Source organism: Azolla caroliniana, unplaced genomic scaffold (assembly GCF_043228905.1).
Source record: "Azolla caroliniana isolate FFs.n. ecotype wild unplaced genomic scaffold, voAzoCaro1.0.p SCAF_4, whole genome shotgun sequence".
NCBI classification, from domain to species: domain Eukaryota; kingdom Viridiplantae; phylum Streptophyta; class Polypodiopsida; order Salviniales; family Salviniaceae; genus Azolla; species Azolla caroliniana.
Window position 1 is genome coordinate 16430085 of NW_028230439.1, and position 72089 is coordinate 16502173.

A 72089-nucleotide genomic window follows, 5' to 3' on the forward strand; every position below is an offset into this window, starting at 1 on the left:
CCTCAGGTGCTTCATCAAGGAAGAGGGCCAGATTATCATGCAATGGCGTTAGGATGGGAGGATGTTTATCCTCAAGACTAATGAAGTCGGCACCACTCTATTTGCCAAAGGACAAAAGGTCGAGTCGGACATCAACTTATGGCACAAACGAATAGGCCACGCCAATTATCAGAGGCTTTAGGATTTGCAATCGAAACAAGTAATATTCGGATTGCCGAAATTTAGTGGCCGGAAGACCCAAATTTGTGAAGCCTGCCAGCTAGGGAACCAACATCGACTTCCATTCCCCAATGAGCGAAACCGGAGCCGGAACAAGCCTGACTTAATACATTCATATGTATGGGAACCGACACAGGATGTTAGTCTTGGCGGGACTTGATACTTCGTCTCCTTCATCGACGACTACAGTCGACATACATCGATCAATCTGATCGAAAAGAAAAGTGAAGTTTTCAACTATTTCCAGAACTTACGAAGGTTAGTCAAATGGGAAACGGAAAGGCAGATCAAGTGCCTGCGGTCCGATGGAGGAAACGAATACTTTTCAGGCCAATTCAATAGCTACCTACAACAAAAGGGAATTTGGCGAGAATTCAGTTGCAAATATATGTCGGAACAAAACGGTGTTGCCGAGACGAAGAATCAGTCAATTGTGGAAGCAACACGGGCAATGCTTGATGAGCAAGCATGCCCAAGTTCTATTGGGCCAAGGCGTTCAAGATGATTGTCTACATCTAGAATCGGATCGGGGAGATGGTGTCAACACACGAGCTGTAATTCGGGCGAAAGCCAAATTTAAGACACCTTAGGATATTCGGTAGCATAGCCTATGTGCATGTATAGGATGAGAAGAGGAAGAAGCTAAATCTGAAGTCAGAGAAGTGCATATTAGTCAGATACTCACATGAGCAAAAGGGGCATAAGTGTTATAACCCCCGGACAAAGACAGTCCGAGTAAGCCGAGATGTCGAATTTGACGAGTCGGCATCCTGGTACTCTCTACCAACTCCGACCCGATTCCGGAAGATGAGGCCAGTGAGCCCGAAAAAATCCGGGCAGAAGAGGAAGAAGAGTTCGGTACTCTAGATGAGAGTGCGATCTCATTTCGGCTGAGCGGGTCGAATGAGCGACTGAATCGGGATGACCAGTCAAATGAAGAGATGGCAAGTAGTGGAGACTCGGTCGTTCTCTCCCCGCACAAAGAACCAAGGACACGGCTCACGCGCAAAGAGAAGGGGAAGAAGAAGATGTTGGAATACGACACCAGCAGAGACAAGTCGGATAGGAGTGAATCCAAATCCGGAAAGAACGAAGATGGACCTTCGTAGACGAAGTTCGAATTGGCCAAGAGGACCCTCAAATCAGCTAACGAGACGTTACGTCGATCTACCCGCTAGAAGAACCCCATCAAGCGGTATGGGTATAATGAATACATGGCACATCATTATGCATACATGATGAAAGTGGTGGAAGTGCGTGAGCCAGAGTGCTATGCAGAAGCGGCAAAAGACGCAAACTAGTGGGCCGTAGTGGAGGAAGAAATGCAGGAAGTCAATGCTAACGACACTTGGGATCTGGTTGACCCTCCCCTACATTGCAAACCGATCGTTTGCAAGTGGGTATACAAGGTAAAGTATAATGCTGACGGTTCGGTCACCCGGTAGAAGGCCCGGTTAGTGGCCAAAGGATATGCGTCGCTCTGACCGGATAGCTAATGTAGGGTCGGGTGATTGTCAGCTATATAAGGCTCCCGACGATTTGTCGAAACCATTTCTCGTTGCAGGCCGGTCCGGAGTCGGGACAGCTTTAGGTTCTGGTCCAGGGGTGTGGAGATCGGTCAGCAATCCATCATGTCGAACTTGCACAACATATTTAACACATAATGTCGTTGGGGACAACAATATGCCGTCGGGGGTGTGGATCACTTCGATCCCGAGGAAGTAATAAAGGTCCCCCAGGTCCTTCATTTAGAATGCATCTGACAACTGGGATTTCACTCGACCGATTTTAGCAAGTCTGAGTCCGGTGATGACTAGATCATCTACATATAGCAAAATACATACCAGATAGTCCAGACCTTTCCGAATGAACAACGAAGAGTCCAACTTGGAGGCTGCAAACCCCATCTTATGCAACCGGTGCATAATCTTCGAATTCCAAGCACAGGGGGCTTGTGTGAGGCCGTAAAGAGATTTCTTGAGTCGGCACACTGCCGACTTGTTCATCTCCGACTTAAATTTGGGGGGTTGGATCATGTAGACCTGTTTTGCAAGATCGCCTTGATGAAACACATTCTTCACATCCATTTGGTGAAGATGTCACCCCCTTGCGGCAACAACCGCTAGCACCAATCGAACCATTGTCATCTCTCCTACCAGAGCGAAGGCCTCGTCGTAATCAATTCTGTGGGTCTGTGTGTATCCTTTGGCCACTAACCGGGCCTTATACAACTTGACTAAACTGTTAGCATTATACTTAACCTTGTACACTCACTTGCAACCGATCGGTTTGTAATGTCGGGGAGGGTCAACTAGGTCCCATGTGTCGTTTGCATCAAGTGCTCGCATCTCTTCCTCCATAACGGCACGCCATTGTGCATCCTTTGCAGCTTTTGCGTAGCTCTCTAGCTCACGCACTTCCACCATCTTCGTAATGTACGCATAGTCATGTGCCATGTACTCGTTATACCCATACCGTTTGACAGGGTTCTTCTGGCAAGTCAATCGGCGCAGGTTCTACTCTACTGATTTCTTGGCCGACTCAAAATTCTCTTCTGAGGGTCCGTCTTCGATCTATCCAGAATCATATTCGCTCTGATCTGACTCGTCTCTACCAATGGCATGCTCCGGGATCTTCTTGCTCCCCTTCTCTTCCCATTACTCCTCGGCTCTTCATCTGACTGGTCATGCTGATTGAGTCTCTCATTCGGCCCATTTAGCCAGAATGAGATCGGATTCTCATCTAGAGTACCGAATCTGTTACGGGCATGACCATATAATATCCCGTGGTGAGAATTTACTGTAGTATTCTATACACGTGGATAAGTGTGAGGGTTAAATGAGAGTGTAAAGAAGGGGAGGGAGGATTACTTTTAAATCCTCGGGATTGAGACAACCCATTAGGCCAACTGTGAACTTGCTTGGGGGCCTTGGGTATCGCTATAAATAAGAGGCCTACCTACCCTCATTTGACTATCTTTGGACTACATCGAGACTCTGCTCTTGTGCTAGGTCAACTCTTGTAGCGAGCGCGCCAGCACCAAGTACGACTCGACGCCACGACGGTGGTATGGGACGCCAATCGAGGCTCGAGTCCGTCTCGATCCCTTCGCTCGGGGGTGGTCGGGTGGATCGGCACCCTTCTTTCTCTTTCTCCTTTCTATCTATCATTAGTTTATCCTTATCTTAAGCTTACTTTAGTACCTAGATCTCTAATATTTGGTATCAGAGCTATGTACTAATGTTTCTTTGTTTGTCTTTTGTCTTTTGATTGATGGTGATCGATCGATGTGCGGTCGGTCTTGATCCAGACAACGATCAACAAAGAACTTCGGTAACTCTTTCCGTAATTTTTTTTTCTATTCTCTCTTCTCCCATCGAATCATGGGTTTAGTTTATATGTCATTTTTTTTCATAAAGCCAATGATGTTGTAGTGGTCTTTAATTGATTATCTAAAACGTTTACATATGTGCACGAGGTCAATACCTTGTTTGACATATAAATAATATGTGATGAGTGTCGTATGCGTACGAGGTTAATACCTCAATTACGTATTACGTTCACGAACATATGTTACGTTTGCGTATGAGTTTAATACCTTGATTTGTTGTAAAGGATATGCGTTTGGTCTCGTATGCGTAAGAGGTCAATACCTCAATTGCGTATTACGATGATCTCTTATTTGTGGATGTTTCGTGTGCGTAGAGGTATATACCTCGATTACGTATCTCGATCACATCATTTGTGGCTATTTAATATAACGATATGTTTAATATAGGCATATGTGGTCACCTATATACGTATTTGATCGTATATATGTGATAAGTAAACATATGTGTATATTCGTTATTACGTGATTATATCGAAAGTTGTCCTTGTCGGGAAAAGGATGTTGGTGGCCGTCCTCACATTTTTGTGAGAATGGCGTTGTCACCATCCCTTTTGCAACAATTTTTTATTGTTGACAACCCCGTTGATGACCTCGATTTCGTTACGTAAAGAAACGCCTATAGCCATAATGATGTTTAGTACGTAGGGCTTGACCCACTTCAAGTGAGGTCGCTTCAATGACACACGTATCCAACATCCCTCCCTCGTTACATGGATACGATGCCACCATGAGCTCGTTCTTACGAGAGGCATTCGTAATGACGTGACCATGTGATGGGCCATGTGGGCCTACTACGAAACGTGGGCTCATTTGGCCTGACCATTAGGTTGCACTTTGGTGTATGCCATCGTAATTACGAGACTTGAGGTTAGGTAACGTACCAACATAGTTTTGGTAAATGAGGGCAAAATAAGGACCCTTGACATATATGTTCTTTTAAAAAAACATATATGATCAAATGCCTCGCATATCTCTTATACGCATCAAACATTAAGCATTCGAGAAGAGCAACTTACTTGGTTGGCTCAAGTGTTTAATGTATTTGTTCTCTCAAGTTCAAATATGACCAAGACCATACAACATCCTTGATACATATGACTATAACACATGTTTAGACTTAAGGTCTAAGTGCACCTCGGGGTCCTCGTAATAGGACTTAAAGAGCCGAAACCACATATGTGGGCAAAGAAACATAGTTTATTGTTAACATTTTGTTCGTGTATAAACTACTCATGACGCGAACATACATGGTTGAGCCTCGGGCAGCCGCCATAAAAAAATCGATATAGAGATCATGGAAAGACATTAAATTGTCACCCCCATGGTTTTTAAAACACCTTTGTGTTACCATAGTAACCTGATCTTGAACCTCATCTCATACGTCTAGAGGGGTATTGACGTGAGATCATGATATCGATTAATGTTTGCCCATGATATGTTTACATCACGACATGATGTTATGACTATCTCTCTGACCTTATCCTATTTCTTTTCCAGAAATAATCTTTAATGGCTCAAATTAACGACCCGATGTCATCCGCTCAAGCGGAAGGAACTCAAGGGAATCCTCCTGGACAAATGTCCACTGAGATGTATTTGGCACAAATAACCCAATACCTTAGTTTCACCGCTCAACAAATGACCGAACTTCGACAATCTCAGAGTGCTCTTGAGGCACGTGTCATTAGTCTACAACGTGAGACTAATAGACCTGATGAGCGACAAGGTGAACCATCATTTGTCGTTAAGCCATTTACGGGAGACAAAAAGGAAAGAACCGAAGAAGCAATCTGCACATGGCTGGGATGATGGGAGTCTCATTTTGAGCTCTATCCCACGCCAGATAGTACGAAGATTGCATATGTCGGCTGAGAACTCGGGGGTAAGGTCGCCGCCTGGTGGCGTGGGCTCCGTACTATGGGGAAATTGCCCGATACCTGGACAAATTTTGTCACGGTTTTTAAGGGCCAATTTTTGCAACCTCCCTCTCGAACCGAGGCAGCACAAGCTTTAATGAACCTCTCTAGCAAGAAATTTTCCTCACTAGAAGACTATGTTCACCATGCTAGAACCCAAATCCAAAAATCGGGTCTAGAAGGGGACAATTGGTTGATAGCTTGTTTTGTCAATGGCATCCCCAATTCGGACTATCACTGGATAGTGCACGATAAGGATCCAAAATCCTTCGAAGAGGCCGTTGAAATAGGCCTTCGCTATCAACGCACTTCGAAGAAGGACCACAATAAACCCAACGAAGCGCCCGGGACTAAGTAGTCAAAATTTGTTGGGAAATGCAAGACACCCAACGAACTCCTGGATCGCGATTGTAAGTGACAACATCCTTTTTGCGTATTGTGCAAAAAGAAGGGTCATAGAAAATATCAATGTCGAAAGCTCCAAAGGAAAGAGCACGACAACAAAGCTAAAGCTGCAAACCATAAAGGTCAGATTCCTAATGTCCTTCAAGTCTATACACATTATTTAAGTAATTGTCAATGTTCTTTCCCTCACTATGTATTGGGTCCCAATGATTTACTACGTGCAAACGGGTATATCAATGGATCTCCCGTACAATTTTTATTTGATTCGGGAAGCTCACACAATTTTGTGAATGATCGTTTGGTTCAGATATGGGGAATCCAACCCACCATAAGTGATCACACCTACACGGTGCACTTGACTGATGGAACAGTACAATACATCAACGGGGCGATTCATTCATTAGGAATTTCTATTGATACTTATATAGAGGAAGTAGACTTCCATGTAATGAATCTTTGTACCACCGATGTAATACTGGGTTATCCTTGGTTTTATAATAAAAACTCTTCTTTATTTATTGATTGGGTTCACCATTCCATTTCTTTTGTACTAAACGATTGTACACATTTTATTCAATGTGTAAAAAAACAATCCATCTCGATTGTTTCCTCATGTCCATCAATATCCGAGTTGTCTTGTTCTACGTTATTTTATTGTGTACTTGATCCGGACATTCACGTTTACAATATCGATAATGTCCCGGTTCAGTTAACATATTTTGAACAACAACAACTTGATGAAATCTTAAATGTTTTTCATGATGTTTTTCCAAGTGAACTACCTGATGGGTTACCTCCTAAATGTAATATAGACCATCGTATAGATATTGTACCTGGTGTTGCACCAATAAGTATACCTCCGTATCGCTTAAGTCGATCCGAAGAAGATGAGGTATCTAAGCAACTCAATGACTATTTATGAATGGGTTATATACGTTATAGTAAATCTCCATGGGGTGCACCAGTTCTCTTGGTAAAAAAGAAAGAGGACGAATGGGTTCACCTTTCGAGGTTGAAACCGATGCAAGTGATTATGCTATAGGTGTTGTCTTGTATCAAGATGGTAAACCAATAGCATTCGACAGTAAGAAACTTGATTCTGCTCAATGTCGGTATACCGTTCACGCTTAGCTTCACTGAAATATCATCAGATCTTTATGAGCACCTTCGAGGAAAGTATCCTGATGACAGTTATTTCGCAAAATACTGGGCAAGAGTTGAGTCTGGAATAGACACCACCACATCCTCGAAGGAATACTTCCACATTTCTAACGGTCTGCTCTACCGTAATGGGAAGGTTTGTGTTCTAGCTTTACTCGAGGTCAAAAAGAGGATTCTTTTTTAATGCCATGATGCACCCTTAGCAGGGCACCCTGGAATACATCGTACACTCGTTCTCATCTCCACTCAATTTTATTGGCCTACGATGCGTCCTGACATACATTGCTATGTGACTAAATGTCACCAATGTTAGGTTAACAAAGCCGAGCGGCTTAAAGCCGCAGGACTTTTACATCCCTTGGACATTCCCAATAATAAGTGGGAAAGTATATCCATGGATTTTATAGTTAGCCTTCCTCACACCCAAAAAGGTCATGATGCCATATGGGTTGTCGTTGATCGACTAACTAAAATGGCCAGATTTATTGCTACTAAAACCACGGTAACAGCTCCTGAATTGGCTTACCAGTTCGTTGACGAATTATTTCGTTTTTATGGGTTACCGATGGATATCGTGAGTGATCGAGATGCAAAGTTTACTAGTGACTTCTGGATGCAAGTCTTTAAGAAGTTAGAAACTACGTTGAGCATGAGCTCCACGGATCATCCTCAATCCGATGGACAGACAGAACGAGTAAATCAAATTATTGAGGACATGCTTCGAGTATACGTTGGTGCAAAACCAACAAAATGGGAATGTTATCTCCCAATTTTGGAGTTTGCGTATAACAGCTCCAAGCATACGTCGGCGGGATATATTCCTTTTATGTTGATGTATAGTTTTCAGCCACGAGCCCCGATTGATGTTAATATAAATCATGATGAGTTGCGAAGTACGCAAAACTTTCTTCGGGATATGCAAGATATGTTGCATATTGCACGAGATAATATAAAAACAGCTCAAGATAGAGCGCGTTTTTATGCCGACCATCATAGGCAACCTCGTGTATTCAACCCTGGACAGAAGGTACTTTTACGTGTACCTCACAATTCTAAGACATTGTCTACGGGTAAGTGCGCTAAGTTAGCCCCACGATTTTGTGGACCTTTTATAGTGTTAGGAAACAGGTCCCTCCCGATGGGAAGTGAGAAGAACAGTACTGATGAGAAGTGAGAACCGGATGAGGAGTACCCGGCAAGCGCCGAATGGTGAAGGCCCGGTGAGAAGTGCTCACCGGATGAAGGGACATATTTGTAAATATGTTTCTGAGAGTCCATCGGGGCTATATTTGTAAATAGCCGAAAAGTCATATTAGTATAAATATGACTTAGGGCAAACTCTTTTAGTAGTTGTTGTCATTCTTGTTGGCGCAAGACTAGAGAGCGCGTAACAGTGTACAGAGAGAGAGAGAGAGAGAGAGAGGAAGAGGCCGCTGCCTCTGTTGTAACCGCCGCCTATGGCGAAGATAGAAAGCTCGAGGTTGTTGCCTCGGTGCTTTACTCTTGTACATTGTAACATAGTGATAGTTTGAAGCCTGTGGGCTGCCGTGGTTTTTCCCTAGTTTGGGTTTTCCACGTAAACATCCTATGTACTCTTCTCTCGATTGTGTCGTGCATTCATTCCCCGTTTTTTTTTCTGTGTTTGATTCTAAGCTCAGTTGTGGCCGAGCGGTGTTCATCGGAGCGTGTACTTCCTGTCATATAGTCCTCAAACACATTGGGTCATCAGCCTATCGTCTCACTCTTCCCGATGGTATTGGAATTCATCCAGTTTTTCATGTGAGTCGTCTAAAAGAACTTCTAGGTTTTGGCGATAATAAAGTTACAACTGAAACTCTGGTTACTTCTGAAGATGTATCTTCTAAACCACATGTACCAGAAAGAATTCTCGATGTTAAAACAAAAACATTACGTACTAAAGAAATCCGAGAATTTAAAATAAAATGGATGGATAAATCAATCAAAGATGCCACCTGGGAACGCGAAAATACTCTCAGAACTAACTTCCCTAACTTTCCATTGCAAGAGTGCAATGTTTTAAAGAGGGGGAGTATGTTACGGGCATGACCATATAATATCCCGTGGTTAGAATTTACCGTAGTATTCTATACACGTGGATAAGTGTGAGGGTTAAACGAGAGTGTAAAGAAGGGGAGGATTACTTTTAAATCCTTGGGATTGAGACCACCCATTAGGCCAACTGTGAACTTGCCTGGGGGCCTTGGGTTTTGCTATAAGTAAGAGGCCTAGCTACCCTCATTTGACTATCTTTGGACTACATCGAGACTCTGCTCTTGTGGTGGGTGAACTCTTGTAGCGAGCGCGCCAGCACCAGGTACGACTCGACGTCACGGCGGTGGTATGGGACGCCGATCGAGGCTCGAGTTCGTCTCGATCCCTTCACTCGGGGGTGGTCGGGTGGATCGGCACCCTTCTTTCTCTTTCTCCTTTCTATCTATCATTAGTTTATCCTTATCTTAAGCTTACTTTAGTACCTAGATCTCTAATAGAATCCTTCTTCATCTTCTACCCGGATCGTTTCGGGCTCGCTAGCCTCATCTTCCGGAATCAGGTCGGAGTCGGACATCAGAGCCGGTAGAGAGTACCATGATGCTGACTCATCAAATTCGACATCTCAGCTCACTCGAAGTTTTTTTGTTTGGGGGTTATAGCACTTATAACCCTTTTTCTCATGTGAGTAGCCGATAAGGATGCACTTCTCCGACTTCGGGTCCAACTTTCTCCGCTTCTCATCCAACACATGCACATATATGTTACAAAACAAGCTCAACAAAAGCATGTGATGCTTATTGGTAACTCAGATCTTCTATAGTAGCTATTAGGAAACTAGCTACTATTGGACATATAGGAAAAACAACTATTTAGCTACTCACAACTATTTAGCTAAAAAAAGTAAGAGTAGTAAGAGAGTGAAGTAAGAAGAAGAAAATAGAAAACAGAAAACAGATGAGAGAGGTTTTTTCTCAGTGTAATGAAATAGAAGGTTTGGGCTGCTACCGAGGTAAGTCTCCTTCTCCCTTTCCTTTCTCTCTTGAACACACTAACGATCCAACACATCACGATCCGTTGTGCACTAAGAAGAGTCTTCGTAGCATGGTCTCAAAGCAAAGCTGCTCGTAAAGAAGAACAATACAGATTTGAGAAAGTTTCTCCATTTCCTAGTCAGAATCAAAGAGGTTCTTGTTGAAGTTAATCATAGTTAAAGCCCTAAATTGAAAAAGAGATGGCTTCTGAAAATGGAAGCCAAATAGTCATAGAAAAATTGGATAAAAACAATTTCCCTCTGTGGAAATTCTGAATGACAAATTTCCTGATGGGAAAAGGATATTGGGATTACATTGAAGGAGACCTAGAAGAGGCTCCAGAGATCCCTGAAAAAAATGCAACTGCTACACAGATCAAAGCATTCAAGGATTGGAATCAAGGGGCAAGAAAAGTATTGCATTGGTTGTCACTTAGCATCTCAGATTCGATGCTTGGACATATACAAGATGCTCTGCTTCCAAAAGAAGCTTGGAACATTAGATTGAAGATATAAACAAAGAAACTCTAAGACTGAAGGGCAAGCTCTCTACAAAAGTGTTGGAAGAGGCCGAGGAAGAGGTCATCGAAGATTTGGTTCAACTAGAACCAGTAATAATTATCAAGGACGAGGACAACAAGCTATAAGTGGAAGAAACATCAGAGGCAGGGGGGCAATCGAGGCAGAGGTAAGCAAACTATATTGAGTGATGATGGTTGTTGGTATTGTGGTAAACCAAGCCATACACAAGCAGAATGCTATAAAAAGCAAAATGATGAAAAAAGAGGGAAGAGACAGCAAAATAACTATGCTTCAACTAGTGAAAATTGTGATAAAGAAGGTGTTTTTGTGATGCAACATGAAATAGCAACAATGGTTGAATGTTCACAAAGATGTAATGAAGATTATATGTGGTATGTAGATTATGGGGCATCTAATCATATGACAGGACATGCAAACTGGTTTGAAAGTCTAAGAGAACTAGAGATTCTTGGTTATGTACAGACAGGTGATAACACTACTCATACAATCAAGCATGTTGGAGATATTCCATTGTGCGAAGAAAAAGAAAATGTGTTGGATTTGGTACATACAAATGTATGGGGACCAACAAAAAATGCCTCAATTGGTGGCTATAGGTTTTATGTATCATTCATTGATTATTGCTCAAGGAAAACATAGGTTTATTTCATGAAAGAGAAGAGTGAAGTATTTGATTGCTTTCATAAGTTCAAATGCATGGTAGAAAAGCAATCCGGCACTAGGATAAAATGCTTAATATCTGATGGAGGAGGAGAATACTTCTCAAATGAATTCTTTGATTTTCTATGTAATCAAGGAATAAGGAGACAGTTCACATGTAGATATACTCCATAGCAAAATGGAGTGGCTGAGAGGAAAAACAAAACTTTGGTGAACATAGCAAGAACTTTGATGACTGAAAAAAATATGCCATTGTATTACTGGGTTGAGGCTGTAAATACAACAAACCATATTCTAAATATATGTATAACATCTGGAGTACATGTAGTAACTCCTGAAGAATGTTTCTATGGCAGGAAACCTAGTGTAGGACACTTAAAAGTGTTGGGATGCATGGCTTATGTTCATGTACCTGCTAAAGTAAGAAGTAAGCTTGATCCAAAAGCTGAAAAATGTGTTTTTGCGGGAAATTCAAAGGAGCAAAAAGGGTATAGATGCAATAACCCTTTGACAAAAAAGATTGTAGTAAGCCATGATGTAATATTTGATGAGTTGAGTAGTTGGTACAACCCAAAACAAGATGCAAAAACTTATGAAGACAATGAAAATGAAGATAGGAACAAATCTGAAAATGAAAGTGATAACGAGATTCGACTGACCGATCAAACAATCAAGAAAGAAGTTCTTCCCGACAACCGAACAATCATCAAAGTCGGAACAAATCCCGGGGCAATCGAGTTTGCAATTATTGCAAGAAACCCGAACACATCAAAGTTGATTGCCACGCACTCAAAGCCAAAAATGACAAAGCTCAACGAGCGGATCAGAAGAGTGACCGGTATGAGGAGGTCAATTATGTCGGCTCTTTAGTCGAAGTATTGTCAAGCGACCCGAACATACTATCCATTGAAAACCCAATTGAATCAGAAGTTCTGCTCACGACTGAGGAATCTAGCACGCCTCTTGGATTCGGGTGCATCTTATCATATGACCCCTCACAAATCACAATTTCGACAATATTCGACCCGATACTCCGACTCAGTTTGAGTCAGAAATTCGCAACACTGCACTATCATCGGAATCGGCACAATATTCATAATGAATAATTGTCGGATCAGTATGAGTCTCGATGAAGAAGATTTCTTTTTGTTAATAATTAGGTAATTAACTAAGGGTTAATTAGTAGCTAATTATGTAAGTAATTAATCACGTATGTGATAAGCAACGAAAGATTATGTCATATGTGTGTGAGAGGAAGAGAGAGAGGAAGATACACTTATGAACAATAAGATAAATGGGGGATGATTAACAAGACTGTCGCTAAAGACCTTTCTCTGTATTAATAAGCATCAAGTTACAAAAATACCCGCGATGAGGTATATATTAATCTCATGTGCAAGGGTTCACATGTGTGAGGAGAATATAGGTACAAGGATGTAGGTCCTATATTAAATGCACTTGGTAGTGGAGGATCTAGAATGTATCCCCACTTACGTACAAGTACAAGATCCTTTTTAAGGGTTTAAAGTCAACACACTAACTAGATTCTATCTAGGTAACTACTAAGTTACATGGTTAACTAAATAGATAAACTTAGTTGAGCTTGATATCTCAACACGCCCCCTCAAGCTCAAGTGTGAGGCATCCGACATTCGGTTTTGCTTTCAGCATTGTCTTGCTTTCGATGTCAGTTTTTGTTCGGCTTTCATGGCATTTTTGGTTCCTCCCCCTCAAGCTTGTGATAAAGGCTTGTAGCACGAAATGGTCGATGGCCGAGTTCTTGCATCTCTACATCCATAGATGCTAACCATCGGGGGTCACGAGCACCTTCTATAAACCTTTCCAGCTCTTGTTCGGTCGTGACCTTCATCGCGAAGGCATAATGATGGGCCATATACCGGTTCTTCTCTCGAGATGAGCGTCAGAGTTTTTCGTTTGCCGATGTGAGCGCCTTTTGTACTCCAGGTTCCGCATAATGGGTACACAAAACTCATTGTGTAATGAGTGAGCTGACACATCCGAATCACTATCCTTGAGGTGGTCGACTTCATATTCGAGCATCTTACCTTTGCCTTTGTCCAATTTTGGACTTGGATGTTCTTTGGTCTCTTGAGGGCCCATGTGGTTCACTTAGCTCGATAGAGCTTGGATTGTCCTTTGGTAAAGTATTTTTCCGAATATCGGCATCCGAATTGATGACCCAACATTCCTCGGTCGGTTTGGATGGAGCCAAATCAGGCTCATACCATGATGCCGATTCGTCGAACACTACGTCCTGACTCACCCGAACTGTTCGGGTTGAGGGGTTAAAGCACTTGTATCCCTTTTTCTCGGATGCGTATCCTACGAGGTTACATTTCTCCAACTTCGCGTCGAGCTTTTGTCATTTTTCGTTCGGGATGCGTACATCTGCAATCCTTCCGAACACTTTGAGGTTTGGATGGATCGGCTTCCAACCAACAAAGGTCTCGTATGGAGTTACCTCATGTACTCCATTTGTTAGAGTTACGATCTAATGTAAGCATATGAATCCAAGGATAAAACATACATAGATAGAAAGGAGAGAGAGAAAGAAGGGTGTCGATCCACCCGACAACCCCCGAGCGAAGGGATCAAGACGGACTCGAACCTCGATCAGCGTCCCATACCACTTTCGTGGCATCGAGTCATACATGGTGCTGGCACGCTCACTACAAGAGTTGACCCACCACGAAACAAAGTCTCGACATAGTCAAGATCTGATGAAATGAGGGTAGCTAGGCCTTATATTTATAGCGATATCCAAGGCCCCCAAGCAAGTTCACACTTGGAATAATGGGCTCTCATGCCACTACAACCTCCCACCGGTTACCGAGTTGACTACCACCGAAATGCCGAAGAAGTCATTCTTTAAGAAATCCAAACCCTAAAATATCTCGAGTAAAAAGTAGAATACTAGAAGCAAAACTCTCAAACCCTAAACTACTAATTCCCCTAGTATGTTGAGGAGAAAAGAAGAAAAGTAGAAAGAAGATGCTCTCAAACCCAACCCTAGAAGGAAAAGATGAAAGAGAAAGTGATAAGGAGAAAGGGAGGCTAACAAACCCTAACCCTAGAAGAAGAGGAGAAGAAGATGAAACCCTAGTGGTACACCCCTAAGAAAAAATGGGCGGCCTCATAATAAGCCCTATTCCTCCCCTCTTATAGAGGAAAGAGGAGCTTATTTTAACATTACATGCTTCTTCTTCTTCTTCTTTTCCTTTCACAAAATTGAACGGGGAGCAAAAATACTCCTTAATTTGTAGGAAGTGAGACTTGAACTCTACACCTCTCTACATATACTTATACACCTTAATCACTAACTACTACAAGTTACTTATTATTATTATTTATATTTTATGTATTATTTCATCAGATGTGCGTGGAACTTCGCATTTTCTCACATTGCACATGCCACACCACGACATCCACCCCCAGCAAACCGCACATCCTCTGGCATGTGCCAAAGAAAAAAGTGATGTGGCGGGGCCAAAGGTTGTGACCATTTGTTTTTCTGTTTTTTTCTTCTTCATTGCACCTTGCCCTCATGAAATCCACCATCGTCTTTGACATCATCTCCATGAAATCTTCTTCGTCTGTGTCCGTCCTCCCATACCGCTCTTTCACGTCGGATTCACCAATGTCACGAAGTTTCGCGTACGTGTGTCGCTCAAACGGGACCGTCGGGGCCTTGGAATAACTTTCCTTGCATGATCAACACTATCACACCATACACATCTATATGGGTCTTTCCCCTTCGGCCCTCTACGAATCCTATTAGCTAACGAAACCGCTTCGAATTTTCGTTCCAACTCTTCAATGACAGTTCTCCATCGCTCTTTCGGTTGGCTCGCGTTGCTTTGTCATATCCGTTGCTATTGGAGCATTCCTTCTTTGGACTACCGGGCCCACCATTTCGGAATCATCTAGCCATCGACGACGTTTGTTAAATCGATCACATGCTCTTCATGCCGCAACCCAATCCATTATGAGACCATTGGGTTGTGCGGCATCCTCTAATAGACTACCTAGTTCTCGTCTATCTTTTGCATCCACCACCTTTAAGAAGTACAAAACTTTATCTCCTTCGAGAAGTGTTTGGTCGGTTCTCAGGAGACGGTTGTACATTTGGTCAAATTCGGTGTACACTCCCGATGTTATCATGTTCTTCCCCTTCTTCTCGATCCACTTCATCAACGTATGATGAGTCATCCTCGACGCATCTTCAAGAATATATTCAGACAAAAGCTCCCTTTCAAATCCTACCCATGTTGTTTGGGCGGCTTGAATCTCCCTTATACGACCGTGTAACCCAATAGCTATGACACGCTTGAAGCTTGATATTTGCTTCTCTTCGATGACATCACGTTGTTGCATCTCCGTCTTGTATGTAGTGAGAAAATCCGTAATGTTTCTTCCACCAAATTGGCCTACTATCTCAACGGTTCGGTCGATGGCCTTGTCTAAGCTTGCATCATTATCTCAAGCTCTCATCATATGCTCGACAATAGCTACCAACTTTGCCACTTCATCAGCTTGGGTATTTGACGAAGAAGCCATTTTCTAATCTTCTATTTCAAGCACTTGATCCTTCCTACCGCATCTTCACGTCAGGTTCACCACTTAGATATGTCGTGAAAATCCAACACTATGTGCGGATTGTGAGCCGGAACCACCGGGGTTATGGACAGGAAGGAAATAGGGCTCACACCCACAACACAAGGAAGGTTTACACAAACAAGGCACGAGTATTCGAACATGTTTGTGAAAAAGAGAGGTGCATGGGCAAGCCCGAATCAACCCCTAGTCACAAGGAGAATGAATGCATGTGGGGAAGGCTTACACATGGACACACAAGGAAAAGGCGTACTTACACACAAGAGAGACAAAATTTCGAATGCCTTTGTGAAAAGAGAGGTGCATGGGCAAGCCAGAACGCTCCCTTGTTACAAGACAGGCCAACACACAAGGAAAAGGCTTACTTACACACACGAGAGAAAGAGTTTCGAATGCCTTTGTGAAAAGAGAGGTGCATGAGCTAGCCCAAACGCTCCCTTGTTACAAGACACGCGAACACACAAGGAAAAGTCTTACTTACACACACGAGAGATAGAGTTTCGAATGCCTTTTGTGAAAAGAGAGGTGCATGGGCAAGCCTGAATGCTCCCTTGTTACAAGACACGTGAACACACAAGCAAGGTTTACACACGGGAGACACAATTTCGAATGCCTTTGTGAAAGGAGAGGTGCATGGGCAAGCCCGAATGCTCCCTTGCCACAAGTCGCATGAACACACAAGCAAGGTTTACACACGGAAGACACCATTTTGAACGCCTTTGTGAAAGGAGAGGTGCATGGGCAAGCCCGAACGCTCCCTGGCCACAAGTCGCACAAACACCCAAGCAAGGTTTACACATGGGAGACACAATTTCTAACGTCTTTGGGAAAGGAGAGGTGCATGGGCAAGCCCGAACGCTCCCTTGCCACAAGTCACACGAACACACAAGAAATATTTACACTAACACGCAAGACACGATTTCAAACGCCTTTGTGAAAGGAGAGGTGCATGGGCAAGCCCGAACGCTCCCTTGTCACAAGTCGCACGAACACACAAGCAATATTTACACTAACATGAAAGACACATAAGTTTGAATGCCTTTGTGAAAGGAGAGGTGCATGGGCAAGCCCGAAACGCTCCCTTGTCACAAGACACACAAACAAATAAGCACAAAGGACGATAACATATAAGACACATAGGTTTGAATGCGCTTGTGAAAGGAGAGGTGCATGGGCAAGCCCGAAACGCTCCCTTGTCACAAGACACGCAAACAAATAAGCACAAAGGACGATAACATATAAGACATGTAGGTTTGAATGTGTTTGTGAAAGGAGAGGTGCATGGGCAAGCCCGAAACGCTCCCTTCTCACAAGACACACAAACAAATAAGCACAATCAATATTTACACATAAGACAAGTAGATGAAAGAAAACATTAGTTTATATCAATATAATAGATTCTTTTATAATATAAGAATCATGTTACAATGGGTTGGATGCGAATATGAAGGATTGTTTATAAAGGAATGGGGGAAGAGAAGTGGAGGAAAGAAGAGAGTGGAGTATAGAAGGAGTTTCTTTGTTGATGATGCCTCTCGATGTTGTTGATCCTTCTTCTTCCTCTTTCCAATTGAGTAGAGCTTCCTTGTTCCTTCTCCCTCCCCCCCTTCTTCACTAGAATAGGCTCTTATTTAAAGGTTTAGGATTGCTTGCCTTTTTCCCCTTAAAAAAAGCTTGTCTATATTAGTCGACTTTTATTTTCCTCGCTATTTCTGTTTTCTAGCCTCCAATTTCACATGCAAGATATTCTTGGAAATCTCTTTACGTTAGCTTTCTTATGCTTCTTTTCTTTTCTAATTTGGACATTTGACGAGGAAATTATGAGCTTTTTACTCGACCTTGCTCCTCATATCCACGGCTAGCTTTTCTTTTCCCATCTTTTTCTCTATTTTTGTCTACTTTCGAAAACCTCTTCTAACTTTTTATCCTTTCATTTATTACTATAGTTGACTTAAGAAAATTAGTTTATTTGGACCACTATTTTATTCTCTTTTGAGGTTGGTTTCACACTATGTGTCAAAAACATCACAATAGCGGGAGTAGTCATCGATGAAGGTGACGTGGTAATGACATCCTTCGATCGTCGGCGTTTGAGCCGGTCCCCGTACATCCGAGTGGATCATGTCGAGGAGACGTTTACTTATGTAGCTCTCCTTTTAGGAATGGGAGTCGATGTTGTTTACTGATTTGACATGCTTCACACACTCGGTCGACTTGTTTCGACTCGAAGACCGGATGTGTGATGACGACTCCCTTTGATTGCATCTCTTGAAGCCATTGGAGGTTGATGTGGCCGATTCTCTTGTGCCACAACTCGATGTTCGTCTTGGTTTTGACACCTTTGGCATACATGGCCGATTTCACCTCCTTCGAATCGAGAATGAACATTTGGTTGTCTCTCCATCCCCTAGTTGTGAGCCGGCCATCTTTTTCTATAAAGTATCCTTTGTTGTTGAAATGAACTTGCATTCCTTGCTCCACGATTTGGCTGACTGAGACCAAATTCTTTGTTATTGTAGGCACGTGCAAGACTTTCTTAATGTAATTGTTTTTGCCGGCATTCCCAAATGGAATGTTGCCGATGTGCCGAATGGGATGTGTGGTGTGTTCTCCCGTCTCAATGTCATTGGGTCGATCCAGCATTCTTAAGTCAAGAAACCACTCTTGTTGTGACGTCATATGATGTGAGGTGCCGGAGTCGAGGAACTACACGTCTTTCTAGTTGGAGGTGCTTGTGGATTCGGATTCCACCATAGTCGTGGTATTCGGAGTTCGTGGCATAGTTTGTGAGTTGTCGGCTTGTGGAAGCCGACTCACGCTTCTTCTATTGGCACTCCTCTTTGTGATAATCGATCTTCCCACAATAGTTGCAAGTAAGTGGCATGGTTTTCTGACCTTGTTCGGTATGGAAGCTCCACCTTCTTACGAAGGTTCCTCGATGGCTTCCATCTTCTTGTCGAAGGTTTGAGTTCCCTTCGTGAGATGGATCAAATCGACCTCTTCTATTGCCATGACCTCGTCCTCGGCCACCATCCAAATTCGAGAAGAACAATTATCCTTCCAACGTCTTGGTCTTGGTTAGGATGTCGTTCTCTTCAACCAATAACATTGATTGAAGGTCGACGAACGAAGGAGGGTTTTCTCTCACCAAGATAGTCATCCTTATTGGGTTGAACCATTGTGTGAGGCCGCCCAAGCACGCTTGCACCATTTCGTCCTCTTCAATTTTTATGTTGATGGATTTAAGTGAGGCACAAATGCTCTTGATCTTGGCGGTGTAGTCTAATACAGACATATCTTTTTGTTTAATCTTGTTCAACTCTGTTGGCGGCGAAGATTTTCTTCAAGTTCTCCCACGCTTTTTTAGGAGTCTTGGCGTCTCGAATGTGGCTAAGGATGTGATCCTGGACACATGTTGCCAAGGTAATACATTACCCAACTTGCTCCTTCCTCCCACGTTGGGTAGTTGGCATTTGTGATGTTGGGTTGTTTTTGAATGCACCATTGAGGTAGCTCCAATACCCTTGGCCGACGAGGTGTTGGTTCATCTTGTACTCCCAAGATAAATAATTGCTCCGGTCTAGCCTTTCACTAAGGAGTGAGCTACCCATTTGTGTGTTCATGTTGATGTAGTGTCTTCCTTTTTGGTTTTTGTTAAGAATTAGGCAATTAACTATGGGTTAATTAGTACCTAATTATGTGATTAAGCTAAGCGGAAGATTAAGTGATATGTGTATGTATGTGTGTGAGAGGAAGAGAGAGAAGAATTTAACACTATGAACAACGACACAAAATGGGGGATGATTAACTATACTAAAAGCATCATCAAATACAAAAATACCCACAATGAGGTATATATACATCTCATGTGCAAAGGTGCACATGTGTGAGTAGAATATAGGTACAACCCTGTAAGTCCTATATTAAATGAACATGGGAGTGGAGGATCTACAATGTATCCCACTCAAGTACAAAATCCTATTTAAGGCTTTAAGGTCAACACATTAACTAGATTCTATCTAGGTAACTACTAAGTTACGCATGTTGACTAAACGACTAAACTAAGTTGAGCTTGATATCTCAACACGCCCCCTCAAGCTCAAGTGTGAGCCGTCCAACATCCGGTTTTGCTTTCGATGTCAGCTTTTGTGTGGCTTTCAGCGTCGGTATTTTCGTGGCAGTTTCAGTTCCTCCCCCTCAAGCATGTGACGAAGGCTTGGGTCGACTGCTTTCACCCATCGTGGGTCACAACCCACTTCTGTAGAGCTCTCGGCCTCTTATTCAGCCGCTAGCTTCATCGTGAAGGCATATGATGGGTCATGTACTCATTGTAGCCGAGCCGAGCGAGAGGATTCTTCTATCTAAAAGAGCGTCGAAGTTTTTTGCTTGCCGATGTGAGCGCCTTCTTTACTTTGGGTGTTCGTGTGATGGGTACACCAAACTCATTGTCTAATGAGCAAGCCAACGCATCTGAATCATTGTCGTCGGGGTGATCGACTTCGTATTTGAGCATCTTACCTTTGCCTTTGTCCAAGTTTGGACTTGGCCGCGACGTGGTTTGGTTGCGTGAAGGCTCATGTTGGCCACTTAGCTTGGTAGAGCTTGGATTGTCCTTTGGTAAAGGACTTGGCTGAATATCGTCCTCCGATTTGACGTTCAACTCTTCCTCGGTCGGGTTGGGTGTAGCCGAATCAGGCTTATACCAAGATGCCGATTCATCGAAGACTACGTCTTGACTCACCCGAACTGCTCAGGTCGAGGGGTTAAAGCACTTGTATGCCTTCTTCTCGGACGAGTATCCTACGAGGATACACTTCGGGCTTCTGTTGGTTGTCGTTCGGGATGTGTACATTCGCAATGCTTCCGAACACTTTGAGGTACGACAAGATCGGTTTCCTTCCAACAAGGAGCTGGTATGGAATTAGCTCATGCACTCCATTAGTAGTGCATCGATTCATGAGATAGACGGCCATGGATGCCGCTTCAGCCCAATAGAAGTTCGCCATGTGCTTCTCATGCATCATGGTGTGTCCTACCTCGAGTATTTTCTGATTCTTCCTGTCAGCGACTCCATTTTGTTGGGGTGTGTGTCGGCATGAGAATTCTCTCCGAATGCCTTCACCTTGGAGGTAGGAGATGAATTTGTCAGAGAAGTACTCCTTTCCTCCATCCGATCGTAGGCAATCAAATGTGCCGACTGGTTTCTTTTTCGACTTGGCCCTTGAGCTTTTGGAAGTGTGAGAGCACTTCGCTCTTCTTCTTCATCAGAAAGATCCACGTGTAGCGGGACTAGTCGTCGATGAAGGTGATGTAGTATCGGCATCTGCCGATCGTCGGCATTTCAGTCGGTCCCCATACATCCGAGTGTATGACGTCGAGGAAGCCTTTGCTTGCGGAGCTCTCTTTCAGGAATGGGAGTCGATGTTTTTTGCCGAGTTGATACGCTTCGCATACTCGGTCGACTCGAATGTCGGAAGTCCGCTGACAACCTCCTTTGTTTGCATAGCTTGGAGCCGTTGGAGGTTGATGTGGCCGATTCTCTTGTGCCACAACTCGATGCTTGTCTCGGTTTTGAGACCTTTGGCATACACGGACGATTTCACCTCGTTTGAATCGAGAATGAACATTCGACCTTCTCTCCGTCCCTTAGCTATGAGTCTGCCATCTTTTTCGATGAAGCATCCTTCATTGTTGAAACGAACTTGCATTCCTTGCACCACAATTTGGCCAACTGAGACCAAATTCTTTGTTGTTAATCCTTAGGGACGAACAATGGCCTAACACAGGGTGTCTACAAAAGACACTTCACCAAAGGGGTGTTACGGCGAGATAACTTAAGACACAACGATTAATTAGACTTAATTGGATACTTAGCAATATGGCATTAACTTAATACACGCGTAAGATATAACAATTAATACATGTTGGCCGGTCAGAAGAGCAAGGACAAGTGGGAAGGCGGAGTCGGATCGGATAATAGGAAGTAAATAATAGTAGAATTATTATTCGGAGGGACGGATCCGGTACAGTTGTACCGATCCGGATCCGGACCGATTCGGATGTCGGTTGCCTAAGCGCACCGATTGTAACCTTGCCGGATGCCTATAAAAGGATCTGATGAATTGTAAAGGGTTTGATGGAAGTAATACAATAGTAATTATTGCGTGTTTATCTGTATCTTCGTATTGTTTACCGTCTGTGCTTAATCGTAATCATCTTACGCGTGTAACCTAGCATCCAATCCTTACCACCCCTTTGGAGAAGTGTCGGATAGACACCTGTGTTGAGGCTAGTCCGGCCAAGCAGACAACAATACAGAATGGTAATCAATACGTGAAGATAAAACAAGAAGCTTATATTAATTCTCCATTAAAGTTTTACATTGTAACCGGGCCTTTATATAGGTCACCGGTACTGCGTACAAAACGGTGCCAACCGGCACCTGTTCGGAACCGGTCCGGATCCGGATCGGCATACCGATTCCAGTCCGTCCGTTCACTACTTAATTATAATCTATTCTACTTAATTAAAATAGATTCCAAATAACAATCCCTTTCACATTCTGGTCTTTAACTCCTTTGTTGGCCGGGTAACACATGGCACGCCCGTGGGACAGTACCTTGTACGTCGAATCCCACTATCCGGCCCTTAGCCTTCGTCCAAAATATCCAGAATACTCTGCTCCAGGGTATCCAATGGTTCTTCAGAACTCTGTTGTTGTTGCTGTTGTGGCTGTTGTTGCTATTGTGCCTGTTGTTGCGGTGACTCCAGCTCCTCCGACTGTTGCTCCTTAGATGGCGTCTGTTCGGTTCCCGGTACCGGCGGTTGTGGCGGTGATTCCTCCGTTACCTGCTCTGCCGGATTTGACTCCGGTTGACTCGCCCCGGCCTTGTCTCCGTCCGGTCCTTGCTCCGGTGATGGCTCCTCATCACTGAGGTTGACGGTCGCCGCCTGCTTTTCTTCTTCTCTCCGTAGCCCGGTCCGCTCATAGCTTTCAAACTGGATTTGAGCATCCAGTCGATCATCGTCTAGTTGTGCTACCAGTTGTCGGACCACTGCTAACTGTTCCTCCGCCAAAGTTACAAAATCTTCGGCTAACTCATCTCTTACGATGGTGAAGTCCTCCTTTGTTAGCATGTAGCAGTCGTCACCATCCTTCTACCAGTTTTCCGTGTCCGCCCTTAGCAACTGGAGCTCGGTTGTGTGTTTTGCCCATTTGTCCCACCATTGCGCGGAGCTTTCGTCAATCAAGCGTTTTGTCTTGTTCCTCCATGCCTGAACGATGAACTGGATCCTCTCCAATCCCATCTTTGATTTGTCCTCCGCGGCTTGCCATTCTTCCTTCAATTGCTTTATTAGCACCACCGTATCCGCCTCCTGCTCCCGGTAATGTGACAATTGGTTTTGATAGATGTTCTACAACCTCTGCAATACCATTGTCGCTCTTTCCTTCTCTTCATAATGTTGCTTATGGAGCTCCATACGTTCTTGCGCGGCTTCCTCCAGCAGCGTGGTTCTTTTAGCCCGTTCCTCCGCTAGTGTCGTCTCAGCTCGATGCACCTCCTGCCGGAACTCTGCCATCTTCTCCTGTTGTTTCTTATGCTCCGTATCCAGGTGCTTGTAGTCCCAATGTAGGTGCTCAAAATCATTGGTCTTCGGCTTCAACTTTTAGTTGAGTTGCCGACGAGCGCGGTCTTCCCAATCCTTTTGTTGACGGAGTTCTTCTTTAAGTCTTTCGATCTCTATTTCCGCCATCCGTCGCAGCTTCTCCTTTTCTTGCGGCGCCTTCTCTTTCTCCTCCTTCAGCCGGTCATATGCCTGATGTCCTTTCCGCAGATTCTCTTCTGCCCGGCGGAGGTTCTCAACAGTCTTTCTTTGCTCTTCTTCTGCCGCTTTCTTCAAGTCCCGCTCTCGGGTGCGTATGCTTCTTGTGCGGCCAATTCATCTCTCAATTCAGCAAGCTCTTTTGCTTGCGCCACCACTAGCTCTTGGTGCCCCGTTGTTGCGTCTGTACGGAGGGTTGGTTGTTGGTGTCGCTAGCCAGTGGTTGGTTTTGTCCGGTTGCATGGAGCTGCAACTCTGTCTCTGGTTGGTGACCACTTTGTCATTCCGGTTCCGGCTCCGTTAGCCGCTCCGCCTCTGATTGCGCTTGCCCTGCCGGTGGGGTAGGCGACTATACTTCCGGCGCTTGCATTTCAGGTCTTGTCGTATCCTGACCCACCGGTAGCGTTTGTTGTGTAGGGAGCTCTGTGACCGGTTCTGTCCAAACTGGTTCCGGTTCCATCCTTGGTGCGGGCTGCTCAATGCGGGGTACAGGCGTTCCATCCTTCTTTGGGTCCGAACGCTCCCCGGCCTGTTCGGAGGTGCTTGCCTTCTGGCACCACTGGAGGTGCTCTAACGGTTCCTCCTCCGCTTCACATTCTTGAGTCCCGATGTTGATTTTCGCTGCCAAGGGGTCCGACGCTTGTTGAACCGGTCGATGAAGCCTGATCTTGATTGGCCGTGCCGGTGGCTCCTCCTGCGTTTCCGCCTGCCGCTTCCTATTGGCGCGCTCCTTTGCCGCCTGGTCTGTGTCGGCTGCCTTCCCTTTGGTTGCCTTAGAGGCCAACAACTGTTGCCGTTTCGAGGCCGTTTTCTGGGTGCCTTCGGTTGTTCTTCCCCACTTCGTGGTCTTGACGGGCTCGATAGGTGGCGCCAATAGGGTGAGCCATTGCGCCACTACCGTCCATATCTTCCGACCCTCCTTGCCTCTGACAGAGTCGATGGCCGCACAGAGGCCATCTGCAATTAGTACCGGCCAGTCCATCTTCATGCCTTCATATGTTGCTATGATTAAGCCGGCCCAGTTCTGAGGCATGCACAGGGGTCGAGGGTATACATGTCCAAATTCATGGAGCACACGTGCAATCTCTCGAAATAGTGGATCTTCGCTGCCCTGTGTCCGGTAGGCCTTGCTGGCTAGAGAGCATTCCCCAAAATATTTTTGGAGCTGCTCTGGGGTAGGGTTGTCGATAGTGAAGATGCCCCCTTCCGGAAGGCCAATCAACGCATGGATGGCCTCCTTAGTGATCAGCTCCGTGTCGATTTCCTTGACTATCTTCTCCGCCTCCCGGTGCAGTGGCGCCTCCATGATTGTGAGGAAACCTTCTAACCCGTGCTGCCTTAGCCCCTTCTTGGCTGCTTCAGAGAGTGCTTGGCAGTCCATGGCTTCTTCAAGGTCAGTGAGCGCTGGTGAGGGGTGCGTTTGAGGAGGCTTTGTTTGCGTGGGTTCGCGTCTGATGATCTTCAATCGCCTGTGCTCGTTTGTGCTCCTCTGTTCGCGAAATGTGAAGGCTTCCACGCGGTGGGAGTTTTCTTGCTACATGTTGGCGCCTTTTTTCTGACTCATGCGTGTGCACGTCGTGTACTAAAATAGAATGATGTGCCATGTGGCGGCGGTTTAATATCCTATTAATAGCCCACTACGTACCTTTTCAAAGTGCATGTTCACTCCTTGTTCTTGCATGTGTCCGTTCACCCCTCGCCCTTGCATGATTTACTTTGATTGATTTGATTTGATTTGATTTGATTGTTTTTTTTTTTTTTTGGCACAAATGTTTTGGTTAATTCGCATCTGGTCCCACTGGACCCCTATCCGGATTGTGGGACTTGCCGGCCGATGGACTGCTTGCTGTCGCGTCGTTCTTGTCGTTTGCCGGCTCGTGCTCCTTACCGGCTTCGCGCTTACCGATTGCTAAACGTGTTGCCGTCTCTTCTGACTTACCGGTGTCTGGTTCTGTGTCGGCCTTTACTTGTTCAAATGGGTTTCTTGGCATGGGTCCATTGTATGGTTTGAGTCGGAACCCATTTACCCATTTACCCAGAACCTCGCCGGCGAGTGTCCCTAACTGGTAGGAACCATTGAACTCACGCGTAATCCAATATGGTCCGGTCCACCGAAACCGTAGCTTCCCCGGCATCTTACCCATCTGGGTCTGGAATACTAGTACCGGCTTACCGATTCCGAACATCTTTTTGTTCCCTTTCCGGTGAAGATCCACGAAGGCTTTCTTTTGCCGCTGCTCAAGTTCTAGGTGCATGATGCTGGCTAGCCGAGGTTCTTCCAATTCGCACAACGCAGCTAACCGGATCGCTTCAGATTCTTTCTCATTTAGGCGTTCCTGAATCTGTATTTGTAAACTCCGTACCTGGAACTCGATCGGCATAACTACCTCCAATCCGAATGCTAGGCGAAACGGTGTTGTGCGGATACTTGTCTTATATGCCGTTCGATAGGCCCAGAGTGCACTGTGTAGCTTTGTATCCCAATCCGTCCAGTTCTCATTGACAATTTTTCGAAGGATGTTCTATAGTGTTTTATTTGTTGACTCGGCTAATCCGTTGGCTTGCGGATAATAGGGAGTGCTCCATTTGTGCACCACCGCATAAAATGTCGTCAAACTTTCCACTACTTGCCCTAAGAAGTGTCCACCTTGGTCACTTATTAGCTCTATCAGACATCCATACCGGCACCAGATGTTTTCATATAAAATTTTTGCCGTGGATGCCGCGGTGTTGTCGTGTAGTGCTTTGGCTTCCACCCATTTTGTGCAATAATCCGTAGCTACAATTACGTACCGGTTTCCGGTTCTCATTGCTGGTGGTTTGAATGGACCGACAAAATCCAGCCCCCATTTCTGAAATGGTTCTAACGGTAGCACAGGCTGGTGAAGCATTCTAGCTTGTTCGGTTGGTTGGCCCATTCGCTAACATAGGTCGCATTCTTTCGCGTACCGGACTGCATCCTTCAATGTTGTCGGCCACCATAGTCCACTCTGCCATATTTTCCTTGCCGTAGCGTCTCCGGCATAATGTCCTCCAGCCACTCTGCAGTGTGCTTCGCGCAATATTATTTCCTTTTCGTCACTCCGCACTGCACGCCGCCATATGCCATCTGCGCCTCTGTGGTACAGTGTGTCCTATAATAGACAGACGTGTCAGCTTTGAACCGCTAAGCGTTTCCTTTCGTTTTTGTTCATCTCCTCTGGAGGTAAGCCGGTGCTCAGAAATTGGTGCATGTTGGTGAGCCACTTGTCTTCCTCTGCAACTGTACCATCTGTTGTTGTTTCTGTTGTAACTCTAAACAACTCTACATCCGGAAAGTCGTCTGGGACGCCGTCACTGGTTTCGCCGGAATCGAACCGGCTCAAATAATCTGCTACTGCATCTTGTATGCCGGGTCGGTGGAATATCTCGAACTCAAATTCTTGTAATAGTAACGTCCACCAGGCCAGTTTTCCGGTGAGTGATGCTTTGGACACCAAGTAAAGGAGTGCCGAATGATCTACGTGAAAGGAAAATTTCCTTCCCAACAGATAGTGTCTAAACTTGGTGACACTGTAGATCATACCCAAGGCCTCTCTTTCCGTTGTGGAATAATTACGTTCCGCTTGGGATAGCTTCCGGCTAGCATAATACACTGGCCGGTACCATTTCGGTTTTGTAAGTTGCATCAGCGCGCTCCCGATTGCGATGTCGGACGCGTCAACGAACACATGGAACTCTTTAGACCAATCCAGAGGTTGCACCACCGGTGCTTGTGACAACAGTACTTTTAGTGCCCGATAAGCCTGGTCTTTTGTGACCATCCATCGGAACGGTGTCCGATGTACCGCAGCATGCAATAGTGTGGCCAGGTCTGCCAGATACCGGAGCATTCGACTATGCCACAGAATTTGTCCTAAGAATCAGCTTAGTGCCTTTGCCGTGGCTGGTGCCAGTGCTTCCAGGATTGCTTTTATTTTGTCCGGATCCACTGCGATGCCGTCCTTGCTCACTATGTGGCCCAGTAACGCTCCGCAAGTTACTCCAAACACGCATTTTGTCGGGTTAAGGCTTAGCCGGTAAACCCTACATTTCTCCAAACATAGTTGGAGGTGCTGAAGGTGATCCCCTTCCCGACTATAAACAGCGAAGTCATCCAAGAACACCTGCATGAATGCCGGAATGAATTTTGCGAAAATCTCCATGATGATCCATTGGAAGGTGGCCGACACCGTTTTCAATCCGAACATCATCACTAAGGCAACAAAGACTCCCCATTTGGTGACAAAAGCGGTTTTCTCTTGGTCAGCGGGGTGCATCCGGATCTGATTATAGCCGTTGAAACCGTCCAGAAAACTGTACACTTCATGACCGACGACCGCATCTAGGACTCCATCCATGAATGGAAGTGGGAAGGCGTCTGTTACCGTAGCCGCATTTAATTTCCGGTAGTCGATGCAAACTCTTATCTTACAGTTCTTTTTCGGTACTACGACTATTGGACTGAGCCATGTGGCTTTCTTTACCGGTCGGATGAAGCCAACCCTTAGCAACTTGTCGATTTCTTCTTTAACTTTTGCTGCGTAATTCGGGTTCATTCGGTAACGCCGTTGCGCTACCGGTTTGGCGTCTTTACTCAGATGTATCTAGTGTTGACACAACTGAGGATCAAGTCCCCGCATGTCCTCGTAGGACCAGGCGAACACATCCCGAAGTTCTTTTAGGAGTGTGATCATTGCCATTTTGTTCTCTAGGGTCACTTCCTTGGCGATGTGCACCGGTCTTGTGTCCTCTGTGGTACCTAGGTTGACCTCTTCTAGTTGGGATGCTTTCACGCGCTGCGACACTGCCATTTCTCTTTCCAGTGCCTCCTGTGCTTGCCGTAATTCCCGGATTGCTTCTTTATCCCGTTCCTCGTCGGTCTCGTCCGGTTGCAGGATGTACGATGATACTGCTTTGGCTACATCAATCTCGAACAGAGTTACGATCTTCGGATTTTCCTGTAAGTATTGATCGACCTCTTCGTCCGCCAATCCTTCCAGCATGTTGACACATTCCGCATATAGCGGCGTCAATTCCTTGCCGGTATCGGACCGTGGTTGAGTCGGTACTCGTACTTTTGCTTTTCCACGTCGGAACGTAATTATATTCTTCCTCCAGTTTTGCTTAATGTGTGTTTTTTTTAACCAAGGGCGTCCCAACAATAGTGGGTAAGCTCCCTGAGCCTGTAGCTGGAAAACTACTATGGAAATGCGGAATGTGTGACCCCCGATGGTCACTTCCAGATCACGTATTAACCCGGTCGACCGTACTGAGCTTGTGTCCGCCATTCGAAGCCAAAATAGGCATGGTTCCTAGTCATAGATTCCTAGAGTGTTACACGTTTGGAGACTGATCACGTTCACGCCGGATCCTCCATCGATAATTGTGCCAGGTAGCTCTTTTCCTTCACAATGGTTGTGATTGCCAGACTACTCGTGTCTACCACTGCCGGTCCTTCCTCCAGATTTGAAAAGAATGTCGGAGCCAATGGTGTGTCAGCTATCATCCTTCCTGTCTTCAGTCCTTCCGTGAAGCATGGTACCAGTTGCAATAGCCGGCCTAACGGCAACGTTATTTGGCATTCTTGCAACGCCTACCATGTTGGGTTTTCGGGCTGCCCCGGGCCGGTGAGCTCTTCGGCATTCTCCTTTTGTTGTTCGAACTCTACCGCATTCCGCTCGTTTGCCCACTTCACCCATTCGGTTGCCTGCTTCCGGATGGCTTCTTGAGTTTCCCACTCCGTGGCTTTGCCCTTTGATCTTGTAGTGACTTGTTGTATGTCTGCAACTTCCGTGTCTACCATGTTTACCGCTGGTTGCTTGTTGTAGCTCTTCGCCAAACATTGATTACTATAGTGGCCTTCTTGCCGGCAATAATAGCAGTACGGCTTCCGGGTGTTGCTGGATTCAGCGTGTGTGCTTGGTGGAGGTCCAGGGGTAAGTGCTTGGTTTTGGTCTGGTTGGCTGCTCGGAGCACCCTTTTCCGGTTCCCGTGGATGACCCCCCTTTTTGTTGAAATGACGTTTCTTATTGAAATTCTTTTTGTTGCGGTAACCTTGTCGGGGATGGTCGTCATACTTGCCATAGTCGTCCCGTCGTTAGTTGTAACTAGGGGAGTGATCCCGGTTGTATCTCTCATACCGTCCATTATAGTCCCGGTATCTATCTTGTCTGTCATACCGGTCATAAGCGTCTCTTCGATCGCTGTACCGGACATCTTGTGCCGGCCGGTAGTGCTCCTCTCGCCGCCAGCGTTCTTCTTCTTCCTCCCGGTTGCTTCGTGGTTCAATTTGCCAGACCGGTGGTGCTTGCCGATTTAACAAGTGTGCCGAATGTCTGACATTTAGGCATGTCGTACATTGAACTGCTTGCCGGAAACAGAGGTCCTCATCTGTCGGTAGTGCACGTTGAAGTACGCCCATGGTTAGCCATGAACTTGAGTTTTCCATTTCCCGAACTCTGTCGATCACTTGATCTATGCTGCTGGTCCGGAAATCAATGACGGTGCACACCGTTCGTAAGGGTTCCCGGAGTGCTACTAAGAATATGGCCTTTGTTTCTTCCTTCGGCGGTGTCCGGCTGAGCTGACTGTGGATCCGCTGGAACCGGATGACAAACTGTTGAATGTTCTCCGTTGGTTCCTGCCGGATACTGTAAAATAAGCCTACCATTTCCCGTTGGTCCATCTCCTTGTGAAAGAAATGGAAGAACTTTGTTTTTAATGTTTCAAATGTGGGGATGGTGCTAGGATCTTGTGTTCGGTGCCATCTGGCGGCCGGTCCCTCCAACGTCATGCCGAACTCTGCCCTTTTTTAGCGTTCCTCTTCAGTTGCATTTAAGCGTTGGGACACATGGTTTGCCTCCCAGGTCTGTTGAAACGCATGGACGTGGGCTTCCGCGTCCGGATCATCTCGGTATCTGGGATATTGGAACAGCATATCGTCGTCTGGTGTCGGTACACGGGCTCGTGGTGTCGGTGATCTTTCCTCCTCCTCTGTCGGTGTCGAAGGTTTGTCCCGCTCCTTTGTTGTTGTTGGAGGCCTCTCCTCCGCGACTTCCGGTGTCGGAGGTCTCTCGTCCTCGACTTCTGGTTCTGGTTCCGGAGTGTGCTCGATTTCTGGTGCCGGAGGTTCCAGCGTTGTCAATTCTGGTTTCGGTGTCGGCAAAGTATCCGACTCCTCATCCTCCGGTCCGTCTGGGGTTTCGTTACTGCTGCGGTAGTTCGTCTGCGCGCTGTATTCCTTGTCTGAACCTGATTCAAATGCTGAAAATGCTTCGGATTCACCTTTGCCCGTTGCCAATGCCTAGAGAAGGGATTCCACTTCTCGGAGGCTGCTTAGGCTGCTTCCTTCGTCCGGGTAGTCGTTTTATTGTAAACGAAGTGACTCCTTGGCCACTCTCCGGATCACTTTGGAAAATGAGCGATCCCCTCTGATTTCTTCTGCTGCTTGCTGGAAAGCCTCTCGCTTCCTCAGCCATTCAGCAAGTCTCCTTGCTCACTCCGTAACCGGGTCGTTCGTTGGTCGCTTCATCCATTCCCGTCGTTGTTCGCTACGATTGTGTAGGAATCGTGGTCGCCAAAAATTGTGTTAATCCTTAGGGCCAAACAATGGCCTAACACAGGGTGTCTATGAAAGACACTTCACCAAAGGGGTGTTAAGGCGAGATAACTTAAGACACAACAATTAATCAGACTTAATTGGCTACTTAGCAATATGGCATTAACTTAATACACGTGTAAGATATAACAATTAATACAGAACGGTAATCATACGTGAAGATAAAACAAGAAGCTTATATTAATTCTCCGTTAAAGTTTTACATTGTAACCGGGCCTTTATATAGGTCACCGGTGTTGCGTACAAAATGGTGCCAACTAGCACCTATTCGAAACTGGTCTGGATCCGGATCGGCATACTGATTCCGGTCCATCCGTTCACTACTTAATTATAATCTATTCTACTTAATTAAAATAGATTCCGAATAACAATCCCGTTCACATTCTGGTCTTTAACTCCTTTGCCGACCGGGTAACATTTGTTATTGTGGGCATGTGCAAGACATTCTTGATGGAAGTTTGTTTGCCTTCTTTCCCGAATGGGATGTGTGGTGTCATCTCCCGTCTTTATAAAGCCGGGTCGATCGGGTGTGCGCAAATCACTGAACCACTCTTCGTGGGATGTCATGTGATGTGAGGCACCAGAATCGACGAACTACATGTCTTCCAAGTTGGAGGTTCTCGTGGAGTCGGAGGCCGACATAGAGTTCACTCTATGTCTCATTACGAATAGTCCATTGTAGTCATCGTATTTGGAGTTGGTGACGTAGTTTGTGAGTTGTCGGCTTGTCGAATTCGACTCACTTCTCTTTTTCTGACACTTCGCTTCGCAATGGTCGATTTTACCACAATAGGTACAAGTAATTGGCCACGTTTGCCGACCTTGTTTGGCATGGAAGCTCCCCCTTCTTCCAAAGGTTCCTCAATGGCTTTCGTCTTTTTATCGAAGGTTTGAGTTCCCTTCGTTTGATGGGTCGAATCGACCTCTTCTACCACCTCGACCTCGTCCTTGGCCACCATCCGAATTCGAGACGAACATTTTAGCTTCCGACATCTTGCTTTTGGTTCGAACATGTTCTCTTCGACCAATAGCATTGATTGAAGAGGTTAAAGAACAAAAGAGGGTTTTCCCTTGGTAGGATAGCCATCCTTAACAAGTTGAATCGTTGTGCGAGGCCACCCAAGCATACTTGAACCATCTCGTCTTCGTCGACGTTTATGTTGATGGAGCCAAGCGAGTCACAAATGCTCTTGATCTTGACGGTGTAATCCGACACAGACATATCTTTGTGTTGTATGTTGTTCAACTCTTGCCGGAGTTGAAGCTTGCGAGCGGTCATGTTGGAGGCAAAATGTTTCTTTAAGTTCGCCCACGCTTCTTTAGGCGTCTTGGCGTCTCAAATGTGGCTAAGCTTGTGCTCGTGGATACATGTTTCCAAGGAACATTACCCGACTCGCTCCTTGCTCCCACATTGGGTAGTTGGCGTTTGTGATGTCAGGTTTGGTTTCGAGTGTGTTGTTGATGTAGCTCCAATACCCTTTGCCGACAATGTATTGGTTCATCTTGTACTGCCAAGATGAATAAGTGCTCCGGTCTAGCTTTTCACTAGGGAGCGAGCTACCCATTTGTGTGTTCATGTTGATGTATTATCTTCCTTTTTCGTTTTTCTTCCTTCGGTCACGTAAACGTGCTACATAGCGTCACTAGGGTAGTGGATAGCCGGAATTTGTCGTCGACATTTCGAACACACAATCACGAAGAGTAGGGTGGGCTTAGTAGATTTGCTAAACACCACACACTTTGATGCCATGTTAAGAATTAGGTAATTAACTACGGGTTAATTAGTACCTAATTATGTTATTAAGCTAAGCGGAAGATTAAGTGATATGTGTGTGTATGTGTGTGAGAGGAAGAGAGAGAAGAATTTAACACTATGAACAACGAGACAAGATGGGGGATGATTAACTATATTAAAAGCATCATCAAATACAAAAATACCTACAATGAGGTATATATACATTTCATGTGCAAAGGTGCACATGTGTGAGTAGAATATAGGTACAACCGTGTAAGTCCTATATTAAATGAACATGGGAGTGGAGGATCTACAATGTATCCCACTCAAGTACAAAATCCTATTTAAGGCTTTAAGGTGAACACACTAACTAGATTCTATCCAGGTAACTACTAAGTTACGTGTGTTGACTAAACGACTAAACTAAGTTGAGCTTAATATCTCAACAATTTTTCTTGCATGGGGCGCAGACCAGAAGGCATGCAGCCAAGACGAGCCAGAACAAAGGACCAACTGCAGCAGAGGATCAGAAGGGGAGTGTTGAGTAACAAGGTCAACATGCCGAATTGGCTAAAGGCCGAATACTGGATCAGCTGAAGACGCTGAAAGAAGGATCAGTTGAAGAATCCGACAACCGGATCGGGTAGGACCCAACAAGCCATTAGAGGCCTATATTCCTATTTTGGAAATAGGAATGTAATAGGCAATTAGTGTCAAATGCTCTTAAATGAGCATTCATTTACTTGTCGATACTTGTGTCAGCCCACTGTCAAGGCTTGTATAAAAAGTGCTCACTGAGCACATTGTGATGTACGGAGTGTTATTTTTTAATATAGTTTTGTTTTCTGCTCTCTCTCATATACTGTGTACTACATTCTCTTCGTTCGATGGGTCGAATCGACCTCTTCTACCTCCTCGACTTCGTTCTCGGCCACCATCCAAATTTGAGAAGAACATTTGTCCTTCTGATGTCTTGGTTTTGGTTTGGACGTGCTTCTCTTCAACCAATAGCATTGATTGAAGGTCGAAGAACGAAGGAGGATTTTCCCTCGCCAAGATTGCCGTCCTCAACGAGTCGAATCGTTGTGCGAGGCCGCTTAGGCATACTTGAACCATCTCGTCTTCGTCGACGATTATATTGATGGAGCCAAGTGAGTCGCAAATGCTCGTGATCTTGGCGGTGTAGTCCAACACAGACATATATTTTTGCCGAATGTCGTTCAACTCTTGTCAGAGTTGAAGCTTTCGGGTGGTCGTGTTGGCGTCGAACATTTTCTTCAAGTTCTCCCACGCCTCTTTAGGCAACTTGGCATCTTGAATGTGGCTAACCATGTGGTCGTGGACACATGTTGCCAAATAATACATGACTCGACTCGCCGCTTGCTCCCATGTTGAGTAGTCGGCGTTCTTTGGGTCGAGTCAATTTTCTTGTGCATCGTTGATATAACTCCAATACCCTTGGCCGACAAGGTATTGGTTCATCTTGTACTCCCAAGATGAATCATTGCTCCGGTCTAGCTTTTCATTGTTACCCTGTACGAGATGTACGGAGAGTCAAGTGTGATGAGCGAGGGTCGAATGTTATCATGATGTTGTGTATGTGTAGGGGGCATAAATGTAATTGTGAGTCTATACGTATGTGAACACATGCACACGTGTGTGCATGTGGATGGATACGAGGAGGTGTGAGTGAGTGTCCAATATGAATGCTCGAGGGGGCTTACACCCCTATGTATCTACCCCCTCTTGTACTATTTAACCCCTTATGGGGAATGAATGAAACATGAATAACCATTTCTCTCTCTCTCTCTCTCTCTCTCTTTGACATCTTTCTCTCTCTCCCCCCTTAACATTGAACCCCCTTGAGAGGGGGGTGGAGCCATTCTAGGCACCACCCCCCACCCCGCAATGCTTCTCAATGCTTGTCTTGCATCTTCATGATCTCTCACCATCATACCATTCATCATCTCCACAATTACACAATGTCTATCTTCATCATCAATCATCATCATTATCATTCTCATTAACCCTAACCCTAAAAACCTACAACACCTTTTGGCAACCATGATGGCGACCCCCCTTTGGAGACGGAGTCGAAGAATGATACGTGGCGATGCAAGTCAATAATGACAAAATATGCAAGAAATGGTGATGGTGATTGAAAGCCGTCAAGGAATGCAACAGGGTGATGTTGTGCGCAAGGAAGATGAAGAATGTTACGTGGTGATGATCTGCAAGAAATGGAATCGACAACAATATGCAAAAAATGGCGACCATGATGTGCATGAGAAGCAAGAAATGACAGATTGATTATCAGTGCCATGATTCTGATACAAATTAATGTCTATACAAGTGTATTTTGTTTGACATGTGATTGGTCTTTTTGGCTTGGATCTGATCGCAAAGAAAGAAGAAAAAAGCGAGGGAGAAATAAAGCCTATGATCTATGCGAGACCCAACCACCACATGTTGTATCTTCCAAAGATGCGAGAGTGCATTTCTATCCACATATGACCGGACACACATGGCCAGAAAGCAACCAACTGGACCAAAGGGAATTGTTGGAACAAAGATGGAGAAGGCAATTAAGAAAGCGAAAGAAATACAAACCGATGCGGAAAGACACGACTAGTCAAATGGCCCGGAACAAGGAACCAGAAGTACAACCAAATGGGCAGAACTCGCCGGAATGGCCGGACAACGGGCAAGAGTGGCCGGAGTGACTGGATAGCAGCCAAAGTGTCTAAGTGGCCGGACAACAGTCGGAGCAACCGTAGAGAGGTCGGATGGCCGAATAACGGCCAGACAGCGGCTGAAGAGCAACCGGGCAACAGTCTGCGCGGTTGGAGAGCGGTCGGAAGGGCCGGAAACTGGTCGGAATAACCGGATGCAGACAGGCGACCAGGACGACGGACCGGACGCACGACCGGAAGACAACAGACAAATGGCTGGGACAATAGCTGAACAACAATAGGAGTGGCGGCAAATAATCAGTGGCGGCAGCGAAAAATTGGCGACGAAGATGGTCGGACAACAAACAGCCGAGTAAAAGCGGTCAGACAAATGACGATGCCAAACAATGGCAGAAATGGCTGGACGAACCGGACAGATGAGCGGACGGGATGGACAAGCATCAGATAGCCGACGACCGGACAGACGGCGGGAGGAAGACTGGAATCGACGGACACGCCGGACAAAGCGACAGATGATGGCCGGAATAGCAAACATCGAATGGTTGTAGAGGCGGCCGAAAAGACACGACCAGAAGGGCCGAAGACAGAGACGGCAACCAATTGACAACCGATAGACAACAACGGCTAGACACAGCCGAACCGCGGCCAGAACGGAGGCCGGAAGAACGACCGGATAGATGGCCAAATATTGACGAGTGAATAGAGTGGTCATGCGACGAATCTCGGCCAAAACAGGTAGCCGACTGGAGACTGGCCGGACAGGCCTAGCGACGACGAGAAAGGGAGATGGTGATGACCGACACAGAGATGAAAGGCGTCGGGACGATGAATAGCAACGACCACAGAAGCGACAACAATGAATATAGAAGGACGGAAACGACGACGGCAACACAAAGAAGGAGATGACGTGCAAGCAAAGGGAGAGTGAAGGTCGCGTTTCCTCCCTACCCCGAAACGCAAAAACAGAACAAGGACGAAGTGGAAGAAACAGAGATAGAAGAAGAAAGAGAGAGGAGGAAAATGGAACACAAGAAGGAAAGAAGAGGGGTATAGAAGAAGAAGAAAAATAGACAGAGAAAAGAAGAAGAGAAGCGGGAAACGAAAGCAGAAAGAAGTAGAAAGAGATGAGGGATACGCACAAGAGAGAGTGTAATAACGGACCACAACAATAACCTAGAGATAAAGACGAAGTCGGAGCATTACAAAAACAAGAAGACAGGAATGGATAAAGACGAAATTGAAGCAGAAGATAGGACGGGAAGAAAAATAGAGAAAGGGCAAGAGAGAATGATAGGGGTATGGAACATAAATTTAAAACATGAGGGTATTTGATAATATTTCAAAAACAAAGGGTAGCAACCTAAAATGTCATAAACTTGAGGGCACCAACGAAATTGTAAAAACTCATCCACCTAGAGAAATGGATGTGATCAACAACGACAACTCACACAAAATTAAAGGAAGAACACACATACACACAACGTGCTTTTGGACCCATGATGAAGTCCGTAAGCTGACAGAACGAGAATGTTTGTGTCGCGGACGATTTGCTGACCGACAAAGATGTTCGAGTCAAGCATTCCGATCGAGGGAGTCGATTGTTGAAAGGACCGATGGAAGTTCCGGTCGAAGAAATATCATCATCAAGGCATGTGGGATCGACGTGCAAGGCACTTTCCCACGAGCGTGCCATATTGTGTTACCCTGTACGAGATGTACGGAGAGTCAAGTGTGATGAGCGAGGGTCGAATGTTATCATGATGTTGTGTATGTGTAGGGGGCATAAATGTAATTGTGAGTCTATACGTATGTGAACACATGCACACGTGTCTGCATGTGGATGGATACGAGGTGTGAGTGAGTGTCCAATATGAATGCTCGAGGGGGCTTACACCCCTATGTATCTACCCCCTCTTGTACTATTTAACCCCTTATGGGGAATGAATGAAACATGAATAACCATTTCTCTCTCTCTCTCTCTCTCTTTGACATCTTTCTCTCTCTCCCCCCTTAACATTGAACCCCCTTGAGAGGGGGGTGGAGCCATTCTAGGCACCACCCCCCACCCCGCAATGCTTCTCAATGCTTGTCTTGCATCTTCATGATCTCTCACCATCATACCATTCATCATCTCCACAATTACACAATGTCTATCTTCATCATCAATCATCATCATTATCATTCTCATTAACCATTAGGGAGCGAGCTACCCATTTGTGTGTTCATTTTGATGTACTGTCTTCCTTTTTTGATTTCCTTCCCTTGATCACGTACTCCTTTTGGACAAGTAAAACCTTAGATTGGTTGTTGCTTGATCCACATTATGTAATGGAACTCTATGATGTTTCTCGAAGATATTTATGTTCATGTTGTTGTTCTATGATGGAAAATATTTCATGTTTATTATGTTGTTTTGTGAGACTATTAGTTACTTTGTGACTGTGAATATGTTGGTGTTTTCTGATGTTGCAGAGTCTGAAGGGTTTGAATCTATTGCTCCTAAGGCCAATGGGAGTGTTTAGAGGGCCACATCTTGAAAGTAGATGTAGCAACTGACACAAATGATCTAGTCACGCAAGTTGATCAAGCATGTTGCACTGATGATTTGATTTTGCACATAGATGCAACATGTGATACCAGTGGGCTGATATCGACCAGATTAGTATCTACTTGCACGGAGCCAATGACTAAGTCGACAACACAAGAGCATCAGAATGTGAAGCCAGGCCCAACACAGTCAATCAGGGGTTTGAAGAGGAAAAGGACACCAATTGTGCCGACAGAACCTAAGTTGATTGAAATTGATCGTGTGCTACCAGTAATTGGTGTAACAGAGGCTCAGTTACAGGAATGGAAACCTAAACTATTAGAATTCAAAAGAAGAGGCTTGATCTTGGTGTTTGATAAAGTCCTAATGAGTGTTGTTACCAGTTAGGAACATTGTCTACTCTCGGTCCTTTGAGGTAGACTTCAAGGTGATTGTGGTGCAAGGAATAGATCCGTATGTGCGTGAATCGTAGCTAGCTGACAAAGCAAAGCGTATCGTTTGGGTGTGAAGGGAGACGGCTACAACCGAAGCTCACCAATGCATGATCTCATATACACACTTACCCTACACTTACTAGCCCACAGTTACAACAAAGTACAACACCTAATTAGTAGACAACTTGCACCGACAAGGAAATCAGAGAAGATAGTACTATATTACAGAAGGTATCTCTCCAAATACACGCTAGCTTTTTATAGAGGATTTATGCCCTTTATATAAACAGGGCTTTTAGTCCGTTATGCTCCTTGTGTGAACCATTACATGTGTTTCTTTAACGCTTGTAATAATATATTCTATTCGTTTAAGCGTTACGTCCGGCGGTTACCATTCCGGCGGACAACACCTGGCACGTCGGACCCATCCCTCTCCTCATCATTCAAAATGTCCAGGATGTTCGGCTCCATCCGTACGACATGGTCCGGAGACGGCGTGATGTCCGTAGGTGCTTCATTGTTCGGCTCGACCGGCTCATCCAATTGTGTGTCGTCCACTTCACGATCATTGAGGAGCTCTATTGGGCAACAAAAACAACACCACATGTATTCGTAAAGAAATTTTGCCGTGGATGCCGCCGTATTATCCCGTAACTCTTTTGCTTCTACCCACTTAGTGCAATGATCCATGGCTACGAGAATATACTTATTGCCGGTGTATGTTGTTGCCGGCGTAAAGGGACCGACAAAATCCAGACCCCATTTCTGGAATGGATCCAGTGGAAGAACCGGTTGGTGTGGCATCCTTGCGAGCTCCGTAGGTTGCCCCAACCGTTGACATAGATCACACTGACTACAGTACCCTCTACATCACCTTCATCGAGCGTTACGCGTGGATCTTCCCGATGAAGAAGAAGAGCGAAGTGTTCTCCCACTTCCAAAAGCTCAAGGGCCAAGTCGAAAAAGAAACCGGTCGGCACATTCGATGCCTACGATCGAATGGAGGCAAGGAGTACTTCTCTGATGAATTCACCTCCTACCTCCAAAGTGAAGGCATTCAGAGAGAATTCTCATGCCGACACGCACCCCAACAAAATGGAGTCACCGAAAGGAAGAATCGGCAAATACTCAAGGTAGTACGGGCCATGTTACATGAGAAGCACATGCCTAACTTCTATTGGGCTGACGTGGCATCCACGGCTATCTATCTCATGAACTGGTGCACCACTAATGGAGTGCATGAGCTAACTCCATACGAGCTTCTTGTCGGAAGGAAGCCGATCCTATCGCACCTCAGGGTGTTCGGAAGCATTGTGAATGTACGCATCCCGAACGAACAACGACAGAAACCCGACGCGAAGTCGGAGAAATGTATCCTCATAGGATACTTGTCTGAGAAGAAGGCATACAAGTGCTTCAACCCCTCGACCCGAGCGGTTCGGATAAGTCGGGATGTAGTCTTCGACGAATCGGCATCATGGTACCCATACGAGCTTCTTGTCGGAAGGAAGCCGATCCTATCGCACCTCAGGGTGTTCGGAAGCATTGTGAATGTACGCATCCCGAACGAACAACGACAGAAACCCGACGCGAAGTCGGAGAAATGTATCCTCATAGGATACTTGTCTGAGAAGAAGGCATACAAGTGCTTCAACCCCTCGACCCGAGCGGTTCGGATAAGTCGGGATGTAGTCTTCGACGAATCGGCATCATGGTATAAGCCTGATTCGACTCCACCCGGCCCGACCGAGGAAGATTTGAACGTCAACTCAGAGGATGATATTCGGCCAAGCCCTTCACCAAAGGACTGCCCAAGCTATACCGAGCTAAGTGGACCACCAAGCACGTCGCGGCCAAGTACAACCTCGGACAAAGGTAAAGGTAAGATGCCCGAATACGAAGTCGATCACCCCGACGACAGTGATTCGGATGTGTCGGCTCCCTCACTAGATAGTGAGTTTGGTGTACCCATCATGCGGACACCAGGAGTAAAGAAGGTGCTCACATCGGCGAGAGAAAAACTTCGACGTTCTTCTAGAGGGAAGAATCTCGTTGCTCGTCTTACCTACAACGGGTACATGGCCCATCATTATGCCTTTGCGATGAAGGTGGAGGAAAAGAGCCTGAGAGCTCTACAAAAGTGACTCGTGACCCACGATGGGTGAAAGCAGTCGACCCAAGCCTTCGTCATAGGCTTGAGGGAGAGGAACCGAAATTGCCACGAAAATACTGACGCAAGCCGCACAGAAGCCGACATCGAATGTCGGACAACGCTGAAAGCAAAACTAGATGTCGAACACATCACACTTGAGCTTGAGGGGGCGTGTTGAGAGATCAAGCTCAACTTAAGTTTAGTTAGTTAGTGAACTATGTAACTTCGTAGTTACCTAGATAGAATCTAGTTAGAAGTGTTGATTATAACGCCTTAAATAGGACCTTGTACTTAAGTGGGATATTCTAGATCCTCCACTCCTAAGTACATTTAATATAGGACTTACACTTTTGTACCTATATTCTCCTCACACATGTGCACCCTTGCACATGAGATCTATATATACCTCATTGTAGGTATTTTTGTATTTGATGATGATAATACTAATTTAATATAGAATTAATCATTCCCCATCTTGTGTTGCTCATAAGTGTACTTCTCTCTCTCTTCCTCTCACGCATATCACCTAATCTTCCGCTTAACTTAATCACATAATTAGGTACTAATTAACCCTTGCCTAATTACCTAATTATTAACACACCTCAACAGAATGGAGTTACTGAAAGAAAGAACAGGTCACTCATGGAAATGGCGAGGTGTATGGTCAAAAGTCAAGCTTTACCACATAGTTTCTCACTTGAGGGTGTCATGTGTGCAACATATGTACTTAACAAGTGTCCCACTATAACATTGCACTCTATCACCGCATATGAAGCTTGACATGGCCAAAAGCCATTTGTTGCTCATCTGTGTGTTTTTGGTTGTTTGGCATATGCATTAGTGCCTAAACAACAACACAAAAATTTGGATGATAAAGTAGTGAAATGTATTTTTGTAGGATACAGTTCTAAAAGTAAAGGCTATCATCTGTATCATCCACAATCTAAACGCATTTTGGTTAGCCGTGATGTTGTTTTTGTGGAGGATGCAATTCAGTGACTTCTTTCATGTACTAAGGAGACATCAGTTAGCTCTAGAGATGTGTATGACACTTTGTTGCCTCTTTTTACAAGTGGACAATTCAGTGTTGGCCCACTAGAGGCACCTTCTCAGCCCTTGGAAGCTACTCATAATGATGCACATCATTCCATTTGATGCAAATCATTCTATTTCTGATGTAGACTTACATGATGAACTTATTAATGAGAGGGCTGATATAGAGGAGGCAAAGGTTGTGCCTAAATGGCTGTTGCAGACTTTACGAGACAACAAATTGGATTTTCCTTTGTCATACCGTACTCATTCAAGTTATCATAGTGCTTCTTTTGCATCAGATTGTTATGTTATGGCAACCTCTAGTCTTTGTGATGACAATGAGCCTGTTTCTTTTGATGAAGCACAAAATTCTGAAAATTGGATGGCTGCTATGCAATCAAAATATGATGTTATTATGAAGACTAGTACATGGTCTTGATGTGACCTGCCTCCTAGCAAGAAGACTATTGGCACTAAGTGGGTATATAAGCTGAAGCGTAAACTTGATGGAACAATTGACAGGTATAAGGCTAGGCTTGTTGCGAAAGGTTTGGGGCATTTGCATCATTATTTGGCCATAAATAGGCCATAAACCACAAATCCTAGAATCTCTAAAAATACAATGATACTTGAATTCACAAAACAATAATTTGGGATGCATCCAATCAACATAAACACAATTACATATTGACTATGATTGAGCCAATCAATATATCGGTGAAAATCCAACAAACATAAAATCGTACATAATCCACGAACATAATATAAAGTTTTTAAAGAAGAAATGTAATTGAGCTTTCAGCACATACATTCTCCATGAAACAAAGAAAAGGGCATATGTGTAATTTTAATGAAACAAGGGGCCTAAGAAAACACGTAAGAGTTTTGTGTCTAAATATGTATGTAATAATAGAGCGAGAGAAAGGCATTATTTCGAAGATATGCCTGAATAGGTAGGGGTATGGTATAAATATATATATCCTACAGATCCATATTCTTCTCCTTCTTCTCATACGAGTTTTATTTAACACAGGATTAATGGTGGATCGGAGGAACCAATCGATTCTGATTCTACAACTGAAAAACGTGTAAGTCTTCTCTCCAAACGCTGTGCTTTTTACAAGGAAAAGAAGAAGACAGAGAGAATATTAATAATCATCAAGCTTTGGGTTTTCAAAGACCCAAAAGATTTCTTATGCGGAAAAGTTGAAAAGAAGAAGAGATTAAATTTAGTCATAATTTAAGGCCAAGACCTCTTTTTGTTCTGGGTCAAGAAGAAATTCAGAAAAGAAAGAGAGGTTAAATCAACCATTGGGTCAAGAAATATTGATGGAACTCAAGCTCTGGATCAAGAATGCAGAATTAAAGCCAAACTTTTGGTGAAGAGAGAGAGAGAGAGAGGTTAAAGGAAGGTTTGGGTTCAAGAAGATTGTTTCAAATTTTGGTCAAGAGAAAAGTTATGCAATATAAACATATATAGAACAAGCTTCGAGTAAAGACTAAAATCAGTATGATACTTGGATTCAAATTGAATTTCACATACAAAAATAACGATAAAATCAAGCTTTTGGTCAAAAGCTAAACTTACGTACAAGATTTTGGATCAAGAACTCTCAAGGTTTTGGGTTAAGGACAAAAGTTTCCATACAAGGAAAAATTAATATCAAGTGTTGAGTCAAAGAGGAAAAATAACGATACAAATTAACAGAATGATACAACAAAGCAATTGACAAGACCAACATAAAGAAAGATTAATAAGAGGATATTACAAAGAGATTAACAATACCATATAAAGAGATATCAACCTTTGGGTCAAAGATCAAAATTTTGATCATACATAAATATATAAACATTTATGGCCAGCAGAGATGCTATTTCAAGTAGTTCTAATGTGGAGACTTCACCCCTTCTACAAGGGAGATCTAGTGAGGATGAAGAAGAGCCCATCACCAATAGGCCTTCTTCACCAAGAAGAGGGCGACTTTCTAGGCTCATAAGGCTAATGAGCGGCACTGGTGCCAGTGCCAGAAACACTGGGAGAGGAATAATGAGAGAACCATCAGTTCTTGTGAGAGAGACTGCGGCAGAGCATCTTGAAGAAAGACAGAGTGATTGGGCTTACTCTAAGCCTATTGTTATATTAGACCTTCTCTGGAACCTTTCCTTCGTCATTGTCGCCATTGTGGTGCTTATCCTGAGTAGGATTGAAAGACCCAGTAATCCTTTGAGGCTGTGGATTGCAGTTTATGCCGCCCAATGTTGTGTTCATATGGCTTGTGTTTGTTTAGAGTATAGGCGGCGCCAACAGCGGTCCATTAATGCTAATACTAGTAGTGCTGCTACTACTACTACTACTACTACCACCACTAATACCAATGTGGAGAGGCCCCCAAGGATCAGCGAAAATGATGATGGTGATGAGACTTTTGATGAATTCAGATCCACCCGGATAAGGTTAGTGTTTCAGTTTTTTCTTTTCTTTTCTGTTAACATATTAGATTTTTCTGTTTCAAAAATAGGAAAATTTCATATTATATTAATTTAACTTATTTGAATATGAGTCACTCATACATACATATGGCATATATATGGATATGCGCGTGTACATATAGATATGCGTGTATACATATAGATATGCATGTGTACGTGTATGTTGTGTTAACCAAATATTAAAATCAATGAAATGATTTCCCATAAGCAAAAAGTTTACTTGAAAGCCAGCCATATTTTATACATGGATGCCCTCTTATCATTAAACTAAACTGGGATATAGAATCCCAAACAGTTATAGAAAAGAAGATAAATAGACCATGAAATTGGAGAATTACCAAACCCAAACTTCCAGATCCAGTTAAATCTTTGTGAATGTACGTCATATTTATATTGAACTCAAATGCTCTTTAACAATGCCTTTTTCACCTGCACCACAAATTTTACATATTTATAGACTCAAATATCATAATACAAGATGAATTCATAACTCATTTTTTAAATTGATTTTACCACAATCATAGAAAGTGGATGGAATCAGCTAAGATGCATTTCTTGTTTATTTGGTTGAGTCTTGAAGTTCTACAGGATGAAGTTCTAATGCTTTTGTATCGACTTTTCTAGGATTGTAAAACGGATAGAATCAGCAAATACCTCTTTCTCATTTATCTGGTGGATTATCGGCTTCTATTGGACAACCACAGGAACCCAGCCTCATGATGCACCACTTTTGTTTTGGTATGCTAGTATGCCATATTTAATCACCAATATTATGTAGCTAAATACTATGTAATAGATATTTTGTTCATTTATTTATTGGAATTCAGTTTCTGTCATTGGATTTTGACAGGCTTTGCGTGGGATTTCTAGCGTTTGATGTCTTCTTTGTAGTCTTCTGTGTCTCTTTGGCGTGCATAATAGGGATTGCTGTATGTTGTTGTTTACCATGCATTATTGCCATAATGTATGCAGTAGCAGAGCAGGTAATGTATATATGTGTATTTGTAATTAATAACACATTAGTAATTTGGTAATAAGCTATAATTTCCATGAAGGAATAGAAAATTGATTACCAATTAATCAACACCAATTCAGTATAAATTTGCTTTTTCCATAAAATCAATGGCAAATTGGTTTTAGCCTTGAAATCAGAGTATCTTTTAAGTAAATTTGGATATTTATAACAATTTCTTGTGCGATTTTCCCAAAACTTTATCACATGTAAAGATGATGTTGAAATGAAATTTTGTCACATGATTTTGTTTTGCTTTGTATTTATCATCTTGAATGATGATGCCAATAGGAAGGTGCTTCAGAAGAAGACATCGATTTATTGCCGAAATATAAGTTTCGACAAAGTGGGAGCTACATGAACACTGGAGATGTAATGAGGTCATCTGGTGGAGTAATGAGCCCAGTTGATTCCACATCTGGTGCTCCTGCAGAACGCGTTCTTTCCGCTGAAGATGCTGTATGAGTACATAATCCCTAAGCTTAACGTTTTCTATATTTTTTATGTTTGTTCTTTGGTTTTTTGGAGTATCTGAAATTTCTTATGTTTTTCCTTGTATACTTTATTTCCTGTCTTTAGCATGTGTATTATTATCATTGAGATTGAGATACTGAAATATGTGATTATTGAATCTTTTTTTTCCGGAAACATAAACATCAGCGATAACTTGAAATCCCAATAATCAATACTAGCATTCCTTGGAATCAAAAGAGATATTTCTGAATCCCGTCTTCCTATCTATGAAGTGATCAGTCAAACGGGTAAAAGCATTTCATCTTGACCTTGAAAACATTGATACAGAACACTGCTCCTGAGAGCAAATCTTAGATTATCATCTTAAAATATCTTGTCAGTACATAGCTGATATAAAGTTTTAAATTAAATAGTAGATTATCGATGATATTTTCATTGCAGAGAATACAAACTATAAACAAGGAACCTAGTTCTTATCCATGCCTACACAGTCAGTCACATGGCAGCATTTTTGAAAACATTGGCAAAATATTCAAATAAGCATTTTTCCCAGCAAAATTATTTAGGTAGTGAGTTTGGGATTACATATGAGCTCATCCTAGCAAAAGTTTTTTTGTGTGCACAAACTTAAAACTTTCCATAATGATAACAATACTCATACTCTCTGTTCACACTAGGTCCCAAAAGCTAGAGAATGTGATATTTTAAAATTGTGTGATTTAATGTCATGTATATGAGCATGTTATCCTTAGTTTTAGTGTGTCATATGATGTGAATTTCAAGGGAGTCCAAGTCATAGTTTTTTGTACTTAAGATAGCCATGTGGAGTTGTCATAAAAAATTATCTATACTCCATCCAAATTGTTTGTGGAGATGATAATGTCATGATAGACTTTAGAAATCATGGCGCTGTGCAAACACGATTACAGTTTCTTTGACATGTCTCATGTTTCTTTGTTTTTTCCCCTTTTTTAAGCGTTTCTTTTTTTACACATTCTTTCTACCATTGTTTTTAGTTTTGATCATACGAAAATGGAAATTTATGTGACACCCTTTTTCATTCATGTTTGCTTGCAAATTGAGCTTATTATAGCGAAGATTTTATTTAAGTATTACATTATGCATCTCCTGCATGCAATACATCTTTTGAAAGTCATGGTGTGATACGCATTTTTTGACAAAGTTGTCTGTGATTTTGATACAGGAATGTTGTATATGTATTTCTTCGTACGAAGATGGTGTGGAGATTCGAGAGCTCCCATGTGGACACCATTTCCATTGTGCTTGTATTGACCGATGGTTGCATATGAACTCGACTTGTCCGCTTTGCAAGCTTAATATCTCAAAAGGGCATAGTGTTGGTAATGAAAATGTATAGAGAAATGAGCAAGTATCCCTCGGATGTCAAGATTATGAGCTTATATAGAAAGGTTCTCGAATCTGAGAATATAATACAAAAGGGAGATATTATTATAATTACTCATTTTTTAAATTTAGTTGCGTTAGAAACAAAATCTTGTTTTAGAATCAGGCTCATTAAGAGAATTTGTAAATGATTTTGTATGCGAGAATATTATCACTCCAATGAAAATGACATGTGCATGCAGTTTGTTGAAGGATTGTTTTGTGATATAATGCAATATACATACATGCCAGTGTAGTCATCTGGTATTTAGGAGTATTTAAGCTTCTAAACTACGTTTGAGTGCTTTTAATTACAAAATTCCAAATTCCATATAGATATGTATGTTTGAATGATCTAATACTTTTGTGGGTTTTCTTCACCTTTAATATCTTAAAAGCCTGATTCATTGCAGCTCAAAGACAATCCTGACACATGTTAAACAGTGGCTTCTAGGGATGATGTATTTCCCCATCAAGAATATTAAGCCACGTAGTGTGTTTAGAACCAGCTTGATTTGTCTGCAGAAAAACTGATAAAACATCTCAAATTGGTAGGGGAGTATGTCAATCAATGTTGTTTTTGTGATGCTTGAAAGTATCCATCCATAGGAATCTTTTTCAAAAGACGTAACACAATTTGCAGCCTTGCAAGCCTTATTTTTTTGTCTCATAGATGCATAAACACCATAGTCTATGTAGATGTGGTTATGTAAATATTGGAGACGTGGCCGTGGCATGTGTCACAACCCAATATAGCCGTGGCAAGAGATTCAACAACTTAATGTTGGATCATAGCCTCATGCCTCCAATATTTGGTGAACACCATGCTTAGGTAAGTTCTCTAAATATTTGTTGCATAGGTATATCATTAAATTCATGGACGTGGTGTCAAATGGGTGTTAAATATTTCATTCCTTCATAAGAAGCATTTGTGGTTTATTGGAGATGCTATTTACATTATAAATACTAAATATTTTGTGCTCCGTAAGTATAAACTCTTTTCACATCCATATTCCAAATCCGAAAGCATTAAAATCTTACACAAACATATGGCTTTTACTAAGCACTCCCCATATCCATTTAAATAGTTTTTGTTGTATATTGTTGGAGTGGTGGAGTCATGAGAGCCTTCATTGGAAGATGCAGAGAGCAAGTCAGTAGGGAATGTATTTTTCTATTGATTTTTTTGTTGGTTGCTTCATGCCCATACTAGTAGGTTGCTCTCTAGCTTCTCTAGGTCAAATCCCATGAACTCTTACGGTTCTTTCACATTGTCATCAAACCCTTTCACATACTTTTGCAGACCTCTTCTTGAATAGACTCGTAGGTTATTGAGCAGACATTTGTAAGTACTCTTAACATGTACCCCTTCTTTACAATATGCTTTTCTATCGTCTCCCATCTTATCTCTTAGATGTCAATGATCATATTCCCTCATCTTATGCAGTAAATATCTATAATCATATTTGAAAACAATTTCCATCACATCTTCATTTTTATATGTTGCTTGCATTTTTATTTTATTACTTGTCACCAAAAAATAGAATTGTAAAAATAGATACATGCCAAGCAAACTATTATCCTATATTTTTGTATCATATCATTTTAGTTCTTGTGCATCCTAGTCTTGCTTACGAGATGAGATGTATGATGGTTTAAGGTCATTAAAAATAATGGCCCACATGAAAAAAAAAGCTAGAAAAGGAACTAAGATACAAAGAATAGCAAAAAAAAAGGAGCGAAAGACAAACAACTATCAAAGGAATTGATGTGATTTGATCAATATATTAGAAATTCATGAAAAATGAATCTTTTAAATTGATTGAGTTGTATGTTGAGAGGCACACAATGGAGTTATTTGTGGATAATGCCAAGCTTGCCCTGTCAATTCCATTCAATCACAAATGAAATAAAACTGTTCTTGATACATGGAAGCAAAAAAGAGGGCTCATTAATAGGAGTAAAATCGTCACCACAAGTATGATTGCTTGAACTTTCCCTACATATTTCCTTATAAAGTTGGGAGTACAAATGGTTTGCATGAGTGCGAGAAGATGTTCTTCCATTATGAGACTAAAGCGTGGTTTATAAAGTACTTGCCCATGCCAACTCTTAGATAAGAATAGGCTTATATATTAGTACTCATGATACATATATATATTTTCTTCAAATATTTTCCTCATTAGTATTAAGAAAAACATGTGAATGCTACAACTTAAGCTTATGTGCCCAAAAGCTTACAATTTTCATGTACAATGATATACGATAATCCTAAGACGAAAGCTAGAACTTTGTAAAAGGTAATTTTTTTAAATTTTTTTTTGCATTCTGCCATGCTTCACTCTTAATCAATAAAGGGTCCAAGGAAGTCGATAGTTCCATTGAGGCCCTTGAGTTGACTCAGAGAATAGGGGTAACTTTTTCCATAAGTGAAGGAGCTTCTTCTTTCTCTTGTTCACAATCTCTGGTGAACCCTGCATGTTGTCATACTGGCCGCAGACTACTGCCACCAAGTTCTCCCATATCTCACGCAATACATCTGAGAGACACTGATATGTCACATCATAACGTCGGTTGCATCGACATTTCCATAATGCCCATAACGTTATTGTAGTCATTGTTTTCCATATCTGGGCAGATCACACCTGCTTTTGAGGTTGTTGAAAGGGGCTGGCCAATATCAATATTCTAGTATGTACCATCATTGCCTCTTGAACATCGCTTGCCTCATACAACATCAAACTGGAATGTAACACTCCCCACATTGCTGATCCCCATGAAAATAAGCAACCAACATTGATTGTTAAAAATAACGAAAGAACTTTATTCCATACTTGTTGAGCCAAGGAACATGACCAAAGGGCATGCTTGGTAGTCTCTTGCGCTTCGTGGCAAAAGTCACATTGTCCAAGATTAGGTGTTACATTTCATTTCAATGAGTAACCAACTGGTAAGGCCATATGCACTAATAGCCATCTGAAGAGAATAAATTTAGTTGGTCCCTTGAATAGTCATTTCCAGTAGGTTTTCAAATGCAAAGTTGAGACCTCCCAAGTGGTCCAATGTTTCTGAGCTGTTGGTATCCTTGCATTCCGAGAAAGCAATAGTGCTCTTCCAAGTTTGACTGAGTATTGAAAGAAAGGAACCTTTATGATCTGTTCCCCCAAGGAATGTGACCAAAACCAGCCCCCCGGATCCCATGTTAATCTTGGGTCTTTTTCATATAACCACAACATATCACACGTATGAGCAATTGAAGGATAAGGATTGAGCATCCATTTCTTTCCAAATTTAGCAACAACTCTAACTAGTGCACTTCGCAAGTGTTGTAGATAACTGCACTCTAAGGTGTAAGGTTGTAATGTATGACTGTTTAGGACCTTAAAGTAAGAAGCGCACCCGTTTGGTGAAACTGCCTTGACAGCCACCAATGTGTCATTTATGAAGCATCCAACCCACATATGTTCCTTTGTGGGTTGAAAGGTTGTAGAAAACGAAGAATATGTTGTTGATATACTAGCGGTCATTAGCTTGGCACCATGAGCTGATTTTAATTGTGTAAGATGATCTTCTTGTGACATTTGCTGAAAATGATTCCACGTTCTTACAGATGCAGCAGGCCCATTATCCAATTTTCCCCAAGCAAGGTGAGTTCTTAGGCCCAATACTTTTCCTGCATTATCCCGAAATAAAGAATTGGCAAGAAGAGGTTAATTAAGTAGCGCATCCCACATAGAAGGCTTGTCCTTAAGCAAGAATGACTTAATCACATCCCATGCCCTTATGATTCCTAGCAAAAATCTATTGGATGCAAGATCCCGCCTTGGTGTTTGTACATCATTCAGGAATAACCATTTTAAAGAGGGTGACCAAACATTGCCCATCTTAGGACTTAACTGCATCAACTAATTTAGAAATATCTCTTTCCAAGATTCTGATCCTGGCAGCAATCCTCTAATCACAAACTTAGTCAAAAGGGCTCTTGATTGCATTAAAGGGTCTATCAAACCAAAACCTCCATTGCTTTTAGGTTGTATTAACACATTCCAAGAAACTTTGGCTACTGTTGGAGATCCTTGTTTTCCCCCCTAGAGGAAATTCCGAATCAAACTTTGCACTTTCGTTATTGTAGATCTAGAAAATAGCCAAACGGATGCTATAAACCACATTGAAGCCAACAATATAGAGTTGGCTACAACAACCCGGCCCGCAAAGGACAATTGTTGGGCATCCCAATGTATTAGTTTACGTTTAATTGATAATAGTCGTGGCGATAACATTGCTTTTGGCCGCAAATCTATGCCAACCATACATCCCAGATAACGAACTGGTTCACCATGATGAAGCCATCAGAAAGAAGGACCTGGATACCATGCAGGGTGAGTTTCTTCACCTACCCAAATTCCAACTGACTAGTTCCAATTAAGTGATGCACCTGTAGCATCTGAAAAAACTTGCAAAGCATCTTATACCCGACCAAGATTTCCAATCTCCCCATCAACATAAAGGGTCGTGTCATCTGCAAATTCAGCATCCAATACACTAGGTTGTGTAAAAGGTAATGCAATGCCTCTTATACCTACCGAAGACGATCTTAGGTAGGAGGACAGGGCTTCCCCAAACAAGATGAAAAGAAACAGGGCGAGAGGGCATCCTTGCCGAACTGACTTGGAGATAGGAAATAATGGCCCATATCCTCCAGCAAACAAGACAAAACTAGAAGCATGCCTATATAGGGTAGAGACACCTTTTATCCATGCAGCAGGAAAGCCTAATCTTGACAGCACTGCCTCAAGAAAGTCCCAATCCACTTTATCATAAGCCTTCTCAAAGTAAAGCAAAAATACTGCAATCTGTTGTTTATTTTGCTGAGCTAAAGCATCCTTTCCCAAAACAAAAAGATGTTTTAAAAAATGCTTCTATCTTGCAAAAAACCAGATTGAGTGTCATGAATAATAGACGACAACACTGATCTTAGTTTGAGGGCAATGGTTTTTGCCACAATCTTGTACACATCATTAAGCAATGTTATTGGCCTCCACTTGGCGACTTCATCACATTGGGCATCTGACTTAGGGATCATATATATGATTCCTTCCGTCCATCCGTAGGCATACTACCGCTTGAAAATATTAAATTAACCGCACTAGTAAGTAGGGGATCCAGGAAATCCCAATAATGCAAATAGAAACCAATTCCTATTCCATCTTTTCCCGGACAAACATCCTTTCCTAAGGATTTAGCTGTAGAAAAGACCTCCTGCGGTGTGAATGGTTGCAATAAATGAGATGCCATTACATATGTAATCTTTTGTTGAACAGTTGCAAGAATAACTTGTCTCTTGTAAAGACTATCTACTGAAAAAGATTCCGCAGACGACAACTGATGGTAGTAATCCGAGATTATATCTCGCATCTTAGATTATTCTTATGTGTAGGATCCATCAAGCCGCTTCAAAGAGGTAATAGAAAGAGGTCTATTTTTCCGTTTAAACTGATTAAAAAATTCTTTGTTGACCCGATCCTGCCTTTGTGACCAACGAGCAACATTACAGTAGTAGAAGAACATTGAGCATTCTTCCTGTTTATCTTTTAAAACGCTTTTCACTTGTCGCAAGTCACAATGTAACATAGATGAAGTTGGATACCTTTCCAAAAATTGTTGTACTGCTGCAAGAGCACGACGTAGGCTGGCAATCTCTGAGTTACAACGATTAATTGATGTTGCAATTATTTTTGTGAATAGAGTCTTTGTATTGAGTATGGCATGAACCATATTGTTAAGCAAATAGTCGTCTACGGAATTGCTTGGAGTATCGCCTCTTGGTAAATGTAACATGTAGCTTTAGAGGATCATGGTCAAAGATAATTGAGCCCGGAATAATTCCTAGGAACCCACCAACCTCCCAAAATACACTACTAGCATAAAATCTATCTAGTCGAGACAAATTTGTAACAACCATACTCCCATCTGATCGAGAGAACTGAAGGGATCCTTGTATGCGTGAAAACGAGTGCACCTTCCATAAATCAAGCAACCCAAAGGCAAAACAAAAAAAATCTCAACATTTAGCCTCCCATCCTGAAATAGTAGTACCTACACCTCCCAATCTATTAGTGGCATCCTCAATCATATTGAAGTCACCTCCCACTAACCAACAATCCACTAAATCCGCATAATCCGAAAGAGATAACCATAAATCTGCCCTTTTTGACACAGAATTAGAGGCATAAAGATTCATAAGGCCAACCTTCTATGATCCTCTTTTTAAAATAAGGAATTGTGCCCGTTTATTCATAGTAGTAGCTGCTGACATGATGTTAGACTCCAATTGTTGTCTAATAGCAATGCATAATCTAGCCTGACGGCCATTAGGGCCAAATGCAGGAACCCAAAAATGAGTCCACCGTCCTGGTAAAATGGAACCATATTTCCGAATCCTATCCATGCACAGGTGGTGCTCTTGTAGAAACAAAATATCAACAATACCAATAGTAGAACTGCCTAAATCTAATCGTAAGAGTCCTTTAACTCTACGAAAGGCTTGTACATTCCAGGAAAGAAAATGGAGGGTGTCCATATTACTTAGGTTTTCGTGCTGTCCTTTTCTCAAGCAAAGCCTCCTGACAGCCTTTCTAAGCACCCTCTTGAACTCTTGCTTGTCTTTTTAAAATCAAGTAATTCCGTGCATACTTATGCACCCTATGTTCCTTAACCTGCTTTTGAGTGGTTTGAGTTGTCAAAGAAACTTGTGAAATTGTAAATTGAAATCCAGCACAAGGTAGTTTGTCTACACCCTTAGCCTTTTAAAGACCCATACTGTTTGGTTGACCAGAAACAAGTTGTCCTGAGAGATTATTGACAAGATTTGAATTACCAAAGACTTGGAGTTGATTGTGACAGGAACTACAGGCTCCGATGAACAACGCTCGGCCACAACTGAGCCTAGAATAAAACACAAAAAAAAAGGCAGGGAATGAAAGCACAACACGATAGAGAGAAGAGTACACAGGATGTTTAACGTGGAAAACCCTGAGAGGGAAAAACCAAGGCAGTCCACTGACTGCTAACTATCACTATATCACAATGATTACAACAGTGGGCTCACGGAGGCAACGACCTCGTGCTCACGATCATCGCCACAGGCGCCGGTTACAACAGAGGCAACGACCTCTTCCTCTCTCTCTCTCTCTCTCTCTCTCTCTCTATACACAGTTACGCTCTCTCTAGTCTTGCACCAACAAGAATGACAACAACAACTTCTAAGTTTGCCCTAAGTCATATTTATACTAATATGACTTTTCGGCTATTTACAAATATAGCCCTGATGGCTTCTCAGGAAAACATATTTACGAATATGTCCCTTCATCCGGTGAGCACTTCTCACCGGGCCTTCACCATTCGGCGCTTGCCGGGCACTCGTCATCCGGTTCTCCGTAGCCGGGTACTCCTCATCCGATTCTCACCGGGTCTTCCGTTGCCGGGTATTCCTCATCCGGTTCTCACCGGGTCTTCGCCATCCGGCTCTTGCCGGGTACTCGTCATCCGGTTCTCCGTAGCCGGGTACTCCTCAATTCCCATCCGGAGGAACCTGTTTTCTAACAAAATCCCCCTTCACTCCGGCATGGGGTGTCTTACTAGTCCCATCCGCTTCCGGCATGCTTCTAGCTTGTCGGGTATCAGTACATTGGTCATCATATCTGACCCGTTCTCGGCCGTGTGGATCTTCGTCAGTGCGAACTCCTGGTCATCTACTCTTTCCTAGATCCAATTATACCTTCGTTGTATATGCTTCGTCCGGGAATGGTAGGCCGCATTCTTAGCAAGGTGGATGGCACTTTGACTGTCGCAATAGAGCCGGTATTCATCTTGTCGGATACTGAGCTCTCCGATGAAGTCCTTCATCCATAATATTTCCTTGCCGGCTTCCACAGCCGCCATGTACTCCGCTTCCGTGGTTGACAACACAACGGTCTTCTGCAGCCTCAACTACACGAAACAACTCCCCCTGCATATGTCATTACATACCCGGATTTAGACCGGTTGGTATCCACATCAGCCGACATGTCCGAATCGGTAAAACCATCAAGTTGAGGTTTTCCGGAGCCGAATCAGAGACAAATATTTGAAGTGCCCTTCAAGTACCGGAGTATCCATTTGACCGCGTTCCAGTGCTCCTTGCCGGGATTGCTCATAAACCGGCTCACCACTCCGACTGTGTATCCTATATCTGGTCGGGTACACACCATTGCGTACATTAAGCTCCCGACGGCAGAGGCATATGGAACCTTCGTCATATCTGCCTTCTCTGCTTTTGTCTTCGAGCTTTGCTTACCGGATAATCTGCAGTTTGCGGGGAGTGTCGATCCAACCGGTTTCGCATCTGACATGTTGAACCGCTGAAGCACCTTTGTCACGTATTTCTCCTGTGACAGCCACAGTTGCTTCGTTGGCCGGTTCCGGATGATATGCATCCCCAACATCTGTCTTGCCGGACCCAAGTCTTTCATCGCGAAGGTTCAGTTGAGAACCTTCTTCAGCATCCGTATTTCGGCTTGGTCCCGTCCGACGATCAACATGTCGTCCACGTACAGAAGGAGTATTAGGAAGTCGCCTCCTTCGAACTCTTCACAAACACGCAGTGATCGGCCTGCGTCTTGTGGTACCCTTGATAGGTCATGAAGGAGTCGAACTTCCGGTACCATTGTCGGGGAGCCTGCTTCAGTCCGTACAGGCTCTTCTTCAACCGGCAAACCAGTTGCTCCTTCCCTTTCTCCACGAATCCTTCCGGTTGCTGCATGTAGATCTCCTCTTCGAGGTCACCGTGAAGGAATGCCGTCTTCACGTCCAGCTGCTCTACCTCGAGGTCCATGCTTGCCGCTATACTCAGCACCGTCCGGATGGAGGTCATCTTTACTACCGGGGCAAATATCTCGTCGAAGTCCACACCCTTCTTCTACTGGAACCCCTTCACCACAATCCTGGCTTTGTATCTCGGGGGTTTGTTGGCATCTCCCGATTTCAACTTGTACACCCACTTGTTTCGGAGTGCCCGCTTTCCTTTCGCAACTCCACCAATTCGTACGTATGGTTCTCATGCAGGGAGTCCATCTCATCCTGCATGGCACTTAACCATTTGCAGCTGTGGGTGTCATCCTTCGCTTCTTCGAAGCTTTCTGGCTCCCCCTCATCGGTTAGCAGCACATGCTCTGCATCTGGAAATCTCTGGGGGCCCTTCTCTCTCTTAGAGGATATCTCCGTCTCTAGGCTTCGGTAACCGGCTCCTCCATTTGCTCTTCATCCGAATCTGATTCGGGGTCTTGGCCGGTTCCGGTTTCAACTTCCTCTACTTCTTCTTCTGCCGGTTCGGTATCCTCACCGTAACCGGCTGGTTCCTTGAGTGCTAACCGGTCTCTTGCTGGTTGGGTCTGCTCATCGTAGAATCGATTCTTACCGGCTGACTCGGAGTTCATTATCTTCTTCTCCGACTCCTAGTCGGCGAGCGTCTTGTCCTTCATAAAGATAATATCTCGACTTCAGAATACCTTGTTGTCGACCAGGTCCCACACTCGGTAGCCGAACTCATCGTCGCCGTAACCGAGGAATATGCATGGCCGGGTCTTCGGATCTAGTTTTCCTCTCCGGTCCTTAGCTACATGCACATACACAAGACACCCGAATACCTTCAGATGCCAGTAGGACACTTCCTTACCGGTTCAGACTCTCTGTGGCGTGTCTCCATCCAAGGGTACTGAGGGTGATCTGTTTATCACATATGTCGTCGTCGACAGTGCCTCAGCCCAAAACTTCTTGGGTAGTTTTGCATGCGCCAGCATACTCCAGACCCTCTCCATTATGGTCTGGTTCATCCTCTCGGCTAGCCCGTTTAGTTCCGGCGTCTTCGGCACGGTAAATTCGAGTTGGATTCCCTTCGAGCGACATTACTCCTCGAACTGCCCCCGGTATTCACCTCCGTTATCTGCTCTAACCGCCTTCAGCTTCCGACTGGTTTCCCTTTCCACTCTCGCATGGAGCTCTTTGAAGACAGATAGCACCTGATCCTTCGTCTTCAACAGTGTGGCCCACAGCTTCCGGCTGTGGTCATCTATGAACTTCACGAAGTACTGCGATCCAGCATGTGAGTTCGTGTTCACTTGACATACATCGGTATGCACCAACTCTAGTGGCGCATTACGTCTCATCGGTGGCCTTGTTCGGAAGGAGGTCCGGTTTTGCTTACCGGCCAAACAATTAGTGCACTTCTCCAAGTGCACGTTCTTCACTGGAATGAGGTTGTCGTCTGCAAGCCTCTTCATCCCCTTCTCACTCATGTGACACAACCTTTTGTGCCACAGCTCACCGGCAGTGTCGGATGCCACATTCACTTCCTCCGGACATAACCGGGCATTCATCAGGTACAGTGTATTTACCTTCCGGGCCCGAGCCACAATCAGGCTCCCTTTGCCGAACTTCATAACACCGTTCTGGATGCTACCCGTGTAGCCTTCATCATCTAGCCGATCGGCTGATATCAGGTTCAGACCAATCTCCGGAACGTGTCGGACATCCTTCAGCAGCAGCTTGCATCCGGTTGGTGTTGCCAGCCACACGTCTCCTATGCCGACAATTCGGCATGTACCTTCATTCCCCATCCGGACACAGCCGTGATCATCGGCTGAGTAGGATGAGAAGCATTTCTGGTCCGGGGTAAGGTGGAATGATGCTCCGGAGTCGACCACCCAGGTCATCTCGTCGCCGGCAAGGTTTAGCTCACTCTCCTCGGTGATGAGCATCAACTCTTCTTCACTTGCCGCGATTGCCGTCGTTCCCTTCCGGTCCGTTCCCCTCCGGTCTTTACCGTTTCGGTCCGGTGTCCGCTTCGAATCGGTACCGTCGGTTTCCTTGTCTTTACGGAAATGCCGACAGTTCTTCTGGAAGTGTCCCGGCTTGCCGCAATAGAAGCAAGTAGGCCTCCCCCTTGACTTTGACTGTGTCCCTGACTTTTCCCGGTTCTGGGGACTACGGTTTCTATGTCTTCCGCGTTCCGATTCGGTAAGGAGCACTTTGGAGTCGGAGCTCGTATCCTTATCTTTCCGATGCGCCTCCTCATCTAGCAAGCTCGACTTCACTCTTGCTAGGGATAACCGTTTCCCTTCCGGCCCGGCGTTGCCCAAAGTGACAACCAACGTCTCCCAGCTATCCGGGAGGGAACCGAGCAGGAGTAGCGCTTGTACCTCATCAGCGAGAGGTACTTCCAATGATGTTGCCTGGTGTATCAGCCCCTGGAAGGCATTCATGTGCTCCGCCATGCTGGAGCCATCTTGGTACCGAAGTCTTACTAGCTTCCGGAATACCGAAACCTGGTTAATAGCATTTTTGTTTTGAAACATAATGCCGATCTTCTCCCAGAGCTCATGAGCCTTGCTCTCTTCATTGAAGTTGTTGTATAGGCTCATGTCGATGAAGCACCGTATGTAAGCCGTTGTCTTCATGTGCATCACCTCCCATATCGTGGCGTCGATTTTGTCCGGTCTCTTGTCCCCAAATTGAACCGGCAACCAAAAATCTTTAACCACGAGCATGTCCCTCATCTTCGACTTCCACACCGAATAGTTGGAGCCGGTGAGCTTGAACATGCCTCCCAACGAATCGTCCATTTTCTGTGTCGTTTTGCTCTGATACCACTTTGACAGGAACTACAGGCTCCGATGAACAACGCTCGGCCACAACCGAGCCTAGAATAAAACACAAAAAAAAAGGCAGGGAATGAAAGCACAACAAGATAGAGAGAAGAGTACACAAGATGTTTAACGTGGAAAACCCTGAGAGGGAAAAACCAAGGCAGTCCACTGACTGCTAACTATCACTATATCACAATGATTACAACAGTGGGCTCACGGAGGCAACGACCTCGTGCTCACGATCTTCGCCACAGGCGCCGGTTACAACAGAGGCAACGACCTCTTCCTCTCTCTCTCTCTCTCTCTCTCTCTCTATACACAGTTACGCGCTCTCTAGTCTTGCACCAACAAGAATGACAAAAACAACTTCTAAGTTTTCCCTAAGTCATATTTATACTAATATGACTTTTCGGCTATTTACAAATATAGCCCTGATGGCTTCTCAGGAAAACATATTTACGAATATGTCCCTTCATCCGGTGAGCACTTCTCACCGGGCCTTCACCATCCGGCGCTTGCCGGGCACTCGTCATCTGGTTCTCCGTAGCCGGGTACTCCTCATCCGGTTCTCACCGGGTCTTCCGTTGCCGGGTATTCCTCATCCGGTTCTCACCGGGTCTTCGCCATCTGGCTCTTGCCAGGTACTCGTCATCCGGTTCTCCGTAGTTGGTTACTCCTCAATTCCCATCCGGAGGGACCTGTTTCCTAACAGATTGTTCGCTCCACTTCTCGTGGCACTTTGAGGCATTTCCACACCCAACATATGTTGAGTGTAAACAACCTTTTGCTTTGATTTTTCAGAAGAAACCAAATTAACAGATGTAGGCAACGACAACCATTGATTCTCCACAATTTTCAAGGGTGGTTGACCTACTACTAACCTCAGAAAGGACTTAAGCAACTGGATGGAATGTAGATCTGTTTTTTTTTGGGAAGAATTTGGGTCAAGCCTTTGTTGAGGAAGATGGGATGATGAGTGGTCCAAAACATTCACCTCACTTGGACGGTCTTGTTCTACATACAGAGTAGAATACCTATTTTGCAAGGGAGGAAATTCCTTTAAACTGTTACTAGCTACATGGTGAGGTTTATCATGATATACTTGTGAAGGTGTCTTCCTATGCCCCACCTCAGTCCAACCATCAGATCTATCTTGAGATGACATTATATTTGTGATAGGGACATGCTTATCAGTATCTTTAATAATTTTTGGGCAATTCTTTGCCAAATGTCCAAATCCAAAACACTGATTTGTTAAGCCCTTATACAAGATTTTCTGAGAAAAAGATTCTTGGCTTGGGTCAAGTAAATTGGGTAACAATATAGTTGAGGGTAGAACTGCGGTTTTAGAAATCAATTTTTTTGCAGACGCAACTTCCATTGACTTTTCTTTGACCTGACGAGACTTATCATAGGTTTCCAAAACCATACCAATATTACTAGCAATTAGATGCACGAAAGGCATCCATTCTTTACGCAAATTGGGAAATACCACCATACATGTATGATATAACTCTAACTCATGAAATACTTGATTTGCGGAGTTGTGAATCCATTTATGGAAGGAGACCCATCCTCCCTTGACTGCTACAACTTTCTTCTCCAACAAGATCGACACCATTTGTTGCTGCTCGAATTCTATCTGATAACAATTCCGTCCAAGCATCTGTATATCTGTGATATTATCAATCTCTTGTTTCAATGCCGCTTGCAACAATAAACGAAGGTTAGCGCATTGAGGATAAATGCCCAAAACATGTACAATGGCATTCCTCTTCTCTATACATTGTATCTCTCTTACTACCTGTACTCAATCCTGTTCTGACAATAGGAGCCTTACCACGTTGTTCGAAATAGGTGAGATGTCCAGATTTGCTACACTGGAGCCCCGATTAGACTGTTTGCAACGATGCAATACTTGCTCCTGATTCATATGTGTATCGATGAAGACCGCCGACTTTTCTTTAATTATTATGGCGGACATAGCAGCCCCTAAACCTGTCGTGACAGGATTTAAACACGCATCAACAACAACAGGCTGAGTAGCGGCAACAGGCTGGATGGTGATGGGTTGTGTGGCAGCACTGTGGGCGGAGATGCGCTGCGCGGCGGCAAATGTACTGTTGTTTTGCTAAGCGACAACAGGTATGGTTGCTGTAGGCTGAGTATTGGCAAGCACTATGTCGTTCTTCATTGTCTCCATCTCGGTTTCCATCTCTATTTCCATTAAATGTACATTTTTTTAAGAAAGTGTCGGATTCAAAACACCACAAGAAACTAATATGTCTTCATGATACATATATTAACTTCTTTCAATATAGATACATAGATATTTTAACATCCACAGGAGACTGATTGTGATCTAAGGATCAAACATGGGTTCTCTCAAATGTATGAATTTGATGTTGTGGCGTAAACCACCAAGCCAAGAGAGATAGAGAGGTAGATTTTATTATCCATGGGACCAAAAATATAACATTTTGAACCTAGTATATTGAAATTGATCAATGACACGTGATGTTTAAGAACTTTACTAATGAATGTCACAATCGAGAGTGCACATTGTGTTTGTTGAGATGCAAGCTCAACATGGGCCGGATCGGTTGAACAAGCTGAGGGCCAGATCGGATCGAAGGACTGGATCAGAGAGCTGGATCCACGAGCCGGTAGGCCGTTAGAGGCCTACGATCCTAGCCTAGTAGATAGGCACATTTTTAGGAATTAGTGTTAGATGCTCCTTTATGAGCATTGAGTTCTTGTCAATACGTCTAACCGTCCTTTATGAACCTGTATAAAAGTGCTCACTGAGCACACTTGTATGTACAAACTGAGTATTATTTTGAAATTGAGTTTCTGTGTTTTGCTATCTCTGTCTCTCCCGTGTACTGACACACACTCTCCCTCCATTGTTCTCTGTTGCTGTCCGGCTGAGCCGATTGTGTATGTTTAGCTTCCACACGTTATTCTTTTCAGTGATTGTTAGAAAAATTCATGTAAGGATTAGATTTGGTCAAAGATATGTGGGAAGTATAGCTGGATATGATCAAAGGTAGAAATTTGTATCAAATTGTGATACTCAAAAAACTCCCAAACTTATCACAATATGTGCATAGTTGTTAGAGCTTAGATATAAAGTAAGCATATGATAAGGATATAAGAGACAGAGAAAGAAGTGTGCCGATCATCCCGACCACCCCCAAGCGAAGGGATTGAGATGGACTCGAGCCTCGATCGACGCCCCATACCACCATCGTAGCGTCGAGTCGTACATGGTCTGGCGCGCTCGCTACAAGAGTTGAGCCACCACACGAACGGAGTCTCGGCATACTAAAGAGGTGATGAAGTGAGGGTAGTTAGGCCTAATATTTATAGCTAGACCCAAGGCCCCCAGGCAAGTTCTCACTTGGCCTAATGGGTTGTCTCAATCCCGAGGATTAAAAGTAATCATTCCATTCTTTACACTCTGATTTAACCCTCACACTTTATCCACGTGTATAGAATACTATGGTAAATTCTCACCACGGGATATTATATGGTCATGCTTGTAACAAGAGTCAATTTCCCTTATAAGTTATGCCCTACTGTATCGTCGCACATCATAGTATGAGTAAACTTAGTCACATGGAAGCACTAGTTTGTACAACAAACAACAAGATGGGTTGTAACATATATTGCTAGCAGGCACAAACATACACACAATCCTTGCATAGTTGATTACGCTTATCACGTATGCCCTAATGCATTGTCTGACATTATAGTGTGTGTAAGCTTATTCACATTGAAGCACTAGTTTGTACAACAAATAGTAGGATGGGCTCTATCATGTATTGCTAAAATACGCGCGTGCACACACAAATTATTATTGTATTTGAAGGTTAAATATGACTTATGAGTCAAAAATATAATATTTTCATGTAGTATATGTGAAAGTGAGTCTATTGCTAGCAGGCACAAACATACACTGAATCCTTACATCGTTGATTACACTTATCACGTATGCCTTAATGCATTGTCTCACATTATAGTGTGCGTAAGCTTATTTATTCCCATTGAAGCACTAGTTTGTAAATTCTAGTTTGTAAATACTAGGTAAATTCTCACCACGAGATATTATATGGTCATGCCCGTAACATACTCCCTCTCTTTAAAACATTGCACTCTTACAATGGAAAGTTAGGGAAGTTAGTTCTAAGAGTATTTTCGCGTTCCCATGTGGCATCTTTTATAGACTTATCCATCCATTTAATTTTAAATTCTCGGATTATTTTAGAACGCAATTTTTCTGTTTTAACATCGAGAATTCTTTCTGGTACATGTGGTTTAAAAGATAATTCTTCAGAAGTAACCAAAACTATTTCAGTTGTAACTGTATTGTTGTTAGAACCTAGAAGTTCTTTTAGATGATTTACATGATTAACTAGATGGATTTCAAGACCATGAGGAAGAGCGAGACGATAGGTTGATGAACCAATGCGTTTGAGGACTGTAAAAGGTCCACAAAACCGTGAGGCTAACTTAACGCACTTACCCGTCGACAATGTCTTAGAATTGTGAGGTACACATAAAAATACCTTCTGTTCAGGGTTGAATACACGTGGTTGCCTATTATGATTGGCATAAAAGCGTGCTCTATCTTGAGCTGTTTTTATATTATCTCGTGCAATATGCAACATATTTTGCATATCCGGAAGAAAGTTTTGCGTACTTCGCAAATCATATTGGTGTATATTAACATCAATCGGGGCTCGTGGCTGTAAACCATACATCAACATAAAAGGAGTATATCCCGTCGACGTATGCTTGGAGCTGTTATAAGCAAACTCCAAAATTGGGAGATAACGTTCCCATTTTGTTGGTTTTGTACCAACATATGCATAGAGCATGTCCTCAATAATTTGATTTACTCGTTCTATTTGTCCATCAGATTGAGGATGATTCATGGAGCTCATGCTCAATGTAGTTTCTAACTTCATAAAGACTTGCGTCTAAAAGTCACTAGTAAACTTTGGATCGCGATCACTCACGATATCCATCGGTAACCCATAAAAAAGAAATAACTCATCAACAAATTGGTAAGCCAATTCAGGAGTTGTTATCGTGGTTTTCGTAGCAATACATCTAGCCATTTTAGTTAGTCTATCAACCACAACCCAGATGGCATCATGACCTTTTTGGGTGCGAGGAAGGCTAACAATAAAATCCATGGATATACTTTCCCACTTATTATTGGGGATTTCCAAGGGATGTAAAAGTCTTGTGGCTTTAAGTTGCCCGACTTTGTTAACCTGACACTGGTGACATTTAGTCACATTGCTATGTATGTCAGGACGCATCTTAGGCCAATAGAATTGAGTGGAGATGAGAACTAGTGTACGATGTATTCCAGGGTACCCTGGTAAGGGCGCATCATGGCATTCAGAAAGAATTGTCTTTTTCACCTCAGGCAAATCTGGAACAAAAACCTTCCCATTACAATAGACCAAATCGTTAGCAATGTGGAAGTATTCCTTCGAGGATGTGGTGGTGTCTGTTCCAGATTCAACTCTTGCCCAGTATTTCGCAAAATAACTGTCATCAGAATACTTTCCTCGAAGGTGATCATAAAGATCTGATGTTATTTCAGTGATGCTAAGCATGTTAACTTCACGAATGCGACTTAGTGCACCAGCGACAACGTTCATGGAACCTTTACGATATCGTATGGAAAAATCAAAGTCCTAGATGAGATCTGCCCATTGTGCCTTATGGCCTTTATGGTCTTGTTGGTCACAAAAATATTTCAAGAACTCGTGGTCTGTAGTTACCACAAAATGATTTCCATAAAGATAATGACGCCATGCCTTGAGCGCATGAATCAATGCAAATAATTCATTTTCTTGCACGGTATCCGACACTAAGCAGAATCAAGTTTCTTACTCTCAAATGCTATTGGTTTACCATATTGATATAGGACATCACCTAAAGCATACTCACTTGCATAAGTTTCAATCTGAAAAGGTTTTGAAGGATCTGGTAAAAGAAGCGAAGGAGCCTTGCACACTAGGTGCTTGAATTCCTTAACGGCGAGGTCTAGTGTAGCATTCCACATGATAGGTTTTGTAGATTTACGCGTTTGACCTTTGAGAAAATCAGTAAACGATGTCGTCAATTGGGAGTAATTACAAAGAGATTTTCGCAAAAACCCGACAAAACCAAGGAATGATCGAACTTCTCAAATATTCCAAAGAGTGGGCCAAAGTTTGACTTTCTTGATGCGAGAAGGATCAATTTCAACTCCTCGTTCGGTTATGAGATGTCCAAGATAAGTAATTGATTTCTTGAAGAACTCGCATTTTGAGATCTTCACATAAAACTGTTTGTCACATAATGTTTGTAAAACAAAGCAGAAATCTTTAGCATGTTCTTCTAATGTACGACTATAAACTAGAATATCATCCAAGAAAATCATGACAAATTTTCAAAGTTTTTCTCGGAAAATGTCATTCATTTTTGTTGAAATGTGGTCGGTGCATTGGTCAAACCGAAAGGCATAACCAAAAACTCATAATGGCCATAGCGCGTACGAAATGACGTTTTAGGAACATCTTTCTCACTTATACAAATTTGATGGTAGGTCATACAGAGATCAAGTTTCGTAAAATACCGAGCTCCCTGGAGACGGTCAATTAGATCATCAGCTTGGGGCAATGGATATGAATTCTTGATCGTCACTTTATTTAAGCGTCCGTAATTAATACACACACACCATGTGACCTCTTTCTTTTTTACCAAGAGAACAGATGCACCCTATGGAGATTTACTATAACGTATATAACCCATTCATAAATAGTCCTTGAGTTGCTTAGATACCTCACCTCTTCGGATTGACTTAAACGATAAGGAGGTATACTTATTGGTGCAACACCAGGTACAATATCTATATGATGGTCTATATTACGTTTAGGAGGTAACCCATGTGGTAGTTCACTCGCAAAAACATCATGAAAATCATTTAAGATTTCATTGAGTGTTGTTCAAAATATGATAATTGACCCGAGACATTATCGATGTTATAAACGTGAATGTTCAGATCAAGTACACAATAAAATAAAGAAGAACAAGACAACTCAAATATTGATGGAGCAGAAACAATCGCAAGAGATTGTTTATTTACGCATTGAATAAATTGAGTACAATCGTTCAGTAAAAGGAAATGGAATGGTGAATCCAATCCATAGACAAAGAAGAGTTTTTATTATAAAACCAAGGATAACCCAGTATTACATCAGTGGTATAAAGATTCATTACATGGAAGTCTACTTCCTCTATATATGTATCAATAGAAATTCCTAATGAATGAATCGCCCCGTTGATGTATTGTACGGGATATTGTGTGAGCTTCTTGAATCAAATAAAAATTGTACGAGAGATCCATTGATATACCCGTTTGCACGTAGTAAATCATTGAGTCCCAATACATAGTGAGGGAAAGAACATTTACAATTACTTAAATGATGTGTATAGAATGTTGTCGCTTACAATCGCGATCCATGAATTCGTTGGGTGTCTTGCGTTTCCTAGCGAATTGCAATTGGTTCGTTCCGGGCGCTTCGTTGGGTTTGTTATGGTCCTTCTTCGAAGTGTGTTGATAGAGAAGTACTATTTCAACGACCTCGTCGAAGGATTTGGGATCCTTATCGTACACTATTCAGTGATAGTACGAATTGGGGATGCCATTGACAAAACAAGATATTAACCAATTGTCCCCTTCTAGACCCGATTTTTGGATTTGGGTTCTAACATGGGGAACATAATCTTCTAGCAAGGAAATTTTCTAGCTAGAGATGTTCATTAATGCTTGTGCTATCTTGGTTCGAGATGGAGGTTGCAGAAATTGGCCCTTGAAAATTGTGATAAAGTTTGTCCAGGTATCATGCAATTTCCCTGTAGTGTGGAGGTCACGCCACCAGGCGGCAGCCTTGCCCCGTAGTTCTCGACTAACATACGCAATCTTTGTACTATCTAGCTTGGGATAGAGCTCAAAATGAGACTCCCATTAGCCCAGCAACGTGTAGATTGCTTCTTCGGTTCTATTCTTTTTTTCTCCCGTAAATGGCTTTACGACAAATGATGGTTCACCTTGACGCTTATTGGGTCTATTAGTATCATGTTGTAAACTAATGACACATGCCTCGAGAGCACTATGAGATTCCCAAAGTTCGGTCATCTCATGCAAGGTTGAATTAAGGAAATTTTGTATTTGTAAAAAATACGACTCAATGGGGATTTCCTTGAATTCCTTCCTCTTGTGTGGATCCCATCGGGTCGTTATTATGAGCCATTGAATGATAATTTCTGGCCAATAAATATGATAAGGTCAGACAAATAGTCATAACATTCTGTTGTGATGTAAACATATCATGGGCAAACATTAATCGATATCATGATCTCACATCAATACCCCTCTAGACGTATGCGATGAGGTTCAAGATCAGGTTACTATGGTAACACAAAGGTGTTTTAAAAACCATGCGGGTGACAAATGAATGTCTTACCCTGATCTCTATATCAATTTTTCATGGCAGCTCCCCGAGGCTCAACCATGTATGTTTGCGTCATGAATAGTTTAAACACGAAAAAATGGCTTTGTGCCCACACATGTGGTTTTGGCTCTATAAGTTCTATTACGAGGACCTCGAAGTGCACTTAGACCTAAAGTCTAAACATGTGTTATAGTCATATATATCAACAATGTTGTATGGTCTTGATCATATTTGAACTCGAGACCTCAAGAACAAATGCATTAAACACTTGAGCTAACCAATTGGTTTGGTCATTTTGAATGTTTTATGTTTTATGCAAAGGCATTTGCCCATATATGTTTTTTAAAAGAAAACATATATGTCGAGAGTCCTTATTTCCCTCTCGTTTACTACAAAACTATATTGGTACGTTACCTAACCACAAGTCTCATAATTACAATGGCATATGCCAAAGTGCAACTTAATGGTCAAGCCAAATGAGCCCTCTTTTTGTAGTAGGCTCACATGGCCCATCACATGGTTACGTCATTACGAATGCCTTCTATAATGATGATCTCATGGTGGCATCGTATCCATGTAACGAGGGAGGGATGTTGGATATGTGTGTCATAGGAGCGACCTCACATGAAGTGGGTCAAGACCTATGCTCTCAACATCATTATGGCTATGATCGTTTCATTATAATGTGTAGCGAAATCTAAGTGACCAACGGGGATGACAACACAAAAATTGTTGAAAAAAGGATGGTGACAACGCCATTCTCACAAAAATGTGACGAACGTGACCAAGATCCTTTCCCCAAAAAGGACAACATTCAATATACACAATCACGTAATAACTAATATACACATATGTATGTTTATCACATGTATACAATCAAATATGTATACACGTGATCACACATGTGTATATTTTAAAAAAATCGTAACATAAAATAGCCAATAAAATGATGAAATTGAGACACGTAATCGAGGCATATAGCCTCTATGTACATGAAACATCCAAAAATAAGGGTGAACGTAATACACAATTGAGGTATTGACCTCTTACGCATACAACACCAATCGCATATCATTTACATAGAAATCGAGGTATTCACCTCATACGCATACGTAACATATGTATGTGAACGTAATACGCAATTGAGGTATTAACCTCGTATGCATACGACACGAATGACATATCAAATATATGTCAAATGAGGTATTGATCTCATACACATATGTATACATTTTATACAACCAATCCATTACCAATACAACATCATTGAATTAATAAAAAAATAGATATTGACTATACATTATTAGATTAGGAGAAGAAAGAATAGAAAAAAAATCTAAAAGAGCTACCAAAGTTCCTTTGTTGATCGCTATCTAGATCAAGGTCGACCGCATATCGATTGATCACCATCCATCAAGAAGAAAACAAAAACATTCAACAAAAGAAATATTAGAACGAAAGCTTTGATACCAATTGTTAGAGCTTAGATCTAAAGTAAGCATATGATAAGGATATAACAGATATAAAATAAGAAAGTCGAGAGAGAAAGAAGGATGATGATCCACCTGACCACCCCCGAGCGAAGGGATCAAGACAGACTCGAGCCTCGATCGACGCCCCATACCATTGTTGTGGCGTTAAGTCGTACTTGGTGTTGGCGCGCTCGCCACAAGAGTTAACCCACCACAAGAACGGACTATCGATGTAGTCAAGAGATGATGAAATGTGGGTCGCTAGGCCTCATATTTATAGCCAGACCCAAGGCCCCCAAGCAAGTTCACACTTGGCCTAATGGGTTGTCTCAATCCCAAGGATTAAAAGTAATCCTTCCATTCTTTACACTCTGATTTAACCCTCACACTTTATCCATGTGTATAGAATACTACGGTAAATTCTCACCATGGGATATTATATGGTCATGCCTGTAACAATAGTCAATTTCCCTTATAAGTTATGCCCTACTGTATCGTCGCACATCATAGTATGAGTAAACTTAGTCACATGGAAGCACTAGTTTGTACAACAAACAACAAGATGGGTTGTAACATATATTGCTAGCAGGCACAAACATACACACAATCCTTGCATAGTTGATTACGCTTATCACGTATGCCCTAATGCATTGTCTGACATTATAGTGTGTGTAAGCTTATTCACATTGAAGCACTAGTTTGTACAACAAATAGTAGGATGGGCTCTATCATGTGTTGCTAAAATACGCGTGCGCACACACAAATTATTATTGTATTTGAAGGTTAAATATGACTTATGAGTCAAAAATATAATATTTTCATGTAGTATATGTGAAAGTGGAAAGCATAGTTGAATATGATCAAAGGAAACACATTGTATCAAAGTGTGATACTTAGACTCTCAAACTTGTTTAGGGAAAAGTGTGCATAGTTGACCACTCTCATTACTTGTACCCCAACACCTCATCTATCATGGACAAGTAGACGAGGCTCAATACTAAGAGAGTGAGAGAGAGATCATAGACAAGATAATAAGAAAAAGAGAGAGAAAGTAGTCAAGAGAACAAGAACTGAATTATGATTCCGTAACTAGTGTTGTTCACCTTGACTAAGGCCAAGGTGGACCCCTATATTTATACATGTTTATGGGCTCTAAATGTAGCCTCATGCAAAGACTCATTTTCATGCACAAGCTTGTAGAATGTTCTACCTTTTGGAGCTTTCTGGAAGCTTCTAAAATCCTATATGTAGAATAGATAGTGTACAATAATCTAGTAAGGTAACATGATTATGTATTGGATGTATTGGTTAAAACATATCGATTAAATACAATAGGTCAAGACTTCGAATCATGACAAGACTATTGTCATGTCCATGACATCATCCCACAACACACTGGATGTGATCTAAGTTGCATGGAAGCAATAGTTTGAATGGTAGACAATGAGATGTGCTCTAACATGTATCGATGTGTATGGTGTTGTGATGTTTTCCACACATAATGTGAAACTACCCCAGATAGGAAATAAAATCATAGTACAAATAAGCCAAACGTGCCTTCAATGAAGCAAGATTTGAACTTTGCACCTTCAAGGAAAGACAGAATTGTATTTACCAATAAGGCAACTACTAGTGAATTTATTTCTATTGAGAATCGAACTCAACTTCCCATAGAGACAGTGGTCACACTAGCCAGTGGACATCATACTAGGCTAGATTTGTAATTAGTAGAAATGGGCACTTGACCTAGACTAGTTGGTATTTAAACCAACTCTTTGTAACTTAGTTACTGTTGGATGTAATCTATCTTTTTATCAATATAGCTTCTTGCTCAAGATCTCTCTCTCTCACTCTTTCTATGTCTTGCCTTACGTGCACTCACACACCCACACATAACTCGCTTCCATTGCACAACAACACCTACGTCTCTCCTTCTTTACATGGTATCAAAGTGTGTGGTTGTCTGACCAAACTCACTCAACTGTGTTGTGATCACAACACCGACGATCAAGAAATCGACATCATGAATACTTAGATGGGAAGCGTTCTTCCTACAGAGAAGCTCGACATGACAAACTTTGCATCTTGGTAATACAAGATGCATCAATACCTTGTCAGATAAGGTTAGTGGAGTTATATCGAAGGATCTCATGAAATGCAACCCAACCCAACACATGCCGACTATCCAACGTGGGAGCAGGCCGCAAGCCGTGTGTTGTATTGCCTTGCATCATGTGTGCATGATCACATGCTCGTCTATATTCGAGAGTTGAAAATACCTAAAGAAGCTTGGGCCAATCTCAAGAAGATTATTGTGGCCAATACCACTGCATGAAAGCTCCAACTCCGACAAGAGTTGAATAACATGCAACAAATGGATATGTCGATCACCAACTATACCTTGAAGATCAAGGAGCTATGCGAAGCCCTCAGATCGATCAACGTCGTCATCGATGATGGCGAGATGATGCAAATATGCCTCGGCAGCTTGTCACCTCGATTCGGCATGATTAGATCGGCCATTCTCGCAAGGGTGAATCCACCTTCCTTTTTCGACCTTCAGTCGATACTATTGGTGGAGGAAAAGCATGCCTGACAGAGGAGCAATGCAGTCGATGGTCAAATGCTCTACTCCCAATCGGATGATAGAAGAGAATTCGTTCGTGGAAATAGAGGTTGATTCGACCAAGGGCGACAGAGCCAGCCGACCCGAGAACGCAATTCCTACCAATGGCAAGATGGTAAGAGCAATCCTAGAGAGTTCGGCAGAAGGGGGAGCCATTCTGCCGGACCGAGCCATCGCAATAACCCGATCGAATGCGAGTAATAAGGAAAACTCGGCCACTACGAAGAAGAGTGCCGAAAGAAGCAACGAGAATAGGCCTCGACTAGCCGAAAACTCACTAACTATGCTTTGAATTCCAACTACGACGATCGTGGCGGAATGTTCATGATGAGGCACAAAGTGCATTCAATGTCCACACAAGGTGAGACAAGTACC

General features: G+C 43.1%; 2 protein-coding genes across 2 annotated transcripts; one reads left to right on the forward strand and one right to left on the reverse strand.

Annotated features, from left to right (window-relative positions):
- The first annotated feature begins 43051 nt into the window (after positions 1-43051).
- LOC147865148 (E3 ubiquitin-protein ligase At1g63170-like) lies at positions 43052-47682 on the forward strand. Its single transcript, XM_087317896.1, has 5 exons — positions 43052-44487; positions 45148-45261; positions 45374-45506; positions 45827-45994; positions 47214-47682. The coding sequence occupies exons 1-5, from the start codon at positions 43889-43891 to the stop codon at positions 47385-47387; spliced, it is 1188 nt and encodes a 395-aa protein (XP_087174022.1). The 5' UTR covers positions 43052-43888; the 3' UTR covers positions 47388-47682.
- Positions 47683-51318: 3636 nt separating this feature from the next.
- Positions 51319-52828, reverse strand: LOC147865149 (uncharacterized). Its single transcript, XM_087318646.1, has 3 exons — positions 52556-52828; positions 51886-52296; positions 51319-51501 (listed from the first exon to the last, which is right to left on the reverse strand). Exons 1-3 carry the CDS (start codon positions 52826-52828, stop codon positions 51319-51321), a joined length of 867 nt encoding a protein of 288 aa, XP_087174772.1.
- Positions 52829-72089: the final 19261 nt, after the last annotated feature.

Excerpts from the sequence above, each read along its gene's own strand:
- LOC147865148 (XM_087317896.1), top strand. The coding sequence starts at position 43,889 with ATGGCCAGCAGAGATGCTATTTCAAGTAGTTCTAATGTGGAGACTTCA. Across the intron at positions 45,262-45,373 it reads GATGCACCACTTTTGTTTTG|GCTTTGCGTGGGATTTCTAG; the intron begins GTATGCTAGTAT and ends GGATTTTGACAG. Across the intron at positions 45,507-45,826 it reads TGTATGCAGTAGCAGAGCAG|GAAGGTGCTTCAGAAGAAGA; the intron begins GTAATGTATATA and ends TGATGCCAATAG.
- LOC147865149 (XM_087318646.1), bottom strand. The coding sequence starts at position 52,828 with ATGCGAGATATAATCTCGGATTACTACCATCAGTTGTCGTCTGCGGAA. Across the intron at positions 52,297-52,555 it reads ATCCCCTACTTACTAGTGCG|GATGCTTTAGCTCAGCAAAA; the intron begins GTTAATTTAATA and ends GTTTTGGGAAAG. Across the intron at positions 51,502-51,885 it reads AGATTGGAAATCTTGGTCGG|GGGGGAAAACAAGGATCTCC; the intron begins GTATAAGATGCT and ends AATTTCCTCTAG.